This window comes from Natator depressus, chromosome 21 (genome assembly GCF_965152275.1).
Source record: "Natator depressus isolate rNatDep1 chromosome 21, rNatDep2.hap1, whole genome shotgun sequence".
NCBI classification, from domain to species: Eukaryota; Metazoa; Chordata; order Testudines; family Cheloniidae; genus Natator; species Natator depressus.
The window spans coordinates 10,538,586-10,610,674 of NC_134254.1; the positions used below are offsets into that span (position 1 = coordinate 10,538,586).

At 43.0% G+C, this 72,089-nt stretch overlaps 2 protein-coding genes across 4 annotated transcripts; both read right to left on the minus strand.

Annotated features, from left to right (window-relative positions):
* Nucleotides 1-11,667: 11,667 nt before the first annotated feature.
* Nucleotides 11,668-41,270, minus strand: NUDT3 (nudix hydrolase 3). 3 transcript variants are annotated; one of them, XM_074936288.1, is made up of 5 exons: nt 41,144-41,270; nt 21,261-21,371; nt 14,847-14,891; nt 14,137-14,221; nt 11,668-13,194 (listed from the first exon to the last, which is right to left on the minus strand). In XM_074936288.1, exons 1-5 carry the CDS (start codon nt 41,240-41,242, stop codon nt 13,016-13,018), a joined length of 519 nt encoding a protein of 172 aa, XP_074792389.1. In that variant the 5' UTR covers nt 41,243-41,270; the 3' UTR covers nt 11,668-13,015. The 3 variants fall into 3 exon arrangements, with proteins under 3 accessions (XP_074792389.1, XP_074792388.1, XP_074792390.1); XM_074936287.1 differs by lacking the exon at nt 41,144-41,270 and adding an exon at nt 40,738-40,941; XM_074936289.1 differs by lacking the exon at nt 41,144-41,270 and adding an exon at nt 33,059-33,182.
* A 7,031-nt stretch (nt 41,271-48,301) lies between these two features.
* On the minus strand, nt 48,302-58,406 carry RPS10 (ribosomal protein S10). Its single transcript, XM_074936298.1, has 6 exons — nt 58,268-58,406; nt 56,288-56,437; nt 55,573-55,744; nt 50,146-50,223; nt 49,634-49,689; nt 48,302-48,391 (listed from the first exon to the last, which is right to left on the minus strand). Exons 2-6 carry the CDS (start codon nt 56,435-56,437, stop codon nt 48,350-48,352), a joined length of 498 nt encoding a protein of 165 aa, XP_074792399.1. The 5' UTR covers nt 58,268-58,406; the 3' UTR covers nt 48,302-48,349.
* Nucleotides 58,407-72,089: the final 13,683 nt, after the last annotated feature.

Here is a 72,089-nt window from a genome sequence, read left to right on the forward strand (position 1 = left end):
AGACAGGGTTCCCTTTTCCCCGAAAGGTTGCTTTGAAATCATCCCTAAACCTTCAGCGTGAGCTTTGAGTTCTATTAACTCTCAGCTTTGGTGAAGTCTGTGGATAAGAAGCTTTAACATCACCGGTTAGAGAAGGCAGAGGATTAGCCACACCCCAAGGACTGGTAACACCGATACTCCTATTTGGGGTATCTGAGCCAGCTTTCTATTTTCGAGGAAGCTGGCACTTGGATCAGCAACTTCTTTTCTGGAAAAGGTGATTCGTTTCTCTACAGTGGGGCACGAGGCTAGGTAGGCTCAGGCTGCGCGATCTTATAAATTAAGCAGGCTCAGGCATAGTCAGTACACAGAGACTCTCTCGCGATAGTGTAGTGGAGTGCAAAGATTTGTACTAATAATTCAGCAGCTGGCACTCTTCCTTCGGGGTCAATAGGGACCCAATGGCATGGTGTGATTTTGTCAGGAGGCACTGGGTTGCTGGAGTTCCTATATATCAGATGAGGCCTAAATAAAATTGAGGTCTTAACCACTTCTGATTATAGATTATTCTAGACTGAAGTTGGTCCCAAAGATATTACCTCACCTACCTTGTCTCTATTATAGATTGTGGCACTTTTTAAAAATAATCTGGGATGGGGAGTTTGGCCCCATGGTCCTAAGTCAGTTCCAGTTTGAGTAATGCATTCTGTGCAGTCTGGACTGCTCAAGGTAGTCTTTGCTTTCTGCCACACTGTAGGGTTGCTTTTCACTATTAAACTGCCACCTGCACAATGCGAGAAGATTGCAGCTCTGCAGTAGATGAAGTCAAACCACGCTATTGCTTCTTTCACATGACTGCTCCTTTACCTCAGCCCGATTCGCTGACGCTTAGTGTTCGGTTCCAGGTAGTGGAAAAGGTTTAAGCGTAAAGAGTCTTATGGGCGTTACAATGTACCAGTGACGTTTTGCTTTTTAAAATTAAGCTTGCAAGCGTGGGATTTGTCACGCTACAAGGGATTGCCATCCACTTGAACTATCACACTTCTCCTCTGGCGAGTTCGTTGACAAAAATCACTGCAGCAGAAAAAATAGAAACATTTTTCAAGTGTTTACTTTGTGCAGTTATTAGCAAGCTACTTCACTGCTTTGCTGATGTTTGGTGGCACCTCATGTGCCACTCTAGAAGGAGCTCATTTCCATGCCCTTCCCACCCAAACATTTGCAAAAGGATGTTCTGCACCATGAGTAGCAGTGAGGTCCTGGTCCATGACGGGGCTGGGGGGCTAGGTGCTATTGCAGTACAAACACAAACCACCACCGAATCTGACATCAAAGACGCAAGACCACAAGCATCTGCATAGAGAGAAAAGGGAGGAGGGTGGAGCTGGGCACGTGGTGGTGTTGCTCTTAAGTGCACCCAAATGATTCTAAACACAAGCAAAGGAGCAGAGGGACACTTCAATTTTAGGATATACCATTCAGAAAAGGCCTTTAAGTTCGGGCTTGTCTACATGGGGAAGTTGACTGGAACAGCTTTTGCAGAATAGCTTCCCATGTAGACACTCTTCTTCCATTACAAAAGTGCCTTTTTCCAGTTTAGCATAATCCACTACCAAAGTTTGATGAAGCTACATCATAAAAAAGCACTCCTACTGGAAAAAATGTGTCTACATGGGGAGCCATTCTGCAATAGCTATTGTGCTTTAAATTCACACCCTACCTTACTTTGGAATAGCTTCTCCATGTAGACAAGTCCTTAGTCAAGGTGAAGGCCTTCAAGATAGCAGTGTCCCTTAAATTTAGCATCTTTCTCCTGACTGTCGACTTACCTGGCAGATTTACAGAGGCAACTTCAAGCATGTTTTTCTTTTTCATCCTTCCCTAATGTGTTTAAAGTTCACAGTGTCTGGGAACAACGTTAGGAAGAAGAACCACCACACAGTAAGCACAGTTGTGTGTGAAATACTGGTGCGTTTATTGGCTGGCACTAAATTACAACCTACACTCTTGTCAAAACTTGAGTTCACCAGTTTTTAAAAAGACAGTGGTGACCCCCACCACTCAAATTGAGAGAGATCTTTTAAAAAGAGAAAGGAGCGGCACTCTCAGATATAAGGGGCCAGATCATCAACTGATGTAAGCCAAGCTACCTGCCTGGACTGCTTTACATCAGTTCAGGATCTGGCTCAACCCGTACATGGATTTCTTTAAAAAGTGAATTTAGTAATGGTACCACAGCTGAACCTAGAGCAAACCCCTCTGCGCTGTGTCTCTGGAAACAGTGAAGGATGAAAGTTCAAAATTATCCAGCTATCTACTGAACCTGCCCAGCCTCGAGCAAGAACAAAGAGGTGTGTGTCTGAATTACCGACTGGCTTAAACAAAGATCTGGCCCTCAAAGAAAAAACGTTCTCCATTCAACAAATTATACCTCGAACAAAACAAGAGAAGTCACAAATGAGAGAAACCAAGCCAAGGGATGAATAAAACAGGGACCTCTGCTGAAATACGAGATTTCTGAAGTGTCCTCCCACTCCTCATTTTTAAGAGCATTTTGATTTCAGAGATTACAAAAAGCAGTATCAAGCTTTTTTCCCCCTACACGATGTGCTCCTAACCTATTGCTTTGTGTGTTTCTTTGATCTTTGGGTAAACTTAAGTGAGTTCGATGCCCAAATCCCATTGAAATTCACTGAACTGGGTACTTAACTCCCTTCAGCTCCTTTGAAAATACCAGCCTTAGTTTCAATTCTGACAAACTGGCTTGCTCAGAGGAGGGAAAACTGATTAAACTAATCTGACAATTCTATTTGAAAACTGAATTACTCGTCAGCAGTAACACAACAGCCAACATTGATTTTTCCAGTCAAGGACGTCCATTTCTAGCATTAGCAGGAAAACCTGGGGGCTTACAACATATCGGGCATTACCAATCACACAAACCATTACAGTTCTTGTATGCTGGCCTCCCAGTACATTCCAAGTGACTTAATGTATCTACTATGTGCAGCTCCCAGAAAGACAGCTTCTCTTGGCAGTTTCAGTTTGTTTTGTCAACTGCAGAAGTACCCAGCAGAAGAGGTAAAGTGTCAGTCAGTACCTGGACTGACCTCACAAAGTCCTGTCCTTGGTCAAAAGGATAAGTTCAAATGTCCCATCTCAGGTGGGGCCACACAGAAACACGAGTGAATAAATGTAACTAATGTTTGTAGAGTTATAGTGACCCAAACAGTTTGGTCTTGGAGGTATCAGGATTAGGTAAGGAATGATAGCAAATTGTGCTCATCAGACTTACTGAAGTCAAATTTTTCTGTTTTACTTTAAAGAATCCCTCGTTGCTGGTTTTTTATACCTATTCAGAGAGAATTTTGATCAGATCTGGGATTCTGTACTCTGTGCTGGGGTACACATTTTAGATTTTGCTGACATTGTGTTTTTGTGACAAGACCAGCCCGAGAATGCAAGGTGGAGCGCCTGTTGAGTTTTGGCTTTTTACAAAAGCTAATATCCACTATGACACACAGGAAGCTTAGTAAATGCATGTGGAGTCTGGGTAGCAGAGGAAATACCATCATGTCCAAAGTACAAGTCCAAAGCTCTCTTTCCCAGGAGACTATCAGCTAAAGTCACAAAAAGGTGGTCTTTTCACACAATGAAAAAACATGGTAACAGATGCACTTAATCCAGTTAAAGTGTTCCCTCTCAGACCATCTACTCCTCTTCCTTGATTAGGTTAAGGTATAATGACACTATAGCCAACATATCAGCATACATTTATATACTGCCTTCCATCAGAGGATCTGAAAGCTCTCTACAAAGGTGGATGAGTTTTTAAACCCATTTTACAGGGGGGCAAGTGTGGGCACAGGGAGGTGAAATGAGTTGTGTTAAGTCAAAGTGAGTCCTTGGCAAACAGAGTAGATGCAAGGTCTCCTGAATCCCAAATCCTCTGTTGTAACCACTAGATGATGCTGTGTAGTTAGCAAGAGGGGCCAGCTGAGTTGTGAGGGGGAAATAACTCTCATATTAGCTGCAAGAGGATTGCAGAAAGTTGTTAATGTAAATAGATTTATGCAGAAATGTTGTTTAAACACAGAGCCTGCCCCAAAGTTTATTTCCGTGTGAAAGTCCTAACGATGTATCGGCACCCCAACAACAGACCTGTGGCACCAAGTCTCAGAGCCTGGGTCAATTGACTCAGGCTGCAGGGCTAAAACCTGCAATGTCAACATTCCAGCTCAGGCTGGAGCTCGGGCTCTGACATGCAGTGAGCAGGTAGGATCTCAGAGCGCGGGCTTGACCTCTACCTAGATCAACATTGCTATTTTTAGCCCCACAGCCCAAGCCCGGCAAGCCCAAGCCAACTGACATGCTCAGACTCTGTGCTGTGGGGTTTTCTTTGTAGAGCAGACATCAGATGACAGAAGGCAGTACAGAAACTAAAGGACTAGATTGTCCTTTCTCTGTCATGCTATTGCCATTCATCTGTTCTAACTTCCTCTCTTTAATTGACACATGGTGTGTGCAAGGGGCTGTAACTTGCTCAGCACTTTAGTTCTAATTTAGCTCTCCAGCTCCTGAAATGCAACATTGACTTCCTCTTCTAATCCAAACAAAGGAGCCCTGCAGAAAAGAGCATTTCCATCTCTTTCAAAGTATGTGCTAGATATGAATGGGATTTTAAAGTTACTAATGACAGCAATCACTGAGGCTCACATCCCCTGTATGGAGAGTAAACCTACACAGATCCATCTCATGAAAATAACTACTTCCTTAAGCCCTATTTGAATTAGGAAATTGATTTGGGGATCTCATTAAATCCGTGCTGAAAACATTTACCTGCTTTTGCCCTTTTCAGCAGAGTCACAGAAAGTTTGACTGAGATGACGGGAAAAAGAGGCCAATCATGCTTTCTGTAATGGCAATGGAAACAGTTTAACCTTGTATACATTAGCCTACATATGCTGTTTTCAGCACCACCAGCTGCTATCAGTTTTCAGCAACAGGTCAATTTCATGGTGTAGATGGGGCCAGAGACACCAACAGACCCCAAGCAATCATCTCTCCTCAGTCACCTGCCACAGCACTGGTTTTAATTACCAGCCATGACTTCCACTCAAGGAAAAGTGAAACACACAAACATACCACTTGCAAAACTATAGATCATCCACTTCCTTCTGAGCAAGAGATGGTCGTTGCAAACATAACAATGCATTTAGAATTGCGGCTTTAAAAGAAGGAACTAATGAAACATGTATGTTAATGCAAGAGATGGGATAAGGTCATGTTCTTTAATAATGAAGGACACTAAAAGCTCTTCTGTTTAAGCTCTGTCCACCATGTATCAAAACATATCTGGCTTCGCAATTTTAGAGCAATCTTAAAGCACTTCACAAATGGTGAACAAACATCCTTACATTTTTTGCAAAAGGGGAAACTTAGGAAGAGAGCGGTTGAGTGACTTGCCCAAAGTCAACTTAGAGAGTCAGTGGCGCAGTTGGGAATAGAACCCAAACCGCTTGGCACTCCAGACCCAAGCTTTAATGACTAAACACTACCCCCTGCATTGCATGATTTAAAAGATGATGTCAGGATAAACAGGGGAATCCCAAGACCTTTGGCGCACTCGCTCTCTCAGGTGAAGTTTGGTTTTCAGTTTGTGCAAGTGTTTGCCTGATCAGGAGAAACACTAGTAAGGTAATGTAACATCCCTCCATACAGCAACTGAAGCTGACCAGCTCTCACTATATTTTAGCTGAGTTCCCTCTTTTCCCCTAGTCCAACGATCCCAACGCCTACCTCCAACGGCAACAGTCCTCCCTGAGGACTGGCCACAATCCTCCCAAGGCAGGTCATCTTGGAGCAGATTCCCACGCTAGCCTCTGCTGATCTAGAAGCGAAAGAGCTTGAACTTCAATCCCCACCATAGCCGCACATTGTGCTATTGGCCCCGGCATGGCAAGTTCGTCTCGCAGCACAGCTGCCGCAAAGGGGACACCCAAACTCAGTATCTGCCTCTCCAGCACCCATGTTACAATTACAGTCATAACCCACTTCAGACAGAGGAACCAATTCCTCCTCGTAAAAAGGAAAGCAAATCCCAAAGTGCCCATTTTGACAGAAGCAAAAGAGAGCAGTGGATGCAAACACAAGCGTCCATCTGGCTATAAAATACACCACCTTCAAGCTGCAAAGAGAACTACGTGGACCTCATTCAGGACTTTCCTCAAATAAAAACCACAGATCCATATATCCAATAGTTTCACATAATGCAAGAGCATACACAGACCAACCTCTCTAGGCAAGAAGTGGCATATTAGCAGTGTTTTCAATCAAGAACTTACGCATGGTCTGCCAATGTTTTATTTCTCAGATCCGCATCTAATATAGTCAGAGATTAAAAAAAAAAAAATCAACTCCCATGATTGAGGTTTTACTTTTTCATCCGCTCCAAACACTAGCGTTAAAAGAGCTTATTGAGTCATCAATATGCCTTCGCTAGATTCAACATTTCTATCCCCACTCATTAGGTTTAAATTAATCGGTCAACACAATTCATCACTAATATTAACCCATTACTTCAGCGCTGTCTAGCGGGATAGATCTTCAACAGCTCCAGATACCTTCCTTTTACAGGAGACGACCACAGACTTACGCCAACCTAATTTCAAGAGAAAAATCTTCTACAGCTTCACCTAGGAATTTTACAGTTGTGAAGTTGTGCTGAGGTTGAGTATTTTAGCTAAAATAAGACTCCAATCTTAATCATGAGAGCGTAGTCCCATCATTGCAACTCATCAATAAAGACTTTACGGGGGGGGGGGGAATCAGGCCCTCAGCATTCACATCTTTCAGGATCCCAATCCCTACACACACACAAATTGTCACACTATCAGCCCCACTCAGTCTTATTAATTTAATCCAATTAAGGTGTTTTGAATTCTTTAAAGTTTTACACTCCAGTTTTTACTTTACAGAGTAGATTTTAATCAAGTCATGGTTTTGTCACACAAGGCACTTAGAGATGCACACGCCACTCATATTTCCTAAGTTCCTCCAACACTGAAGAAAGGAGTGAGGGTACTGTGGGCTCAGAGGCAGTATTTTGGGCTTCAGTTGCTAGATGGTATGTAATGTGACAAGAACAGGAATAAAACAGTTTTTCCAGTGATTATAGGAAGTAGTTCCTCTGTACAAAGCTGCCATAAAGCAAGATGAAAAAAGCATGAACTCCTACCTCATCCCCATGCTGTGTAAAATACTGGATTTTGCACATCTCCAGTAAGCCACTGGTCTAAAACCAAAAAATAAATATATCCATCTTTGTGGGGAGATCAGAAGATACTTAGCTTTACTCTTGGCAACACCACCTGCCAGTTTGCAGGATCATCAGCCCCCCAAAAATCCCTTAATTCTCCTCTTCGAGTCTCCAAGTAAAACGTACTACTTGCTGGGGCTTGAGAATGCGAAGATCTTCAGTTTCATCATAACAGGTCTTCCAAAGGTCCTTATAAGTATGTACAATAATTTATGTAGGGTGCGTCTAATCCAAACGCAGAACATTTGAACAAATTTAAAATCCCCCACAAAAAAACAGGAACAAAAGAGGAGAGAAAAATCTACACCAGAGGCTCCAACGAGTGCACTTTTTAATCTGGCAGGTAGATTCCCCTTCCCCTCCACGCTTTACTCTTTAGAAGAACTAATGTGCTGGGTAACTGATTTTCCAGCAGCTCAACCATTTTTATTCTATTATCCTGATGCAGAAATACCTGCTGGTTTCAAGTAGACAATCACAGCAGCCAAATCAGACTAAAGCTTGCACCTGGGAAAATACTGCCTGAAGGAAAGCATCGGTATTCTGGCATTGCTAGGGGTAAACTGTTCTAATGTCCGAGTTCCAAGTCTAATTATTCAGAAGAATATCTATACCCTTCTCTCAAAGACACTTTGCCCGCCCCACACTGTCACACAGGAGACCCAAATGTGGACATGCTTGCTCCTCAAGCCAGCAACAGCCCAGTCTGTTGTATAGCTCAGGGACAGAGCCCCAAACAATGAAGCTTGTACAGTCCATCTGAAACCTCTCATGGGCATGGGGACTTCAGCATCCCCATCCAGCAGAGGGTCATGCTGAAAAGGCAATACTCAGAACTAAAGTCTCAGCTGAAAACCCTTTATGTTCAGATTCCAGGAGGCAAGACATCCTAATAAAGTCTGCCCTGGTGAGATGAGGGAAACCATTCACACAGAAGATACAGAAAGGTCTGAGCACAGAGTACTACCCGTCCAGTGGAAAGCTAGTCTATAGCTCACCACTAGTTTTTCCCCATGACTGAAGAACAGCGTGGCTTGGGGACATTTGTGTGTGACAAATGGCCAAAACCAAGCGAGCAGGGAGAGCGTGGCTGCATTTTTCTTTTTAAAATCAGTTACCCCCCAGTAAAACATTTAGGATTTTTACCATCAGCAGTAACTCTGTAGTCATTGTCACCCATATTTCCTTGAATTTTGACTAGTGTGGGAGTGCTAACTTCCCATGTGCTTCAGTGGTTGATTTTCAGAAGGCTTTTAAAACAGGCTAGGTGGCAGATGTGGGAAACCATTTACGCTTTTACCCTAGTTTAAAAAAAACAAAACAAACCAAAACCCAGAACACAGAGGTAACTGTTTTCTCCAGGGATCACATTCTAAATCTGCCCTGTGTCAGGCTTGAAATAACCAGAACGCTACTGAGATGACATATTGCAGTGGCACTCACCACTGTGGTTGGCAAATTTATTTCAGAAGGTAAAAAGGCCAAGGACAATACATTTGTGGGAATGGAGATGGGAGGGGGGGAGACAAGATGAGAGATTGCTAGCCATAGTGGCATATAGATTAATAGGGGAAAAAATAAAATTACGGCTAAGAGTGTAAGAAACTTAGATATACAGAGAGTATGTGGGGAGCATAATGAGAGACTGCCCTGTATGTAAAACAAAAAAAGTGCAGGGGTGGGGGAGAAATCAAGCTAATCACTTTATACAAGGATGATGCAGTTTTGTTTACTGCTAAGATGGACTTTTCTCCTTTTAAAAAGCCCAAATAGGAGTTAATTAACTCAAGGTTAAAGCCAAAAAAGATTTACAATAACTAGTTCCAAAGACTCCAAGGTACTGTATTTATTTTACTCACACAGACTTTCTAAATGGTGATACTAAAGCACAAAAATGCCACAGAAATCACTGTTCCACTGTACCAAAACAGGGGGAGAAATAATTCCAAGAGCCTGAAACATACTTCCTCCTTCTAAGAGAAGGGCTATTCTCTATTCAAGCCTCTTCTACACTGTTGCTAACACTACTTCAGCTCTGCCAGGGTTAGTTACATTTGGCACCATAAATGCAGAGGACCTTCTGGCTGCCAGGTCAGTTAAAACTGCTCTGAGCAAGATTAAGTGACATGGAGCCAGCTTTTCAAAAGATTTTTAGGTGCCTAAAGATGGAGATAGGCTCCCAGGGGGAAATCTGGCCCACATGCTTAAAATGCAGGTGGGCAGCTTGCAGCCATCTAGACTATGGCTCCCAACTTGGCTAACTTTGGTGGAGCTGCATCAGCATGTGTGACAGTGGGAAATGTTTGCCAAGTTTCCCTAATGTAGACAAGCCCTATGTCTCCATGCCCATGCATCACCATCGCCCTCCAACCCTGAGCCCTGCTGTAGGATGCAAAAGGAAAACCATTATTTCAAGATCTCAATATCCAGCAACTTCTCCTCCCTCCTCCCCTGTAAGGAGTCTTGCCTCCCAGCACCTCAGTGAGTATCTCCTCCTTATATATGCATGGAATAATGGTGCAGCTGGCAAAACATTGGGAAAAATGATCAGGTGAGTGAATTTACTCTACCACCAAGGTCTGCACTGAATTCCAGGCCTCTGATTTAGAATCCTGGGTTCAGGGGTGCTGAAGGAAACCTAATACTTACACACAATAATGAACCCCTTGTGTCTATGAGAGGTGGAAAATTCTGACCCAAAGCAAACACATCGAAACCTTCATAGTTGAGGCTGGAGCTTTGTAGGTACAGACTTCCCAGACTGCTACAACCTCAAAAGATTTCTAAAACCAAATCTAGAAATTTCTCCCCTATTCTGGTTTGAGGGCACCCAAGATCATATTGGCTAATATCCAATGCCAATCAAGAAGGAACTACACTGGAGGACATGTCTGCACCAGGCGGTTAAGCCAGCATCTGCCCTGGTTAAGTGAAGGCCTGAGACACATCCTCGCTCTAGATTTAGGGTGAGTCAATACAGAACACTGTTCTGTGGGGTAACAATTTCCACCATTGCTAGCATGTTCAGAAACACCGGTCTTAGCAATGCCGGAAGTCCTAATCTAGTTTGGAAGCCATTTTGTGCACTGGGTCAGTCAGACTTGCTCTGGAGTGGTTTAACTGACATCATGCTGACAACAGCTGCCAGAGCCCCCATCTTAAAATCCTAATGTGTTTGCATATGAAAGGTAGCTCAATTGTGAGTCCCAAATCAATTTAGTGTCATTTTGGATAAGATTACTTACATGGATATACCACATGGCTATACGATTGTTTCAGAAGAACCTCAGATATTGGGGAGATGTGAACTCTATGTGGTGTTAAGGGGGAAAGATTTATATAAGTCAGGAACAAGGCTTGTTTTAAGTACACAGCTTTTGAATAAAGACTACTTCCACCCCAGGAGCTCATTCTTCTATTTCCAGTTAATAAGGCATAACACCAGCCACTCAACATAATTGCATTAACAGCATCAATTCATGCCACATTAAAATACTTTCTTGGCACAATTTATTTTTCTGACCCAAACAAAGAAGCCACTAGCAAGTCATTAACAATATTCTACCCTAAAGTGTCAGTTTAACAGCCCTATAAAAACATTTTTAGATTTAAGGAAACAAAAATGTGCATGCTATTGATATTAAAACTGCAGTTACTCTTTCAGGAGTACCAGCTGCTTTCTTGCAAAGCATTTGTAATGTATTAATCTATACAGTGAAGGACAAAAACTCAACTGAAGGCAGTAAATGGCTGTGTTGTTAGGCCTGCTAACGGCTCGGAAAGAGCGGATTCTTCTACTTTCTTGTCCATTTCTGGATATATTTTTCAAGCCCTTTTTAGAGTTATGTTCAGGCTGATCAACAAAGACTAAGAAGGGACTGTACATTTGTTTCTAAGTTGAAGTGAACAGAACTGGTGTAATTTAGGCTGAATTCCAGATGCTCAGTTTCAAACTACTTCTTGTGTGCCTTTTCATGTTGGTGATCACTGGCACTGCTTTTGGCCTTGCTGTCCCATACTGATTAAAGTAGGGAGAACAAGTAAGGAACAGAATGGGATCTCAAACTGAACAGCCTCTTGCCAAAGTAGTGAAAATACCAATTCCCATTACCCCAGCTCCATGGATACTTCTATCAGAATTTTATATTATAAGTGCTTAATGGGAAGAAAGAATGCTCTTGAAAAGTATGAGTATTTATTAGAATAATTTCTGTTAAATATAAGGAAGAGTACTGCAGATTTAATTTCACATCTTGGCTATGCTCTGACAAAGGAGAAGTTACCAAATGCAGCAACTAGCTCCTGTCCCAAGCCAGGGATTAACTAATGCCCCTCCCAAACCTTTCCCTACCCTCCCACCCTCCAGCCCCAACCCTTTCCATTTTATTTCCCAACTAGACAACACTGTTGGCAAATCAAGACAGCATAAAACTTACATCAGTAAAACACAAACAAACAAAAAGAACCATGAAGTGTGCCAATGCATCAGGGCAACTATCCTATTAAATGATGTACTTCTCCACACTAGCATTTCTGCTTGGGAGCCAGCTGTACCTTTGTCACAGAGGATGAGAAGTTTTAACATTCTGAGTATGCTCTGTGGTGCAATTATAAGTGCTGCAACGCCACATACAAGAGAGATTCAACACCTGAATTTTTTCCCCCAAGACTTCTTTTCAGGGACACCCCGCACGGGTTTGTGCAATGACACTCAATAAGTACAATCGGATGCTTTAGCACAAATTACAATAGCCAGTTGAGCACAGTGTAAGGCATGTGGACAAGAAGAGACATCAGCAAGATGGGAAAAAATTCCAAAACAGCAGGGCAGCATTGGTGCTTGAAGCTCCAGTTGGTTAGATTTTAACCCCACTTTGAATCTCTGATTCCTACCATTGAGGCCAAAATTCAGTTTCTATCAAAGTTTCTGAGGCTGTTCGCTTTTGGCTGGGCGGTAAAGACCAATTCCTTGTATTTCATTCTAATATAAAACCAAAAATGTTGGCTGAATCTGTAGGAGAAGGAACTGAGCATCAGGGATGTCTGAAGGTGATCAAAACTTCACTCTGACCTTAAAATGTCACTGCCCTAAATTTCGGGGGTTTATGGAGGAGAAAACTGGCCCAGCCACTAGCATGGTCACAAAAAGTTTCGTATTAAAAAAAACAAGGCAAACTGATTAATTATGAAACCCTCTTTTCACAAGTAGCCCAGGTTTTAAAAAATTCCCGCAAAATTAAAAAGTTAGATTCCTCCATCTAAAAAAATAGTTTATACATATGCGCTGAAAGTGACCATCACAGGTCTGAACAGCACCTTACAGTACACACTAAGACTTAAAGAATTGATCTCACATTTGCAGTCCAATTAAAAAAAAGAAAAATGTCTGGCTATGGCTGGGAGGACACATATGGGAACACTTCAGAACACAAGGCAGAGGCGAAACGAGCAGCGTCGCTCTCCAGGCCAGGGTAGCGGTGTAAAGGGAAAGGGGCACTTCATGCACAAAATGTATTTTACAAAATACATATTCAAAAAAGCAAAACACCCCACCTTGCACTAAACTGCAACACTCTTAACACTTGCTTTGCCACAGGCTGCTGCCCATGCCTTGTTCAACAGAGGAGGCATGTGAAAGGGGGTGGGAGAGGGAGGAGGAGAGAAATCCACATTTCAGTCTATTTTCCAAAAATCTCTCTTTTATAGGGACGTCTTCAGTCATCTGATGTCAGAGACAGAGCTCTCATTAGAGTCAGTGTATGAAGTGGTCATGACAGGAGTGCCGTTGTTTGCCAAACAGCCTTGTCTCAAGGTGTCAAAGTATGAGGCCTGCACTGGTTTGTGGGACTGCAGAACTTCTTTAGCATCTTCTATCTTAAACCATTCCCTTTTCCTTCCTGTGGGTAGAGGAATAAATTAGTAAATGCAATAAGAGAACGAAAGATAGACATTTATCCCTTCTGCGAAGTTTTTACTGTTGACTAGCATTCTGTCCATGTCAACTGTGATTAAAGTGGAACAATGAAGTGGGCTTGCAGCCCACTGCCAATTCAAAAATCCCAAGAGACTTCTCTGAGTAGTCTTTTGATCTCAAAGCGACTGAAGGGTCCCCCTAGCCAAGTGTAACACAGATGCCTCCAACATTCCACAAAAGATGTATCATTAGGGTAGTAAATCCACCATCCAATTGATGGTGGTTTTGGATTCTGAGATTGTTTTTTTTCAAATGTTATTTCCATGATTTCTGAGTGGGACTGAAAAATATAGAAACACCACCGATATTAAGGGAATTCATAACAAATTTTGAAATCATCTAACAATTTTCTCTTTTTAAATGATATGCTCCTGACAAGGAGGAAATGATGGCACTCTCCGGAACCTGGCTTAGCTTGAGGAAGTGCTTTTTCCCCCAAGGCATCTCAATCTTCTTGTACAGCATTTGTCTCTTTGTACTGAGACCTCTCCTGTGGAGAGCCTGCAAGATGAGCCCAATTATACATGGGCTTTTAAGAGTGTTGACAAACATCCTGCAGGAATTATACTGACAAACTCATTTTCATTTGGGGATCTGATAAGGATTTAAATGCACAGCTTTTAGGAGTGAGTGGTCAAACAAAAGTGCAAGACTTAGATAAAACAAGAGTCTCTATATAAACCCACTGAGACGACTCTTAAAGGACCAGGGAAGGAAGAAGGAATCAACAACATGATCACATTTTTGCTTTCAAAAGAATTCAACTATCCTAACAATCACTTACAGTAAAGGGTGGGGAGTTGGCATGCTTCTGTATGAGAGGGAGGACATACACCAGTAATGCTAACAAGCATGAAGGTCTTACCAATATTGACAGAGTCCTCCCAGTCTTCCAACACTTCTGTGACGATAAGTACATAAACATACGTTCTGTGTTTCCTGTCCCGATTCTGAAAGGCAAAATGGACAGGATTATGGCAGAGCAGTCAAGATGACAACACCTAAATAAAATCCTAAACTTTTTTTTTTTGGGGGGGGGGGACGGGACGGGACACGACACACGACCTTAAAGCAGCCTCGAGAAGGTGAAGGTGGGATAGTGCAAGCCTTCCTTTAAGTAGTGACCTTATTTAATCTACAGAACTACCATCAGTGGTCTCCCATTTCAAGATCAAGGAAGTTGTTCAGAAAGGGTTAGTGTATAAAATCAAGGGAATACAATAAGTGGCATTAGAATGAAGTAGCATACGATAGTCCACACTCAATAAATAGGCCCAACACTATTCCATGAAGTCTTGCTCTTCACTGCTGGTGAATGGCGTTATTTAATAAGTGATCTGATTTTGATTGCTGCTGATCACCAGCCATTCCAACTGAAGTGGAAACTAAGCACTCAGCATCTCCAGAAAAAACAAAAAACAAAAACCAGGCCACACAAAAAGATGCTTTTTCTCCAAATCTGGTTGTCTAGTTTGGCCAACACCCATACTGCTGCAAGCTTAGAAAGAAGCTGCACTAAAATGACATTTCTGCAGCAAGACTTTACAACCTGAACAGATATTTCAATAAACTTACCTCAAAAATTCCTACTAATCTTCCTAACGTCCCTTTCACTCCAGCCTAGAGAAAGTACAAACAGAAGAAGGCGGTTTAATGTTTTTAACTACAGCTCAGCTCATTTCCTTATTTCCAGTGTGACAGCAAGGTTTGTAAAAACAGGAAGCAAGTGTTGCAAGCAGTCAATTCACATGAAAACAGCATAATCACCAGAGGGATGATGTAACTGTAGCACGAGCCCCAAAAGCCTGGGATCCATCTTCAAGAGAAAAATCAGTTTGACACCCGCATATCGAGATACCCTCAATGTTCCAACAGCTCTTATATGGGGAATTGAACAGAATGACATGCTCAGCACAGTTTGAGCCCAGATAAAACTTGCTTAAAGTAAAGGGGAAAAGGCTGAAGATCTCTAAGATCAGCTGGCTTGGGTTTCAAAGCTGAAAATAAGTGTGTGTGTTAGATGCAAAAAACAGTCTACAGCAACATCACTTATTCTACAGAAAGCTTTTATTTCCTTGCATCTGAGCTGAAGAAAATGTGGGTTGGGATTGCAGTTGTTTTACTTTGATCTACTTGGGTTCAAAGGCTGAGTCCACACTAGAAAACTTTAGGGTGAGAAACCTCAGGTAAAATCAATTGAATCCTATCTACAATACAGCTTCCATCAAATATACTGGTGGTGAATTACAAGATATGAAGTTTGCTATTTTAGACAAGGGCCAAATACATCCTTAAGGGCTTGTTAGGCAAAATGTCTCTTTTACCCTTTCCTTTACCCACATTGTTGGGAATGTAAGTCTGTGGACTTAATTCTCTGCTATCTTATAACTACCATAGAAGTGTGGATAATCAAATTTATAGATTAAAAAAATCGGACATGTATTTAAATTGGATTTTTTATTTAAATTAAGTAAAATTTTAAATACATGTATTTAAATTAAATTTAAAATATCAACCTATTATATAGCCTAACCTTACAATATCTATTACAATAATTTTAATTAAATTAGCACAAACACTTTAAAAAAATCACAATTAATCACAAGATTAAAATAATAGTTGCAATTAATCAGTTTTATTTGTACGGTTAAACAATAGAATACCCATTTAAATTATAAATATTTTGGATGTTTTTCTACATTTTCAAATATATAAAAGTACTCTAGTGCAATCCCTAGCATGAAAGTGAAATTTACAAAATGTCGAATTATTATTTTTGTTTTGTTTCTGAGTGCAGTTATGTACAAAAATGTAAAACTTTAGAGCCCACAAGTCAAAGCATGAAGGGGCACATGAATGTTTATATGCCAGATGTGCTAAATACCTTGTAACCCCAGCTTTCAAGTACACAGGATTAGTTAGGGTGGTTTAAAATTTAGGGCTCTCCATTACTGTTTCTAACCATCCTACCCTACCCTTCATTAGCAATTAATTTTGCTAACAATGAAGGTTACAGCAGATGAAAAGTACATTTTAAGTTACTACTGATGTTTGCCACCTGCAGGTTCAAATCAGTTCTTATAAACACATGGGGTCCTTACAGCTTCAGTTCAACAGCCTGGAAATCTTTGTAATGACACCCAATATTTAAAGTCTGAGTGCTTGTAGTTCTGTATATTGGCGAATAAGGCATTTACATACCACAATGTTGACTGTGATAAGTTAATTATAATTCAAGATTAATTGTACTACAATGGAACTGGAAACACGTGAAATTCAAATGCATCTGTGCAGACAGCAGATTTTCTAATTCTTCATATGCTCTATCCTTACATGTAAAACTGGTGTTGGAATTCACATCAAATATTTAATTAGCTGATGCAAATTAAAGATAAAACAGCCTCTCACAAACTGATGAATTCAAATTGTGAGGGAAAAAAGTGAAAATGGCCGCACAACATTATTATATTTAAATGTAGAACTGTGTAGAAACCAGAGTTTCTTTTCAGAAATGTGAAATTTCCTACAGGAAAGGTTTTCATTCTGGATCTGAACAAAATGTCAGAAATGCATTTTCCTATGGAACGGAAACAATTGAAAAAGTTCATTTCAGGAGACCTGAAATGGAATTTTCCCAACATTTCCAGCCAGTTCCCTTGCACCCTAGGGCACCCGCCCATCAGGTTGGCAGCCCAGAGAGCTGGGTAGCCACCCACCAGGGAAGACTCACAACCAGGTGGGCAGCCCAGGGAACTAGGTGGGGAGATAGCCAGCCGAGGTCCTGGAATCCTGGGGAACCTGTCAGGCGGGCTGCCAAAGTTCCTGCAGGCCCAGGGAGCCATGAATCCGTAGCAGCCCATGAGGTGGGCTGCAAAGGAGCCAGCTGGGTCTACCTGCTCAGCCAATCCCTATATGTAGGAGGTGGATGCAGCTGTCCAAGAATGTCTGGGGATCAATTCTCATCAGAAAGGAGCTCCTACTAGTGCCCCCATAACACAACAATCCAATTATTACCCCTCAAAAACTTCTGAAATCAAGCGATGGGGTGAATTCATTTAAGGCTTACACAATAGTCCTGAGTTCCAGGCAACTGATACTCTGATAAGCCATCACCATGGACCACAGCCTCTGCCAAATTAGCATTCCAAACTGGGCACTTCAGCTTCCCAAGTCCAGTAACAGATTATGCCCATCATATGACAGGCCCCCAGGCTAGCATTTTAGCACACACAAAGTAGTTCTGTGATCATAAAACTGAGATTTAATATTTTCTGTAATTCTGTGTAAGTATTATACATTGCACAATTATAACTGACATATTGGAATCTGATTTGCAGACTATCTAAACAAATACAGCTAAGTAGCATTTAATGATTATAACTTCTTAATCTAGTGAATGTAATCAGCTGCTGCAGTGATCATATAGTCCTATACCAGTTTAACTACACGCAATAGATCACTCTTCTGAAGTTCATTTAGAAAGGAGTGTTCATCATGTCAGCATTTGATAGATTGAGGGCAGAGGTGGAATCTAAAATCACTAGAAATACAATTGCGTGCTGCAGCGGTCAGCTGTTCCTGTAACCCTGCTCCTTTGAATGCATCTGATGAAGTGAGCTGTAGCTCACGAAAGCTTACGCTCAAATACATTGGTTAGTCTCTAAGGTCCCACACGTACTCCTTTTCTTCCTGCTCCTTTTGGCACTTTTGATGTTTGTTGAGCAGCACTCAAGCAGGCAGGTACTTCACTCAAAGCAACTCAACCCTGCTAGGCTGCCACAGTTTGAATTACAGTCTCATTCAGCAGCAAAACATGTGAGCAAGCGAACACCAGCTGAGCAAGAGGGGATTATCTCAGCCAGCCCAAACCAGTTTCTTCACTGAAAATGGAGCCCATGCCAAGGCTTCCTTTCAACCACTGAGCTGTCATGGAAAGAGAGCAGCTTCTCCGAGGCTCTCAGCTGCCAGAGAAAGGGACGGCCAATGCAGATTTATTTTAGGATTTGAAAGGTGAAGCCACGGATCTGCACAATGAACCTTTGACTTCAATATCAAATAGCTTAATTATTAATAGTGATTTCTTCATAAAGCAGGGCTGTGTCCCCAAGTAGAACATTTTTCACTAGCCTTGTTAAACTCCACCATTTGTCTTTTGCCAGCATCGTATTTTGCTATATTCTTGATTATTAGTAGCTCAAGTTCAGTGTGCCATGTTACAGCTTGGGAACAAGAAAACTGAGTAGTTTCTCCTCAATTTCAAAGATATGAGCAGATGAAAAATGCTACCATCATAGAAAAAAAAAACAAACAAAAAAAACACCCCAACAAAAATAGACCTCAGATGAACTAGTGGGCTTTGGGAAGAGAGGTTCTTTTTAAAACATAACCATTTTATTCTTTCCATGGTATGCAAGCAAATAATTGCTCTGAAAGACACCTGGGTGCTGCCAAGGATTTTCACAAGCACAATTAACCCCACCTGCATTTGAAACTGAATGCCATGGGCCTAGTTATACAATGGAGGTGAACAAAGTACAAAGTTCAATACCCTGCCCCACAATCCTCCTCACTACACAACTGGGGGAGGAAGATAATCTCAGCTCTAACCTTATCTGACTTTCAGCACAAAGCATAATATGAGGGGAAGCAGGTGTGGACATTTTTGAAAAAAACCCTCAATCGTTCTTCAAATACTTGCAATATTTTAGTTGATTTTTAAGTATTTCAGAGGTACATGAACCTGCTTCTTTTACGGGAATAAAATAGTGTGCCAATTGTGTGGTTAGTGAATTTTTTAAAAATGGCAGTTACTTCCTAATACAGATTTTTATGGAAGAGTTAAATAGGAAAGACATTTTGATATTAGGAGGCTTAGAGTTTATACAGCGGGTGGTATACATAAGGATTTTAAATTCTGATATGTAGATTTTGAGGACATCTGAATAGATACACAGAACACAAGAACTGCTGTATTAGACCAGACCAGGGGACCACTTAGTCCAGCATCTTGTCTGACAGCAGCCATTTCCAGATGCTTCAGAGGACAATGCAAGAAATTCCATAGCTGACAGATATGAAATAAACTGCCTATGGGGGAAGTTTCCTCCAAACTCTCATCAGTTAGCTGTTGACTTATGCTCTGTAGCATGATGGTTTATAATCCTTACAAAAAGAAAAGGAGTACTTGTGGCACCTTAGAGACTAACCAATTTATTTGAGCATAAGCTACAGCTCACTTCATCGAAAGCTTATGCTCAAATAAATTGGTTAGTCTCTAAGGTGCCACAAGTACTCCTTTTCTTTTTGCGAATACAGACTAACACGGCTGCTACTCTGAAACCAATCCTTACAAAAACATTTTAAGTGTTATTTTATGCAACTGTGGACCCCCTTGCTATCTATCTGAACATCTAATCCTTCCCAAATCCCTGAACAGCTCTTGGCTTCAGTTAATCTGTGGAACTCACTGTTAGAAATCATGCGTGTTATGTAAAATAATATTCTTTTATCAGTTTTCAATGTGTTGCCTTTTAATTTAATTGAATGTACCTCATTCTTCTCACTGAAGAAGAGTCTACAGGAGTGCTCAATTTACTTTCTCTATATAATTCTGTATACCTGTCACCTCTCCTTCTAGAACAGTCCCATATGAGGAGAGAGCTAAATGATAAGAAGTCTTTCCATGCCTCTAATTATTTTCATGGCCAGTCTCTGGATATCCACGCAGGATTTAAAAAACAAAACCAAATCCTGTTTATTGGACCGAAACACTATTTTAATTTATTCCCCAATAAATGGGCCTCAATGATTTGAAAGGTACCATTAAAATCTTCTATACTAACTCATGGACCATTCTGTAACGACAGGTCTTTTCTGAAGCTGTTTTTTTAAGAAACTGCATTTTATTAACTATGCAACGTAAAATTCAACCTAAAACAATACAGCTTCATTTTAACTTCTTTCAACTGAAGGTCTCAGACAAAAGGCAGTGCTTCTCTTGAACAAGAAAGCTTTTTTAAACAGCTGTACTACCTTTCTTCTCATTTCCTATTTTCTTCCACTGTCTGTAACTTTGGCATCATGCATGACCCTGTCCCTTTCTTCTCCTCCTCCCACAACTATCTTGTCTTCAAACCTATTGTTTCTGCAAACATCATCTTCACACCACACCTTCGTTTCCTCCCACCTAACACAACCTTGTTTCCTTATTTTAAAAAAACAGGATACCTGCATTATATTTGGGGGGTGTGTACAGGAGAAGCACCAGCAACCATTTGAAAAGACATTTTAAATTCTAGTAACAGTAGTCAGGAACTATATCAATCTATTAGATACAAAACAAACAGGACACAAAAGACTACTGAAAGTTAAGGCTGGACCGGGAATGGAAAAGATTGCCTCTTCACAGCAAGAAATGAGATGGGACAGTCAAACTTAAATCATTGTATAGCTTTTGCGGGACCTATGAGACATACCATGCCCATATTACGAAAGAGAATTTATGTATTTTTCACAGTTAGATGAAGGAAAAAGATTAGACATATATTTGTAAGTTTCTTAAATAGATACCAAGACCCCCAATCAGTCTTAATTCTATTTGTGATGAGAATATTCTGTCTTGCGCCCAACATATCCTGTAGCGTTCAATTTAGAAGTAATACACTTTAGAACTGTAGTCAGTCCTCTATCACACATGAGCTTTGCACCTGGCTTTAAATGATTTTTACCCTTAAGGATATGAAGATAGAAAAGTACAGTAACAGACACTGTCACTAACAATGCAAGCACTATTAGTACCTGTAAATAAATTGCAGGGATACTGAAAAATGAACCAACAGGCTGAAAATATTTATCAACATGCAGATTATTTTGGCAGCAGGGGAAGGGAAGGAAATGAAAGGAAAAACAAGAATGGAAAAGAAGAAGAAAACAGAATCAACTACCGACCATAGAGTGATTCCAGGTGTTCTGTTCTTGTTGGGTACATACCTCTTCACAGACTTCCCGCACAGCAGCCACGCTGGGCTCCTCCTCAGGCTCCATGCCACCTCCTGGGACAATCCATCTATCTGGATGGCGACTACTGCTCACCAAGAGCACCTGCCAATGAAAAGGGTTATATTTCAATGCAAAACAGAGTGCAACTGATATGCATACTCTCATGGTAGTATGCTTTTGTGGGACTTGGCTTAAAAAATGCAAGTTCTCATATATGACCCCCTAAGACTGGTCATATTGGGGTTCTGAAAAATATTCTGCTTCTTCCTTCTGAGGCCCAGCCTTCCCTAACCCCATCCTATTTAGACAGTTGCACATACTCTATTTTGTAAGCTACTCCAACCACTACTACCCTGGAACAGGGATACTCAATCTTGAAAAGACAAAATAAATGGAGGCCGAGCACCACAAAATTAAGGTTAGCAATCTGACATGGCATCACAAAGCTGCATCATTGCAAGTCAATGTCATCACATACTGTTTAAACTTCAAGACACGTCACAATACAGTATCAGATAGTCAAGACACTTTACCACTACTTTGCTCCTGTCCATACCTACATTTAAAAAAAAAAAGTCCCATTTCATGTAAAGTTGGTTGGCCACAGAATTAAGGTAACTTGCCCTTATAAACTGTTAATTTTGATAGTTTAATGGAAAGATTTTCAAGCTGGGCGCCCAAATTCCCTTTTGCCTTTGAAAAGTTTCCCCCTGAATGTACATTCTCTGCAGCGCTGCACTAAGAGAATAAACACGTTAGGCAAATAATTGCACACCTTTTATTTAAAATTACATTTGTATCCCAACTCTTATACCCCTTTCTGGCTGCTGAAAAGAAGAGATGTTTCTCATCCATCACTCTTCTTCTGACCCTTGGGACTGATGGGAAGGGATCTTAGCTAATCCTGTCCATTCTCTCCCTGCTGCCTTGTGTATCAGGCACCAAAGGAAGGGGTCCTGTGATCAGCACTCAGTTTCCTCTGCCTCAGATAAGGTAGAATATAAAAAAAAAACCACCAATTAGATCTGTGAAAAGCAATATCTGAAATATCTGAGTTTCATCAGCATAGAAAGAGTAAAAACAAACAAACAAAAACCATGTTCCTATTTCAACAGAGTTGAGTTTGTGAACTAGCAAAATAGGTTTGAACATATCTGAGTAGGAGCAATTCAAGTTTTCCCCTAAATATGTATTTTTGGGGTGGTTCTTTGGAGCACCTTTTACTCTAATGTTCTGCTATGAAATATAATGTGGTTTTATTTGTTTGCTTATCCTCTCCCATAAACAAATGCTAACTGTTAATCCCAGCTGGCTGAAAGCTCCCCCAAGGAATACCTGGACATTGTGTTTACTCAATCTGGCTGTGATTCATCCACAAGGAGAAAGACAAGCAAAAACAAAACCTGTGATGTTTTCCCAAGTTTCTAAGTGATATTTATTCACTCATTCTACTCAGAGCCATCATGTTACATCTCTATTTCACTGGCACAATTACCAAAGTAGCTCTGAACTAATGCAATCGTTCCACAATCTTTCCGACATACCAGTCCAATTAGGTTACAGGCCAACTGTAACAGTTTCACTCAAACATTTCAGAGCTAAGCTGCAGAAAAGACTAAGCCTATGCCTTACTGTGTAAATGCTGATTTATAAATATTTAGTAAGAATTGAAAGATTAGAGCAAATTAGTATGAGAAATTCTACATGCATATGACTGTACATATGGCATTCAAAAATCACATTTATGTGGAAAGCAAACTTAAGACTTACAGCATTCCCTCCACTTTTTACTTTTGACAGTTTATATAGTCTTGTCTAAGAACTGATTTACAAAATAATGTTCTTTTTCTGTTAGCTAGAAAGCTTACTCACAAGTTACATTATTACACAAAAAACTATGTTGAAAGAACATTAAGGTTGCAAAATCAAGCACTCAAAAATTCAGAAATGCCAGAATTAAAGTTGCCTGTGAGATCTTAATTCAGCCCTCTTGTGTGTTTGCACTGTTAAACAATCTTTAAATATGTGATCATATACCATTTTTTCCACAGGACCCCTTGCCTCGTTTCAGTGCACACTTATCGAGCAGTCAGTCAATATTTTCAGAAGCTCCCTGATCTCAGTTCCAGTAACCTGACCCAGACCCAGCACCACCCACAGCAACCCAGAGCTGCAATTACAGGTAAAGTCCTGCTCAGCCCCAAACTGGAATGTGCCCAGCGCAGACAGAATCTTTCTGGAATTTAGCTGCTAAAATCTAAAGCCTATACTGAGCATAAGCAAACTGCAGTTTTTAAAAAGCTTGTAACTTAGCTAAATTCAAGCAGATTTTCACAGGGGTGGCAAAAGGAACACCCCTGACATGGAAACCACCAGCCCCCTGTGAAATTTCTAGTCCCTACTGCAAAGCATGGGGCAACAGAGTGTCTAAGAAATGGTCACCACAATTTAACAAGGGCAAAACATTTTCCCCTAGCCTTGTTCTCAGAAACAGCTAAACTATTCTGGCTGAATTTTCTAAAATACTTCAGCATGAGGCAGACACCCAGAATGGAAAATTTCAGCCCAAACAGTTAAGACAAAAGTTATAAGCAACTGAAAACAGGGTCACGATGAGAAGCATCGGGCAACCTTAATAATAGTTGGTGAAAGCAGACCCACTTATAATAGATATGGTAAGCCCCTTTTTTGAATTTGTTCAAATAGTGAATATAAAGATATTGTGTATTTTCTTGGTATTGACACCTCATCAATTATTGGGAGTGGAGCACATCCGCCCTGACTGAATTGGCCTTATTACCACTGGTTCACCACTTGTAAGGTAACTCCCTTCTCTTCATGTGTTAGTATATTTATGCCTGCTTCTGTAATTTTCACTCCATGTATCTGAAGAAGTGGCTTTTTTTTTTTACCCACAAAAGCTTATGCCCAAATAAATCTGCTAGTCTTTAAGGCGCTACCGGACTCGTCGTTTTTGTGGATACACACTAACAAGGCTACCCCTGATACTTGAAAGATACTGTGATCTTACTAGATCTCACACTGTTATTCTACAGGGTGCTGGCAGCAACAGCTATAGTTAAGGCTGCCTAACACTCTTCATTGTTATAAATTAGGGAGAAAGATGTCATTTTGTCCACTTTAAGAATTCTTACGTCCATATTGTTGGAAATCTCAGACAAGGGAGGGGTTCGCCAGAGTGTCAAAGATGTGCCTTTTGCCATCCCCATGAATATCTGTCCAAATTTGGCCAAGTTATAAGCTTCTGACAATCTCAATACACACATGCTCAGTAGAGGATAATTAAGAGTCTGGCATGTAAATTCTCTGAGAATTCCATACGTACACTGCTCCATTCCCACACAGCTCCTACTTTCCAGCCAGACCACACAGGCACCGTCCCCACACTGCAACTGAACATGCTGTATTATGCGGCTGCAGGTTCTGAACCCATGAGTCTACCTGCAATTGCTCCTCTGGGAACTCGGGATGCCATGGCATCAAGCAATCAATGGAGAGGATTCCAATGCCCCCACCTGCAGGTGCCCAGGCAGCATGAACAAGGAGATAGAGCAAGGATACAATAGGTAACGAGGGGCAGAAGGGTCTGGAACCCCTCCAAAACCTAGAACTGAGCTCAGGATTCCTAAGTGCTGACCTCTGAAGAACCACCATCTGTGAACCTCACTGGCAAAATGTGTGCTCACTGGGTTCTTTTTCCTGCAGAACACACCTTTCAACTAGTGCAATAAATGAGGCAGGAGTTCTATAGACAACCCTACACAACCCTGATTCAGTCCCATCCCTCCTATGCACTGAATGAGACAAGTCCTGTAAGAAAAACAATGTGATTATGTAATTAAGGACTACCATAATGCATACAGGGGCTCAGTTAAGGTTGAATGAGCAGCCTAAATTTCAGCATTTTGAGTGCTTAATTTTGCAACCTTAATGTTTTTAGCCTTTAAAAAAAAAAAAACAACATTCAATATATTTAGATAGTGGAAACAATCAGCGTGTTAGGCACTCTCCAAAAGGCAACACAGCCCTTCCCCCAAAAAGCACTCGATCCATTTAAATCACCAGCAACAAACCACAATTGTTACATACAGAATGCTAGCTTCAGATGTGCACAGCGTTTTCAATATTCATGACCCTATGACTCTATTCATAATAGAGAAGACTGGGATTCCACTACAATTGTCAGCAACTCCATACACAACCACCTCCGATTATAAACTGATATTGGGCCATTATGTAAAAATGCCACCTGTACTAAAGAGCCCATGTCATCTTGTCATCACAGTGTCTTGTTCTATTACATTGCTGGTCTGGTTCACTATACTGGTTTATCACGAGTATTGCATATAAAGGAGCCTGGATTAAAGATTCCTAACTTCAGGTCAGCCAGTAGTACTGGGGGCAAAAGTGAGACAAATACAATGCTGTCCCCTCCTCCATTTCAAAGAGAAAGTTGTCATGATTTACCCAAAATTTAAGAAGCAATGGCAAGAAAGAAGGGAATATCTATTTTCTAGTCAAGGTAAAATATACCTGTCCGCAGTAGCTACTGATTTCAATTTGTAGAGCCATCTCCAAAACAAAACCTGAGGCAGACCCCTGGAATATCAACAGAGCATACTCACTTGTGATCAATTTGCAGTTGTGAGGAAATTCAAATAAAAAGACTTTATCTGCTAATAAATCACAGTGCTAAAGCTTTTTAAAAAAGAGTGACAGTGCAGAACAAGGTAGTGTCCTAATTAACACCCAACTCCTAATGTTGACCTTTTAGATGTGAACAACAATTTTACAGCACGTAAGTTAGCTTCACTCTTTAATGTAACTCAGAAGACCCTTAGGAATGGAACAGTTGGACAACCCTGAGTGAAAAGCAAAGTCCTGTCATTCTCACACTCTAGCACAGTTTGAACGCATACTTGAAAGAAAGAGGAAATACCCGCACAGGAGGAGGAAACATGCTCTACAGGGGGATCATTTTTGACTACTTTAAACAGGATATTGCCACTAATCAGCTCTTACCAGACAAAAACCTAGATCAAAGTGAAGTTGTGACATTGTTGTGTTCTTCGAAAGCAAACAGGATGTACACAGGGAAATTCATACATCTAAAAAGCTGTACTCCCCAATAAAAGCATGGAGCTCAAAGGTCTCAAGTAAACTGGATACTATGATCCAAGACTGCATGTAAACAGAGAAATAAAGACAACTTTAATGTTTTACAGTCTACTGGTAACCAGTAAAAAAAAAAAACAAAACACACCTACTGTAAAGTAACATTTTTCTGTAAATCATTAAGAAATACTTGGGAGGAAGGATAGGAATGCCACTTAGAACAAGATCGAAACTTGAAAAATCCACCTCTGAGTGGAAAGCTTTGCCAGACAAAGTATAGAAGACTAAGCCATCAATTTCTACAGAATTCAGTTTTTAAACAATTACGTTTCTAGTCATTCTAGTATGAGGATAAGCTTCAAACCATGTACTGCATTTATTTAATTATTTGCTAGTGTAAATAGGACCCAAATGTGCAGGTGAAAAATGTTTTTCATGTGAAAGATGCAGGTGCCACAATGGAGATTCTGTCCTTTCCCTTGCCCCACCTTCACATGTTTTTAAAATGTATGAACTTGTGCAAAGCTCTAAAGGGAATATTTATACTTTAAAACTGGTGTCCCTGAACAAAGGATTCACAAATGCATTCGTACAAGTCTCTTCCCCATCCCAAACAGCAGCGCTGAAAAGCTTCTGACATCTTCCCAGAACCCACTATTTTTGTGTTAACTCTCCTGGCCTGTAGAGAAAGCAATGGTAAAAAATTTCTCAACATTATTTCTGTGCTAGAGCAGTTCCTGGCCCACTCAGCTGAAGCGCAATCTCTCATCTACTAGCCTATACTCATTTTTGGCTTGCTGTGGCCTTCATTCTGTACTTCTGAGACCAAGGTTAAGAAAATTTAACTCCTGGCCCTTCTGCCACTGGTCAAAATGTCAACTGAAGTCCAATACATATTTCAAGTAACATGAGGTAGTTTTTACAGCATTTCTTCTTTCCGCAAAAATAAAAAATTAAATGGTAGTGCAACGCACTGCCAAGAGGCCAACAGTTATTATCCACCTTATCTTTCAGAACACACTGCTTTTATGTTTGAGATAGTAAAATCTATAGCCTCAGTTTCATAGTGAAGTTAACAAGGGGGTAGGGAAGCTTGTAGATTAGACCCACAGAGCAGCCAACTAGCACTTCTCCTTTTCTATTGCCCAGACAACCCTGCAGGGAAGGGGGCTTCATGTGGCTTTAGGAGAAAGCCTGGCTGTCTTTCCATTCACTGTCAAAAAGCAGCTGTAATTAAAACAAAATCCCTCCTCTGTTCCCCCATCCCTATTCTCTAACACAGTCCTTTAAAAAGCATAAGCATTTCAAGTAGAGTTACTAAAATATGGAGAAAAAAGAACGGGGAGTACTTGTGGCACCTTAGAGACTAACAAATTTATTTGAGCATAAGCTTTCGTGGGCTAAAACCCACTTCATCGGATGTATGCAGTGGAAAATACAGTAGGAAGATATATATATATATATATACACACACACACACGCAAACACACAGAGAACATGAAAAATGGGTGTTGCCATACCCACTACAACAAGAGTGATCAGTTACGGTGAGCTATTATCAGCAAGAGAAAAAAAACCTTATGGAGATTTGCTAGCAAATACCTGTATTACAAGAAATAAATACAGAATTCTATAAAGAACTAAGGCTTCTCCCAGCTTGATTTATCAAAACCAATAGGGATTACAAAGAAAATGCCTGGCACTGATATTCCTATAACTCTTCCTCCCAACACCCGCACCCTCGCTTCCTGGCAGTATTCCTTTTCTGCAGTGAGATCATGGGGGTGGGGAACAGTACTTCTTGCAAGCAATCTGGCTAAACAGTAGGGTTGCTGTAGAAAGGTCTCTCGACTATGCAGCAGACCCAAACGTAGCACATGATTGACACACCAAAATGAAGATCTTTGTCCTTTATAGAACCATAGAAAATAAAACCACAGCAGAAGAATTAACCAGATAGCAATGGCAGCCTGGTATTTAAGATGTAGCTTTACTGGTAAGAAAGGCGTGAAAGAAGAAGTCATCAAGCTTAACCAATCTCATGACAAATCAAAGGGCTCCATTAGCAGCTATGTATGTACTTGCACCACTTAAACACTGCTTAACATTCGGACGTTTGTATTTCTTAAGAAAATACCACAAGTGTTATTTTTAAATTTTTCCCCTTCTCCAAGAAATTTGAAAGGAAGAGCTCTATCCCTACTCATTTTTGTTATTTTCTATTTTTACCACAGATTTTATTGCAATTAAAATTAACAATTTTGAAACAAACTCTGACATTAGCACAGTTCTGGGAATAAGATTGGTTAATGATCTGCTGTTGCAGAGGCAGGAAAGAAAGAGGCAGGAAAGAAAGCAGGAACACAAACATATTACTGGTTTCAGAGTAGCAGCCGTGTTAGTCTGTATTCGCAAAAAGAAAAAGAGTACTTGAGGCACCTTAGAGACTAACCAATTTATCTGAGCATAAGCTTTCGTGAGCTACAGCTCACTTCATCGGATGCATTCAGTGGAAAATACAGTATCACCTCACTCTCCCTCTCAAAAAACCCTACTACCCCAATGGCTACAATTTTTTCTCTAATTTGTTATTAATCAAACAGGCAGATATGGGGATTATTACAAGAATCAAAAGATGAGTAAGGAAGAGTTAAAACGGGAGGCTACAACTGGTCATACTGAAAGGTCAACTGTCAGGCTGAAAGGAAGTTCCCCCTGGAGTTCCTCAAGGATCAGTCTAGGGACCAATCTTATTCAACATTTTCATTAATTGCCTTGGCACAAAAAGTGGGAGTGTGCAAAGAAAATCTGCAGATGACACAAAGTTGAGAGGTATTGCCAATATGGAGGAGGACTGGAATATCATACAAGAAGATTTGGACGACCTTGAAAACTAGAGTAATAGAAATGGGATGAAACTTAATAGTTCCAAATGCAAGATCATGCACTTAGGGACTGACAGCAAGAATTCTTGCTATAAGCTGGGGACGTATCAGTTAGAAGCAACCGAGGAGGAGAAAGTTCAGGGCATATCAGTCGATCACAGGATGACTAAGAGCCGCTAATGTGATATGGCTGTGAAAAAAGCCTATGCAATCCTAGGATGCATCAAGCAAGATATTTCCAGCAGAGATAGGGAGATGTTATTACCATTAGACAAGGCACTGATGAGATCTTATCTGGAATACTGTGTGCAATTCTGGTCTCCCATGTTAAAAAAAAATGAACTCAAACTGGAACAGGTTCAGATAAGAGCTACTAGGATGATCAGACGAATGGAGAACCTACCTTAGGAGAGGAGCCTGGCTTGTATAGCCTAACGAAATGAAGGCTGAGGGGAGATATGATTGCTCTTTATAAATATATCAGAGGGATAAACACCAGGGAGCGAGAAGAGTTATTTAAGTTAATGGTCAAGGTTGGCATAAGAACAAATGGATACAAATTGGCCATCTACAAGTATCTAACCATCAGAGGAGTTTCAGAGTAGCAGCCGTGTTAGTCTGTATTCGCAAAAAGAAAAGGAGTACTTGTGGCACCTTAGAGACTAACCAATTTATTTGAGCATAAGCTCAGAGGAGTGAAGTTCTGGATCAGCCTTCCAAGGAAAGTCGTGGGGGTAAAACTCCTAATTGGCTGCAAGACTGAGCTTGATAAATTTATGGAGTGGATGGTATGATGAGATTACCTACAACAGCCTATGGCCCATCTGCGATTGCTATAAGCAAATATCTCAGAGGGCCGGAGATGGGACACTAGAGGGGGAGGGATCTGAGTTACTACAGACAGTGCTTTCCCAGGTGGCTAGCAGGTGGGTTTTGCCACATGCTCAAGGTCTAAATGATTGCCATATTTGGGGTTGAGAAGGAATTTTCCCCCAGGTCAGACTGGCAGAGCCCTAGGCAGTTTTCACCTTCCTCAGCAGCAGGGGGCACAAGTCACTTTCTGGTTTGAACTAGAGTAAATGGTGAACTCTCTGTAACATGAAGTCTTTAAATCAAGATTTGAGGACATCAGTATATTAACCAGAGGTTATGGGCCTATTACAGGTGTGGGTAGGTGAGGTTCCATGGGCTGCAATGTGCAGGAGATTAAACTACATGATCATGATGGCCCCGTCTGGCCTTAAAGTCTACGAGATATTTTCTAAACAAAACAACCCCTCTACCCCGTTGGCCAGGAAAGGCAGGCCAAATGTTTTATCTAAACTACCTGACAACATCCTAATAGACTTAATCATTACCTTCCTCAGAAATACATAAACAAATGGCAAAAACATCCTGGTACCATCACGCCATGGTGTCCTACATGATCAAAGTATAAGCAGTTTCCATTTATGCACTGAAATTCCCACATTAAAGAGGGAAAGACTAGCCTTCTACTATCTGTGATTAACTCTCTATTACAGTCAGTGCAATTTAAAGATGTAGTCTACGTTAATCTAATCTATACCAACTACGTAAACCCTACCCATCCATACAAGTATTTATATGGCCCAGTATATAAACTGTGTTACTAATTTTATGAATATTCTAAACCTAAATGAAAAAAACAGACAAAACTTTGTTGGGCTTAAGTTGACGTGTCTTTCATTGTCTTTACATGTCTTTGTAATATCAAAATGGATAACCAATAAACTGTCACATTCAGAAGCAGTTTTATTACATAATACAGCAAACTGACTTCGATACTGCATACCTTTTAAAAAGTGCACCGTTGGCACCATTTTAGAAGATGGGCCAGTTTTAGAACAGATAACATATTACATATGCACACAGAGAAACAGTACTTGATCAGTCTGTTTTCTGTACCATCTAGCACAGTGGTTCCCAAACGGTGAAGTGGACCCCCTTAGGGGGGCATGGAGGAACATTCGGGGGGGGGGAGGGGAGCGCAGCAGAGCCTGGGCCAGTCCAGATGTGGGACAGGAGGTGCCACCCAGCCCCGCTCTGCCCTCAGCTGTTCCAGCCCCGCTCCTGGCTGCAGCTCCGCTCCCAACCCCACCCCCAGCTGCAGCCCTGGCTCCTGGCCGCACCCCCGCTGCTGACTGCCGGCCTCCAGCCCCACCTCACAGCCGCAGCCCCCCAGCTCACGGCCCCCTGCTCCCAACAGTGGCGGGGGGCAGGGGTGCATGAGGTAAAAAGTTTGAGGACCACTGATCGAGCAAGTGGATTTTGTAGCATTATTTTCCAACTATCATTTTCAACTATCAACTCTTAATCTGGCCTTAATGTTGAATTTGTTTAAAAATACATCATTCTAAATCCTTTGTGTTATAAATATTTTCAGTCCACCTTAAAAAAAAAAAATCAGACCTTCACAAGAACTGTTCTATTCTGCTCATGAGAATTATCTTATGTCTATACCTATTATGCATCCAGAATGTTCCTGAAGTGCTTTGCAAATTTTACTAAGTGAACATAAGGATCATATAATACACACACACATGAACGGTCATTTTGCCCATCATACAAGCATGGCCACCTTTGGTCAAATGGTTAACCCAGTGCACAATAATTTAGTGCAAGAAGTCAACACAACATCCATTTTTCAACTATAGTATAATACACTGAAATAGGAAGAATATAATTATCAAAGTTTGCATTTGGTCAGCCTGGGGGCAGCTAATGCTTTCACTTGCCAAGTTTATAATCCAGTAATACACTATCACTAAAAGTCTTACTCCACTGTCTCTCGTTACACTGGTGGTTTCTGTTATTCAGATTTTTTTCAAAATAATCCTGTGAGAAAGTATTATACTTACTTTACAAAAAAACAACCAGGCAGAGAAGTGAAGTGAGCTCCATACTACACAGCAAGCCAGTGGCAAAGGTGGAAACAGAACCCAGGAGTCCTGACTCCCCAGATTCCTACTCTAACCACAGCATGTTCTAGAAGCAATAGTCATGAAGTACTAGCATCAGACAAAAGTACCTTTTGGAAACGTCCTAAAATTCACCAAGCATTTCAGTATACCTCCAACAGTGTGATGAAAATTTATTCCCATTGTTGCATTATATTTAAAAATACTCAAACATATCTGAAATCTACAAAATGAAGAGAAAGTTTATTTAAAAAAAGTATATAATAGCTATGCAGCCATTACACATGCTAGTTTTACTAGCAAAGTTCATTAGTGTTTCTGCAAAAGAGATGAGGTGAGATTTTCACCAAGTTCAGCTAAAAATAGAATAGAATGTTTAAAAAAATACACGGAGTCTCTGAAATCTGCCTGAAAGCAGTGACAAAGACAGGGCACTGTTTCTCAGAAATACAGCAAAAATTGAAGAGAAGATGAATTGTTCAGTTCTTTCAATTGCAGTATTGTCTCTGTGTGTTTGTATAGGGACTCGTACAATGTACCTTATATCTTGCTTGGAGCCTCTGGGGCTATAGCAAGAACAAGCTAAAATAATTTCTTTCCTCCATGTACCCCAGGGTTTCTTCCTGTTCCTTTACCTCCCTTATGTACCGCAATGAACCTTGGGTCCATCACTGGTGAAACATATTTCAATGGTTCCTTAGAGGGTACCTTTAAAAGAGAGCAACCACCTTCTCAGCCAAGCATTTTGTATTAGGCTTAAGCATTGTGGATGTTAATCTTTCCTCACTATTCTTGCTAGTAAGACATTCGTAAGGAGATGGTCACTTACTAGAACCTCTTGCCAGGGGCACATCCTGGAGACAGTCCTTATGGTTCCTTTTGGAGAAGACCTTGCAGGCATCACAGCTCATGGCAAAGTGCCCTTCTCTGAAGCATAAAAAGGTACTTGTGCGAATCCAAAGAAGGGAAAGTAGCAAGACAAACATCTTAGGCAAGGTCCAAGCCAACTCAAAACCAGAAAAAATTCAACCAAACAAGTGAAAATTATTAAACTAAAATTAAAGCATGTACAATACTCAAATTACAGTTATTTAACGTACTACTTACAACTTCCCTATGCAAAACTAACATGACTGAAAAGGAGAGGCTGGTTTCCATGACTACTTTGGCAGGCAAAAACAGGGGAATTGAGAGATGTTAGAGAGGAGAAGGATCAATCCTCAGTTTACACATTGTAGCTATTGAGGAAGTTCCAGGCTCCTCTCAACTATAGCTCAAAACAAAAAACCCACTGTTCACTGCTTAGTCACGGCTAAGCATGTGACTTCTACAGCGTGGCTTCAAGGAGGCAACTTTATGAAAGATAACTGGGAGTTATGAGCATGGAGATTTAGTTAAAGCTATGTGAGTAGATAGTAACCAAAAGATATTTTAGCGATGCACTTTCCAGACATTCAGGAAAAGCCAGTCCTTGCCCTGTGGTGCTCACAGTCTAAGGACGGATAGGCAAGTAGACATACTTGATAAGACATGACAGAGGGAAGGCACACAAGATATCAAGCAGCAGGATTTATTACCAAACTCATGAACTGCACTCAAAAGCTAATCCAGTTCCACTCCACAGCTAATTCAGTTCCACTCCACATTGGCTACCTCCGCTATTTCTATTGGAACTTGCCACGAAATGTGAAGTCTTGAGATCAGTTCGGTGTTTCTCAATGACCGGCCCATGGACCAGCACAAGTCCCTGAGATCACCCTGACACAGTTTAGGAAGGCAGTAAGCCAGTCCCTGGGATCAAAAAGGTTGAGAAACAATGAGTTATATAAATAGTTGTTGCCATCTGAACCCCCAACCATTTCAAATCATTTCACATTTTACCACTATTTATCAGTACATAGATTTCAAGGAACAGCTATGCTTCCTATAGTCTCAGGGTGGATCTATTTAAATCAAAGTGATTTAAACTGCCAAGTTTAATCTAGTTTTGCATTTGTACTTTTTAGTTTCCTAAAGAAAGTTAGTTCTTATTGGTTGGTAACCATTAAAACATGTTAATCTGTAACTAAATATTGCCTTTACACTAAGAGCTAGTCTACATTACCCGCTGGATCGACCGGCAGCGATCAATCCAGCAGGTGTCGATTTATCATGTCTAGTCTAGCTGCGATAAATTGACCAAGCGCTCTCCCGTCGACTCCGGTACTCCACCAGGGCGAGAGGGGAAGGTGGAATTGACAGGAGAGCATCAGCCATCGACTTACCGCAGTGAAGACACCAGGTTAGGTAGATCTAAGTACGTCGACTTCAGCTACATTATTCACGTAGCTGAAGTTGTGTAACTTAGATCGACACTATCCCCACAGTGTAGACCAGGCCTAAATTTGCTGTTGATTTTTGGTAACACATTTAAGCATTAAATAATTTAATTTACATTCATTGTCTTAATTTTTACATATTGTATTGTGCTAGAAATGGTGAATGATGCATTTCTTGTTTACTAGATAATGATAAATTTTTTACTTGTGATTTGTATCAAGCTCTAGTTAGACAGAAATTCATATTCAATTAAAAATACACAAAAACTACATTTCAAGGTGTTTTAAAATTAGTTAAATAAATCTACCTTACATGTGCTGGATAAATAAGAAGGAAGTTTTAAATGGAGAACATGTTTTGATAAACTAACTGTTGTATGAAGAAAAGAAAGTATCATCTATAGTCAGTGAGTTGAACTCTTTCTGGTCATGATGTCCTTCAAGATTTTAGAATTAGTAGATCTCATCCTCTCAAACCTAGTTTTATGTATAGATTGGAAGAGGAAACAAGCTCTTCTGTTTTTCAATGCCCACTGGTTTCTTAACTCTTTACTAACTTTTTTTTTTTTTTCCCAAACAGAAATTGTGAAGTCTATACTGTACAGAGATATGCGCCTATATGTGCAAGAAGAAACATGAGCCAACTCATTAGGAATCAGAAAATAAACCATGCACTAGTAATTTGTTTTTTAACTGTGCCTACATAGGAGTCTCTTATCCCACTGAATTCTGCAACTTCACATAATATTCTCAAAACAGTTTCAGAGTGCATTAGTCTCTGTAACTCAAAGACAATTAAAAAGGGGCTAACTATATTATAAATATGTACAGAATTTTAAGAGTTTACCAGACACCTACTAGCCTGAGGATTAAACCTGCCAACCAGGGTGAGAAAGACCTGCAATTTAAAGAAATACAAGTTTTGTCCATTTACGATATACTGTATTTAGTTGTAACATTACAATTTTCTATTCAATAAAGTTTAGAAGAAGTTGTTTTTCTTGGGGTTTTCATACCCTTCTTTCCCTTCCTGGCTTTACTTCCACTTTCTTCCCTATATTCAATTATGGTTCATCCTTCCCTACATTGCTTTCAGTGTCTATTTCATCTTTACTTCCTCTCCATACATTCTGGACCCTATATTTTCTGTCTTCCACAAGTTCTCTGTCAATCTCTTACTTTACACATATCCCACCCATTTTACCCCTCCTCTTTTTCTCCCACACAACCATATTCGCACCCCACCAGCATTTCCGCAGATTCAAGAAGACAACGTTGCATCAGTTCACACACAGTTCAATTTAGGAAGGTAACCTTACAACCATACAGTCTAGAAACCACTTCTTTTTTTTAGATGAAAGCTTATATTTTCTTGGAAACTTACTACATGCCATGGGGAAGTGGATTTTAAGCCTAGATATAGATATAGCGCAGATGCAATACTGTATTAGCAAAACATGGTGGGTATTTTTATTTTGCTTTCACAGAAACCTTTTATGTAGTTGAAGGAAATATAAACAATAGTCAAGTTAAGCAATGATTTAGAGCAATGATTCTCAGACTATGGTCTGTGGAAAGCTGGCTGATCACATGATGCTGGCTTTCCTTATTTCCAGCTACTGAATAACATTAAAGATAGCTGAACATATATTTAATACTTTCTAATATTATCCTTCCATGTAAGCAATTGCTGTAAGGATACCACAGGGATGTTATGTGATCATCAGTAAGCAGGGAGATGTTCATATGTATCTCTTAAAACACAACTCACCTTGTTAAGTTTGAGAACCTCTGTGTTAGAGTGCTTACCTGGCATTCTCTTTAGGAATGCTCTCTAAAGACTGGGTATACTTTCATAGCTTTCCTCCTCATTCAACAGTAAACTGGAAAGCAGTAATACCCTGCTTTTTGCAAAACAAGCATTTCCTCCAAAATTCCCTCAATAATGAGCAACTTGTCTTCTGTTAGATGTCAAGCTGTAGCCACTCTAAGCCAAGGCCATAAAAAACCCATTAGAACTGAACATTTCTAACTGGTATTTTTATTAAAATATAGCACAAAGTTCCAGTAAGTGGTTTTCCATTCTACCGAAGTGAATTTGTGAAATTTTCTGGACCTCTGCCTCAAATTCTTATTGAAAAAACAGTCTAAGAAAATGTTTTGTTTTGTTTTTTTTAAATACAACCAGCAGCAAAATTTTTAAAACCTATAAGATATCACAGGTGCCAAAATACAGTATTTCAAAGTTCTAGATTGGGTTATAAACTAAATTCAGGATTATATTGCTTCCTTTAACAGTTATTTAAATTGCTAAACTAGTCTCTTCTCTTACACACAGGCAGCAATCATCACAAGAATTTACTCCCCCTAGTTTTTTCATCCTTTTCAGAGTACTTTTATGCTAACTATTGCTAGAAGGCTCTCTGAAAGCTGTTCAAAATCTCTTTGAAATAGCCATGTTGATTTTTTTGGGGGGGGGGGGTGCGCCAGACTTTCCTTTAAGGGGGATCTATTGTTTCACAAAGAATAGGAATACAATAAAAGGTTTTCTGTGCTCTGAGCCAATTTAAGAAGTTTATTCTTTTTTATTTGTACTTCTGGTTTTCTTTTTAAATTAATTATTCCTTCACTAATTGTAGAGTAATTTTTGTAGCAGAAATGTGTTTTTATCTAAAATTTGGGTATGGAAAACAGAATATGTGGAGGAAGAATGTATTCAATTTCTAACACAACCTCATTTAAGTAGCCTGTCCTAACACTAACTTTTCAATAATAGATCTTTTAAAAAAAGAAGATACCTAGCCTGTAGACAATTTATTGAAAAATGGTTTGTTTCAAGATAGGCCACTTAAAGTAGTATACTAGGGATGTGAGATTCTGTTTCATCTATCCATTAGACTAGGAGTTCTCACCCTTTACGAAAACACCTTAGAGGGGTGTTTTTCCACCCTCATGCCCTCCCCGCAACATACACACTTGGAGCCCCTCATCACCCCTTACAATAGTGAGAAGGATACTGCCTGGTATGTGGGATTACAAAGCCACTCAAATTTGGCCCATCTGTCCCTCCATCATGACAGGCAGGCACAGGTGTGCACAGAGATATCCTCAAAGCAGAGGTATGGTGAGGTTGCAAGGTAGGACAGAACAGGTGTGGGGGGAGCAGGACCTAAACTCTTGCTTTGTAACTGACTAAATGTCAAGTTGGCAGCAAACCGGTGGCAGCCCATTCAACAGGGGCTGGATACCCAACCCCACTTCTCCAATCCCCAGGCTGGGGTGGGAAGGGCCAGTCCCCCGGGCCCTAGAACTGGTCCCAGCTCAGAGACCCCAGTAGGCCCTATGGAGGGTTGGCATTGCCAAGGCTCCTCTGGCCCGTTCGCCACCCCCCATCATACAGCAAGGCAGCCAAGGAAAGCAAAGTCCTCAAGGTTGTGCAGGAGCTACTGCTGCTTGGCAGGCCTGGCCTGCACCACCTGCCAGAGGTGTAACTGCACCTGGGTAAAGTGTGAGGCCACCAGGACCAAGTGCAAGCAGCAGCAATTGGCATGGAGCCAGTGCAGTGAGACCACCAAGGAGTCCTGCTGTGATCCACATGGGTTCTCAGCTGTGTTGTCCTCCTCATCCATTTCCATAACTCCCTCCCACCCCCCTAGGCTAGGCTAGGCTTCGCAGGGGGCCAACCAGGTCAAATTTGAGTGGTGTTACAACCCCACGTGCCAGGTTGCAATACCATTTGCTCAAATTTGCCCTGGCTGCCCCACTGTTGGTGATGGGGTGGGAGGGCTGGGCCAATGTCAGTGAATGGTATTATTGAAACCTTGTTGTGCCCCCCCACCCCAAGTTGAGAACTTCCGTGCTAACTGATTTTACTGTTTTGATCTCACACACTTCCTGTATATTAATAGTGGTTGGAATTAAATCCATAAAAGGACGGACATTGAGAATACAAATTCTCATTTCTCCAGAGCCCCACACACTGCCTTCTGTAACACAACTATGACAAGAAACAATCAGGCATGGTTCAGTGGCCAGTCCTGAACTCTTAATTTTTTTTGTTTTTGAAAGCCGGAGTCAGAACTTTGCTAGACCTTATCTATACAGTGAAGTTGCACCAGTTTAACTTAAATGGGGTTTTCAACCTCTTATTTTGGTGTAAGAGTAGCTTCTTTCAGTTTAACCTAAGTTGATTCCTCATCAACTTAAACTACACTGAAAGAAGCCTGGTTTTAAACCAAAACAGTAAGAACATCCACACAACCATTAGCATCAATTTACTAAACCAGTTTTTAAATAAATAATCAAATCTTAAATCAAGTCAGTTCATCTTTCTCAGGTTGTCAAACCCTTAAAGTACAGTCGTTTTGTGTAATCAAGGTCAAAACAGCTGTGAACAGATCAGTAATAGGAAAGAAGTTCCATCTCTGGTAGTATTCCAAATTCAACTGTAGTAATGTTCAAACTGACAACCTGTCAAAGGCTGATATTTGTCGATGGCAGGCATATGATCTATGTTTGCATGTTTAGTCATACTACAATACAGACATTACAATGAAAATGTACCTAAACACACCTGTCTACAAATGCTTATGAAAAAGTTACCACATACTGTATGCCTAATCAATTGTGTAAAACTGCTCCAGGAAGTGTTATTTTCATAATTAGACCCAGCATCATTGCACCACAAAGCAACCTCTGAAACCACAAGGCTATATTTTTCCTTATACTTATTTTAAAATTGCAAAATAGTTTCACAGAAATTGGTAAGACAGACCATTTTTTTTTTGTCTAGACAAGTTTTTACATGCAAGTTTTAAATCACTGATTCTCAAACTTTCGTACTAGTGACCCCTTTCACACAGCAAGTCTCTGAGTGCGACCCCCGTTATAAATTAAAAACACTTTTTATAAATTTAACACCATTATAAATGGTGGAAGCAAAGCGGGGTTTGGAGTGGAGGCTGACAGCTTGTGACCCCCCCATGTAATAACCTCGTGACCCCCTGAGGGGTCCCGACCCCCAGTTTGAGAACCCGTTTTAAATCCTTCAGACCATTTATAACAGAAAAACTGATACTCTTCACAATGACAGTACAACTATAATAAAGGCTCCTTCGCCACATTAAATAATAACCAAATAGCATGCTAATTAACTTTCCAGTGAACTGTCTGCATTCCCTTCAGATTTCCTCTAGGTACAACTATGATAATCAGGAGAACAAAGACTTTGGTACAGCCACCATGGAACCAGGAAAACAGATCAAGTCAATATGATTCCAGTACGCTCACACAGGGGTATCTCTTGGTTTGTTTTAAATATTGTACCCCAGATAAGAAGTTTTGGGGCTTTTTAAGTGTTGAAAATCACATTTCTGGGCAAATTTGCTCCCTTTAGCCTTACAGACACAAGTGTCCTCTACAATATAATTGTTCTCAGGCAAACCAAATTCTCACTTCCTCCCAAGCCTCTCTAGACAGTGGTTTCTGGCAATGCACCAGTCCCATTTATCCCAGTTTCTTTTTATAAATCCAGGGTCATGTTTCCTTTCCCATCTCATGTGATGTGCTGGACTGAAGCTCTGCCACTATGGTTAGTGCAGCCCACTGCCAAATCCTATCCCATACCATGCCACGCCAAGCCAAACCATAAGAGAGCATTTCACCCTTCTGTGTTTTAAACCTTTCATTCTGCATCTTTCTTTGATTTACAGAGAAATCATGTTCACACCATCACTCAAAATTTTATCTTGCATTTTCTTAAATAGGCTTTGCAAAATTTTTCTGTTACATTCAATTCATCAATTGCAACAAACACTTTCAGAAGTCTAGATTTTGCACAAGGAGAAGAAGAAAAGTATGATCTGTGTTGGCTTGGCTTTATCTTTTCAGTTGTCCTTACTCTCAGAATCCTCCATCTTTCTGTTCTCAACCAAAATCTATTGTACCTTCCCACACTTCCAGTTTGCAAGACTGCAGAATAGAGAGCTAGCTATTTGACCAGCAAAATTAAAACTCTGTACTCTTCTCAACCTATAGGGATAAAAGTGCTTACTCTTTCCAGCCAGCCATGTCAAGGACCTTAAATATCTTGGCTCCTCACTCTCCGGGAACCCCCAATTCTTACCTTCCAAAAGAAGCACTACTCTCCCCCCCCCCCCCAAAGTCTCACTCACAATTCCTTGTATCCTACCCTCTGGAGCTTCTGACACTTCTTAAGGTCTCTCAGCCTCTGCTCCTGTGGAGCCCACCATGTTTCCACAGACTTAACATTCAGCCTTCCCCGATCCCGCTGGTAACAGCGCCCCACTGCCCTTTCTTCCCACAACGAGCCACCCAGACAGCACCTCCCCTTTGGCTCCCTCATTCTCTGACCAGGCCTCCTCCTCCCCACGCTGCTCCCAAGCACACACCTCGCCCCGATGCCCTACAGTACTGCCTCCTTCTCCCCGTCCCCCCCCCCACCCCTCACTCTTAACCCAAGCCAGCCCCGCCCCCATTCTACTTCCTCCCCATCCCCCCGCCTACTTCCGACCGCCCCCCCTTGAGCCCCTCTCTCACACACACACCCCCATTTAGTGCCCCCCAACACCGCTCACCTCCTCCTCGCTCTCGTTGCGGAAGCACAAGCAGGCCGCCCGCTTCTTGTACCCGTCCCCGTCATAGGTGCGAGTCTGGTTAGACTTGAGCTTCATCATCCTCCGTCCTGGGGAAGGGGGGGACCAGCGCGGGGGGCTGAAGGGGGGGCTGGGCTCCGGGGCGCTGAGAGGAGCGAGGGGCTGGGCTCTAAGGGGGGTAGGCCCAGGCGGGGGAGGAGGACACCGAGGATGGGGCGCGGCGGGGGGAGCAAGGCCTGGGCTCCAAGAGGCCCAGTGGGGAATAAGGGGGGGGGGCGTGGCGGCCCTGACCGGTGGGTGGGTGGGTGGGGGGGGAGGGACGCGCCGGTCTCCAGCAGCGGAGACTGAGGGGACCCGCCTCCCAGGAGAGTCTCTCACACGCCGGGAGCCTCCGCTACGCGCTGCTGACGCTGCCGCCTTTCGCCCGCCTCAGCCCCCGCGCCAGCCCCGCCGCCGCCGCCGCCAGCTCTCCGGCCGCCGCCAACGACGACCGCGACGCCATCTTGGGGCACGCTACGCAACCGGCGTACAGGCAGCGGGCGGGGGCGGCTGATGCGGCGGCAACGGCCGCTGCGCACCCGGCGTGAAGACTCGCCCCCCGCTTCCAGACCCAGCACGAGCTCTACGCTAGGCACGCGGGCTAGATCCACGCCGGGAATAGGGGTGGCCTTACGCAGTTTGCGGCCACGGTGGGGGTTGGCAGTCCGCCACTTACGCCAGTTGTGCAGGTAGGAAGGGCAAGCAAACGCTGGCCGCTTGGCGTAACTTTTTGCCCATGGCTGGCGGCGGTTTTACGCAAAACACCTGGCTTACCCAGAAAGAATACCGGTCTTGTAGAGAGAGCGCTACGCTTGTAGCGTAGCGCTGCGATAGTTCCATTGTAGCAGCCCTGAGCACTTGGAATGGGAGGGACAAAGGTGGCTTCAGCCAGCTGGGCTGGGGGAGGGGAACAGGACCTGGGGGGGGACCCTCCTCCTGCCTGCTAGGTACAGGCAGTGCTAGTCCATTGGGGGCCTGAACCAGAAATATTCCCCCCCCCCCCCGCAAACAGCATATGCTAAAACAGCAAATAGGGGGCCCCTGCCCACTTGCTTAGTCTGCTTATGCCCAGCACTGGCTCTGCTACTAGGTGGCTGCTGTTTGCTTGGGAAATTAAGAGGGAGGCAGCTGCTGGCAAGGCCCCTGTGCCTGGTTTGTTGGGGTGTAGGAATAAAAGGGGGGGAACAACCTGCTTTCAAGGGGGGAGGAAGAAGAACTGGCCCTAGCTCATAGGCCAAGAAAGGTGTCCACACCCAGTAACTCAAGAGGCAGCTGGGTTCCTGGTACGTACATTGCTGCTTTCCACCTACGAGCTCAAAGTACTGCACCCAGACCTTAATGAATTACAGGTGGAGCATAGGCGAGCCACAATGGGGTTGGTTGCATATGTAGTTAGATATTTATAGCACACCAATCACCACTGAAACACGTGCCTCCTACCTGAAGCTCCCAGAAAGACTTCCCTGGCAACATCTGCATTAGGTGCCCTGTGCAACTGCAACTTACAGGGGGTGGTTTTGACCTATTACAAGTTAAGTCCTAAGTACTAGGCCTAACTTATGGTAGAAAAATGCCCCCCCCCCTTAAAGACCAAATCCCAATTTTGGGACTGCCACACCAGCTGCCCTTCTCTAGGGCAAAACAGATCACAAAGCCCAGCATGAAGCACATGACAGCTGGGCAGGGACAAAAGTATTCTTAGTGAAGGAGAGCCAGTAACAGAACAAAGTTCCTGATCTTAAGAGAATCCAGAGTCCAACCACCTTGGAAAGCTGAAAAACCTCCCTCTGAAAAAACAAACAAACCCAAACCTTTCCAGCATGAGAACGATACTTAGAAGACTAGGTGGGTGAGATAATATCTTGGGACCCACAGCCTACAACTACACTGCATAACTCAGAGCACTGACACACCCATTTAGCAAATTAACCCCTACTTACAAAACAAATATGGGAGGGGCAGGGAAAAGGAGGAATTAAAGAAATCTGAAAAGTTCCCAAGACTCCATGAAGTCCACTAAGGATTTTGATATTGATTTTACATGGAAAACAGCTGGCTACTGTGCAGATGGGTGGCAGCATAAATCCCTAAAATAGATCATGGACAGTAGGTGCAGCTAAATGTATGCTGAACATGGTTTGAGTATAAGGACAAAACATTTCAGTAACATTGGTTAAAACAGAGGCAATTTTTCTGCTGTAGAGAACATCTCTCTCACTACTTCAGTAATAATTGAACTACACTTAACTGGAAGTAAAGGAGTTTATGCTAGCAGGGCCCCTGCTTTAAACAAGTGGGTCCTGCTAGCAAGACACTTTCAGCAGAAAGTCTTTCTCTCTGGTCTGGCTGATGCTTTTGCTCAACTCCCATTGCAAAGCAGGAGTTTGATGACTTTCAGGGCAGATTACAAGGCTCATCTGTTTATTGAGAGTGGTGGAGGAGGGGTGAGGAAAAACAGCACTAGTATAACTCGTTTTTAAGAATTATTAGTGTTACTAAAATATTTTGGTATGTATTTTTGTAATTTGTTTTTCCATGGGCAAAGCCTAGGCTAGGTTTAACAGAATAAAGAGTACTTTATTTCTGAACAGTTTGTTTTCTATCATCTAATTCATTTGTATGTCCTTTGACTATAAAGCTAAATTGGAAATAGGAAATATATTCACAGAATATCAGGGTTGGAAGGGACCTCAGGAGATCATCTAGTCCAACCCCCTGCTCAAAGCAGGACCAATCCCCACTTTTTGTTCCAGATCAACTTAACAGCCCCCTCAAGGATTGAACTCACAACCCTGGGTTTAGCAGGCCAATGCTCAAACCACTGAGCTACCCCGGTGCAGTTCACTGTTTGCATGCTGTTGTGTTTCTCACAATTCTGTCAATTGCTTTACAAACATGAAACACTCAGTTAAAAGTACAAAGGTGTTAATTTTCATAACCAGTTAACACCTTATTGTATTTTTACTGGAATAGGGCCTAGGGCTGCTGCAACAGTTCATAAACGATTTATATAAATCAGGACCCCAGTGTGGTAGGTGCTAACTATAAAGAGTTCTTGTCCCACAATATTTATAATCTTAGAAAAAGATAAACATTTACACTTTTGAGGGTGGCATCCCCTCATTTGAAAGCTTCCCTGGCTAACTTTATCAGCATGAGTTGATAGTGTATAGGAAGCTAGCACAGACAGCAGTAAGACAGGGTTGATGTGTTCTCATGAGCTGTTTTACTGAGACAACAGAATGCTAGAGCACAAGTTAGAATTTCCTTTTGTCTTTATGTCCTCATGTATTGCATTTCTGTAGTCTAGACAGAAAGTGACAAAGGTGTGTATGAGTAGGGGCAGGTCATGGTCTGCTAGGATAGGATGGAGGCTCCCAGCCAACAGGAGAGGATAGAACAGGGGTAGGCAAGCTATGGCATGTGAGCTGATTTTCAGTGGCACTCAACATATAACTGCAACAATAGTTTAGTTATATATTATAGACTTATAGAAAGACCTTCTAAAAATGTTAAAAAGTATTACTGGCACGCGAAACCTTACATTAGAGTGAATAAATGAAGACTCAGCACACCACTTCTGAAAGGTTGCTGACCCCTGTGATAGAAAGCGTTACTTGTGCCACTTGAGAGTTTAGGGTCCCTGAGAAACCTAGAAGTCTTCTACTAGCCTCCAATTGACCGATTGTAGGTATTTGCCTGTAACTGCAACAGCAGGTTTGTCATAGTACAGAAAAATTACACAGTACAGGAAAGCTCCAGATGGATGGGTGGCTCAGGGCAGGAGAGAGGTCCCCCAAGGTTAGTTTTGGTTGTTTTTTTTTGGGGGGGGGGGAGGGAGGAGAGGGTTGAACAAACCACCTGCACAGCAACAGCTCCTGTACCCCTCCTCCATCATGACAACTTGTACTAAGTTTTGTGACAGCGCTGAGTTGTTTTAAAATGTCATGACAAATCAATGCCCGCAATAGAGCCGGAGAAGGCTGAAGTATTACAGCCCCCTTGCAAAGAGCTTTCCTATGCCCACCCCACCCTACTCTTAGTCAGATGCAGCTTGAGCCAGCTTGTAGCTCTCCATCAATAAACCTCTCATCCAAACACTAGATGGAAATCTCAATGACAAGTCTGTTGAGTTCCTCCAAGGTCCCAAGGTGGAATTTTTATGACTATCGCTATCAGGAGGAAGACTGATAAGAAGGTTATTAGCACAGCACCAGGAAGTTCATTTTAATTGTCAGGGTGTTGAATCACTTCTTTCTAGTGCCTGTACTTCAAGGTCAGCCATCACTAGAGCATTCTGTTTATCAGTATTGTTTTAGTATTTTTAGTGTTCATATTTAGTGTTTTTGTTTTAGTGAGATATTCACAAGCATTGGGATTTTGTACACGGGGAAATCTCACAAAGTGACACTGCTCAGGGCTTAGATTAAAACAGTGGTTCTCAAACTGTGGGTCATGACCATGTTATATGAGGGTAGCTAGGACCAGCGTTAAGACTTGCTGGGGTATAGGGCTACGCCCTCAGGCTCCAGGTTCAGCCTCACTTAAGGTCATGTAGCAATTTTTGTTGTCAGCGGAGGGGTCACAGTGCAATGAAGTTGGAAGCCCTTGAAATGGGTTCAAGTGCAATTAAGTCTGTCACATGCAGCTAATGAAACAAGACCAAAGCTAGCTCTGAAAAGACAAATGGTGCATCTCTGATTAACTGCGGCCCAGACTAATGCTCAAGTTACCATTTGTGAAGTTACATTCCAGACATCAGACATCAGCATCTCACAAGCAGTGGTACATTTAGATGAAGCAGAGAACACATTAAGGTGAACAGGCCAGAAAAAAATTGATCAGAGTCAGTTAAATAAGCATATGCACCTATCTAGCTAGTCTACAGTTAGAGAGAATGAGGTATCACAAAATAAAATGGGCATAGCATAGAGAGTAGATAAGATTCAGCAGCTGTTGACAGACTTTACCCCTTTGGATGGTACATGGCATGATTTTAATACACACTAAAAGAGGCAGACAATAACTATGCCTGTTACTGACTTAGAAGAGAAAACAAGCAGGACAATCATGTTAAACTACAGTAGTTACATAGCATCAGTAATCAATCCAGAAATATTAACCCATTGTTATTTATTATGCAACACCACGATTGGCTAGAAACAAGGAAAGATCAAATGCAACTGTAATGACTAGAAGTGTTTGTTTGCTAGGCAGTATCTAGGCGATAAAGTGTATCATTGGATCCAGGGGTTAGGGAATCCGTACTTTAGCCATAATTTAATAGAAGTAACTTGGCTATATTGTGGTCTACAGACTTCAGTTAATGCAGCTGAAACTCTTGATTTAAAAAAAGATCAATAAAAAATTGATATGGCTGCATTTGAATTAACTTTCCACAGGTGAAAATGACCACCTGCTATGACACTGATATACTCTGTAGTTTTAGAAAATTCACCCCCATCTCTAAAAATACCTTCTTCACTGGGGTGTTTGTGGTGATTAATTTCTTAGCATCTAACTTCTGCAGTGTTAAGTTATAATACACTGTCAAAGCCATTCAGGTTAGCATTCTATTACAGTATGTGACTATATCATATAAATTTGCATTAGGATGACATCTACTGATGTGACCGAGTATTGCATACAGGCCTTGCTCCAACTATCCAACAATCGATTTATCCAAATCATCAGACTCAGTCTTTTCAAGGAAACTCTTGAAGTGTTCTTGAGCGAAGACAGGTAAACTCTGCTAAAATACAGGAACGTGGGTTTCCGCCCCACTCCCCACCGTTCAACTGTGTGTATGAGCATAACATAGCCACACTTTACAATTGTTTGATTTACCTGCAAGTAGCAGTTCATGAATTTGTTGATGGCTCCAGTCGGTTAATCAGGTCCTTGATTTGCTCAGCACCTGAAAAACTTGCCCTTCATAACTGTGGTGTTTGCAACACAAAATTATGCAGCACATTGGAAGTTAATTTACTTCCCCAATATTCTAAACACAAGAAATACTGTAGTGATTGTGGGGTCATTCATATCTGCTTTTATTAAAGCCTCTACCCTAGAAAGATTTTTCAGTCTGCAGCACAAGACTGTCACAGAATCCAGACCTCTTGCTACAGAATCTAGTTTATACTTGCCAGAGTACACAAAGATAGCCAGACAGCCAATTCAGATCATAAACTAAAAACAGACATGAAATAATTAACGGAACAGATCCTGTGTGCATAAGCAAAATTGCCTTGGAGAAATGGTTGCTTGTCCCCTATATCTGGCACAAAACTAGGACAACTCAATTTTTTGCTAAGCAACATCAGAGGCCAGAGACCATCCTGTTTTACTGTAAATGATTACCTACACACTAGGATCTGAAACAGTGAAGAGTGCATTGACTTTGAAAACTTTGTACTTTAAGGAGCAGCTATGGATATCCCATACTGTATTGTCCTGATGGAGAATTTTCCACAAGTATTGCAAACCGTGCCAAACTGGCGCAGAGTGCTTGCCGCTGGGGCAAAAGAGTATCAACAATCATGAAGGGCTGGGTCCTCTAACCTTTTTAATGTAGTTACTTCAGTCTCACACCACATGAATCTTCCTAGACTCAGTGCATTTTAGCTGCTTCAACTTCACATTACCCATAATGCAAGATCAAGTTCTATAGGTGAGCCAAACCTCCAAGCTGCCCTTATTAAAAGGGAGGCCCCATATTACCAGAAACCTACTATGGGTGCCCCCTTACTGAAAGCATAAAGGGTACTAGTGGTACTTCCAAGCGGCCGTGGAACCCAAAAGCCCATGTTCTCCTCCAGAAAGAACCATCAACCTCACTACCAAATCCTGCAGCAGCAATCACCTCTCCTATCACTGCTGCGAAGTCAGACTGATTTCCTAGGACCTAGTCTACTCCCCATAACCACTTTATAAATCAGGTTTCAGAGTGGTAGCCGTGTTAGTCTGTATCAGATTTCTAATCAGGATTATCTTCAACTCTGTTGTAGCAGGAGCCAGAAGGCTTAGTGGTATAAATTGTTGCTTTGCTTTTCTCTGATATTAGCTTCCACACATTCAAATGATACAAGGAAGCAAGCACAATGAGATTTTCACCTATTTTATTATACACAAAAACATGACCAGAGAATTCTACTGAGGAGGCTGACCACGTCCACGACCGAATCCACCTCTCTGCAAAAACAAAAACAAAAAACCAAAACACACAGCATTAGAAGTTTGAGCACATCAGCAACTGAAAGTAGCACATAGCTACCAAACCAAATATTAAGTACATCCTAAACGCACTGAATCATTGTTTCCCCCGATGTGGAATTCTGTACTGAATCATAAGGAGAACCATTCATTTTGCCTGCCTTCACTGATCAAGTTCAGCGAATGAAGACTTAAGGACTAATATCTGAAGTTAGTTACCATGTGTACTGAGAGCAAGGTGGAACTCTTGCTTGTCAAAACACAGTTCCTGGCTTTATAATCTATGGTGTGGGCCAAGCCCTGCTGACCCAAAATATGACAGCCTAGGAATTCAACCCACTTCTGTCAGTTTTGTACAGTGCTTTTCAACATGCAGCCCATGCAACATCCTCAGGGCTGTACAGGTAGCGTATATATTGTGTGGATGCGGCCCACAATGGTAAATAGGTTCAGAAACACTGATGTATTACGTCCAAGCTAGTCTGCTCAAACTAATGCTCTGTTAAAGTGTGAAGCAACGCCTTTCATCAGGAGCTCTCACAGTGCTTCACAAATATTAAGCCTCCATCTCACTTCTGAGATGAAGTAAGGGATATAGAGGTTGATGTGCCAATAAAATTTAGCGGCACCTCAAATGAGAGGCGTTATGTGCATTACCGTACACCTTCAAATTTAAAACAGATGGGGGAGGATAACATATCAAGTTGAAAACAGAAAGAAAATTTGGAATTTGTCATGTTAATTGTAACTTGAGTAATGTGGGCAGATCACCAAGGCTACTGCTTGTCTAAAAAGGGTGCCATAGAAGAATTAATCTCAGATGATCATGGCCTCTGTAGTTTTCTTTCACCTGAAAGATTAGACAGATAGACTGGGGCTCTCTACCCAGTACTGATCATTATCATCAAAATCACCTCAGAAGACTTTCAAGGAACACATGTGCTGCCTAGCCAAGTAATTATCTCAAACAATGCTGTTTAGCATGTGAAGCCTGATATGACAGTTGTCTAGGTGGTGTAACTGCAGGCTCAAAAGGAGCTCCATCTATAGGTAGTACCTTATACCGTTCCAGCAGCAACTGCCAGCTGTTTAAGGGGGTGAATAAATGATGAATGCATTGTGAAAATACACCATATCTTCCAGGGACAGCTCTAGTTAAAGCTTTCTTAAAGCATTAACATAGGGAACAAAAAACCTCATCTCTCAAATGCAGATACTTACAAACTGGAATTCAGTAGCTGCTCCAGCACCAGCCTCAGCCTTTTTGTCAGCACCAACTGGGAAGAGAGAAAGAGCTATTCTAGAAAACTACAAAGCAGAGAGAATCCATTGCCTGGGCTTTGACGACAAACTCTTATTTAGGATATACTGTCTTTAGCAGTATCAAATATTTAAACCCTTGGGATGTGCACACCACAAGCTACAGATAACTTCCACAATGCCATTTTTTTTTACTGCAATTGCAAATTATGGCAATTAGGCAATAGGAAACATTATGCTACATGGGAGAAAATCCAGCCTGACATGCAAGCGTAACTGCAGTGCAGTGGGAGCGTATTGATAAACGGACCCTAGAATCAGCAGGGAAGTGGAGGCTTGAGACCTCAGACATTCATCACAGAAGTTAGCATGTTGTACATCTAAACATTGAAGACACTTCTACAGAAATGTGAACTGCACAAATGACAAGCTCAGTTTGGTTAACTCATACTTGCACTACACAGGACACTTACGTGGAGCGGTACTGCGTCTGTAGGTATCTCTGTCAGCCTCTCCCCGAGTAAGACGAGCAGGGCGTTCACCTTCCAGACCTGCAAGTCAGAGCAGCCTTGTCAATCCAAGGAATCCAATCTAAAGAGGCCTCGATTATGCTACAAGTGTGATGGTGTGGGGAGGCTTTGATACAGGATCAAAAGGGACATATTATATGCTCAGGCCTTATCGGGCCACAAATGCGTGCAACTAAATTTTAAATGCAGTTCTCTGTTGTGGCCACGCTACTAGACAGTCTTATAGATCAGTGCCTCTCAACCTTTCTAGACTTACTGTATCCCTTTCAGGAGTCTGATGTGTCTTGCATACCCCGAGTTTCACCTCCCTTAAAAATGACGTGCTTACAAAATCAACAAAAATGATTTTATAATTGTAAAAATGAGGAAGTAAACAACTGAAATATAAATATTGTACTTACATTTTAATATATAGAGCAGTATAAATGAGTCATTATCTGTGTGAAATGTTAGTTTGTACTGACTTTGCTGGTGCTTTTTATGTAGCCTGTTGTAAAACAAGGCACATTGTCTAGATGAGTTGATGTAACCCCTGGAAGACCTTTGCGTATCCCTAGGGGTACGCATACCCCTGGTTGAGAACCACTGTTAAAGACCACATCAATAGTGTTTGAACAATACAAATCTAAACATGTCGCTGCTTGCGGGGAGCCACCCCAGGTGAGCCCCACCCAGATCCAAAATCCCACACCTCCCCACACACACCCCAATCCTCTCCCACACCCAAATTCCCTCCTAGAGCCCACACCCTGCACTCCAAACCCCTAGTGGCTGTTCCTCTGCCTAAGAGCAGCAAGGACATGTTGCTGCTTCCGGGGAGCCACTCGGAGCCAGGTAGGGAGCCTGCCAGCCCCACACCAACCGGACTATAGACTGGACTGTCAATGAAGATTAGAAATGCTGGTTTAATAGAGCTTTCCGATTGGTAAAGTGCCAGATAACACAGCTTTTACTGTATTTGCTTGCCAAGTTTCTGACCAACGCAAATACAGCTAAATTATTACCAATCCTGAATTTACAACACACTTTCAACTACGTTGTGCTGCTAGCCAGGCCAACCTGCAAAACTAGCTTCAAATAAGTGTTAAAATTGAAGGTTATGATACAAAGAAACATCAAGGTTGTGTGTTTATTATGCCTGACAAATGCACACTTTTACCCCAAATCCCAACTGTACAGAATTCTATCCTCAGCCCCAAATATTTGATTAAGCGTGGGCAATAAAAGTATCTTATGTTTTAAAGATGGGATAAATTAGTACGCCTAAGAAAAGGTGATCTAAAGTAAAAAAGAAATTAAGCTAAATAAAAGGTGGGCAGATGCTTCCAGGGAAGGAAGCAAGAGGCAGAGTTCAAATAGAAGCCTGATGGACTTGCCAGCCTTTTAAACTTCGGGAAAACCCTACTGTAAATCCTTAAAGACGAAGGTCTCCAATACCAGTGGCTCTCAGTCTTTCCAGATTACTGGAGTCTGATTTGTCTTGCGTACCCCCATGTTTCACCTCACTTAAAGACTACTTACTTACAAAATCAGACAAAAATACAAAAGTGCCACAGCACACTATCACTGAAAAATTGCTTACTTGCTCATTTTAACCCTATAATTATGAAATAGATCAACTGGAATATAAATATTGCATCTAAACTGAAATGTATGGTATACAGAGCAGTATAAACAAGTCACGGTCTGTATGAAATTTTAGTTTGTACTGACTTTGCTAGTGCTTTTTATGTAGCCTGTTGTAAAACTAGGCAAATATCTAAATGAGTTAATGTACTTCCTAGAAGACCACTGTGTACCCCTGGTTGAGAACCACTGTCCTACACCACCAAGCACCAAAGCTTTACTGTTCTGCCAGTAAAACCCTGAGTAAGGGCTGGTGGTTGGATGGCTCACCACAAACTGACGTGCAGTTTCAAGCATGTTGAGAAATGCACAGCTCCCTGATTGATCCTTTCTGGAGGAATAAAATTGCCTACCTATTAGAATTCATGGAAAACTAGTGCTCCTGTTTAGGTGAAGGGAAAAGTCACAGTTTTCAAAATGCTTCTACCACAGGGAGGTATCATAGTGATACCACACGGCACAGCCTCTGAACCGGCCTTCTGCTACATCCACTTCTCTGAGCAAAGAGGGCTATGCTTTGGGTAATTATGTTCTATAGGAAGCCATGGGCACTATGGCACTGAATCCTGGGCCTCTCTCTACCCTGAAGCTTGCAATCAAACACTATGACACACCTAACATGGTTACAAACACTTGAGACTGGTATCAAATTCACAACAGTACTCTAGAGCACAATTAGCACACTTTAAAACACCATTTGCCTTGAACAGAGAAAGGATGTTATATCCTAGGGGTTCTCAAACTGGGGGTCAGGACCCCTTATTACATGGGGGGTTGCGAGCTGTCAGTCTCCACCCCAAACCCTGCTTTGCATCCAGCATTGATAATGGTGTTATAAATTTAAAAAAACGTTTTTTTAATTTATAAGGGGGGGGGGTCGCACTCAGGCTCTGTGTGTGAAAGGGGTCACCAGTACAAAAGTTTGAGAACCACTGTTATAACCATACCAGCTATTACAACTGGACAATAAGTATAGCTCTATCAGTGTTGTAGTTAACACCATTTAAGTTGTGGAGTGGATAGGGCTTAACACTTCTGCACTATACACACTGGGGTAAATATGGCAATAGCCAGTTTACCTTCACTAGAGGAACTCAAAAGCAAATTTTAACCTGCAAGTTTCACACATACTTCTGTAAATCACAGCATCTCACAGGAAGAACAAACAAAACTTGGGACCTTAGGCTATGTCTCCACTACACAGCTTTTAGTGCCACAGCCGTGCCTCTAAAAGTCACACAGTATAGCTGCTGGTTGTCAGCTCTCCTGGCGACAACTCGCTGTTCACACTGGCACTTGTCGTGGCAAAACTTTTGTCTTTTGGGAGCGGGGGGGGGGGGGGGGTGTTAAACACCTCTGAAAGACAAAAGTTTTTGTCGTTCAATTGCCAGTGTAGACATAGCCATAGAGACACGGCAATAAGTGGAATTAAACACACACACATTTAAACCCTGTCAATATTGGTCAAGGCATCTTCCAAGCATGAATTTAAACTGTTTGCTCAAAAGACACTACAGTTTCTCTGGCTAACATAGAAAGGTCTTAAAGTGTTACAGGTACAAGCCCACACACATTTTGGGCTGAGCATGTGGCTCAGCAGTAGTTAAGAGAGCTACAATGCAACTTAAAATCAGTGAGGCACTTTACACACTGTACTGGAAAGATCATTCTCCCAGTTCAAGAATAAATCTGTACCTCTAAGTGGTAGGGACGAGAGTATTCCTGCTTGAGGGCAGATTACACTTACTGTGCATGAGTGACAGACCCTCTGTACTAAAGTCCAACTTTCTCCCACCTCAAGGGAGAGCCAAAATTTTGAGTCACTACAGCAGACCTTGCAATATCAAGTTTTGCAGTAGTTTTTCCTCCTCCATCCAGTATCTATTCTCGAGTTTATGGCCACACCCAGATACCGAGCTGGGCCTTCAGAAGTTCAGCTGAGTTTGCAGCAACAAGTCAAGGTACATCAAACTGAAACACAGTCAACCTAAAATAAAAGTGTATTTCAGGAAATACACCTGCCCCCTGTTCCCTGGGTAACTTGTCATTGTAAAAGCACGCTTTTCTATATTTTAATGTTTCTTCCCGTTGCCATGTGACATAAGTGAATAGAGGAAACTGACCAGACAGAGAAAATAGCAAGGAAGTCAGAGTGCTTCCAAATGCACAAAGGAAACAAGTCAAAGAAAGATAAATTATTCACTTTCAGTTTTTGTAATTTTCAGTGATACAAACACCTAAAGCATATTCAGGAGTATAAACTGAGGGGGGTGTCAGAGTTTAAGGCCAGTAAAGGCTACTAGATCATCCAGTCAAACCTCCTGTTGGTGGCCTGTCATATACACCACCCAGCACCCACACACTAACCCAACAACCAAAATCAGACTCAAGTGTCCTTTAATCTTGTGCACAGTGGCAGAGATGTGGCAGTGCTGATTTGGTCACAGCTGTCTAAGACTAACTTATGCTTTATCTTTACTATAGCACCTTTTTGCCACAGAGAATCCCAAACATTTTTGCAAGCCATTCATACAGCTCCAATGAAACACTGCTACCTAATAAGGTGAGGTGGCAGGCCATCAGCCAGTGTGCAGCACATTGCATAACAGGTGAAATTTTAAATCAACCCCAGTTTTGTTCATGTGCTATATTAGCCATCCTAAAATAAGCCTCTTGGAAGTACATGTATTGACTAGATTTCAGTGGTCCATAGGAACCATTAATATATTTTGTATTTATGTACTGTCTTTGAAAATACACATTTACTCTATACTCACTGATTGCTCCTGTCTATCTAAAATATTCATTTTGCAAGTACATCCCTATCTAGGAGGATACTTTTAGCTGTGAAACAAGAATCAAAGTGATACTAAACAGCTTACCCAAATATGCAACGTGAATTTGTTGGGAAAGTCATAAAAGCTACAAGACAAGTTTTGCACATTGCCTGAAACTCAGTGCAGCTGAGTTTCAGGGTTTGCAATGAAATAGACGAGGCCAGAAGGGACTTTGGTGATCATCTAGTCTAACTCTCTGTTTAACACAGGCCACAAGACTTCCTTGAGTTAATTCCTGGTTGAACTAGAGCAGCATTGTTGTTTTTTTAAGAAAAACATGCTGTCTGGATTTGAAAGTTACTACTGATGAAGAATCCAAAAAGACAACTCTTGGTAAGTTGTTCCAATGTAAGTTACTCTCACTGTTAAAAAGTTGCATCTTACTTTAGTGTGACATGGTCTAGTTTCAACCTCCAACCATTAGATTTTGGGTCACCTTGACCTCTGTCTGCCAAACTCAGTCAAATTTCTGTTCCCCATCTAAGTACTTCTAAACTAGTCAAGTCACTCGGTAATAACCTTTGTTAAGATAAACAGACTGAGTTCCTTGAATCTTTCACCATAAGACAAGTTTTCTAATCTTATTCTTGTGGCTCCTCTCTGAACCCTCTCAAATGTTTCAACTTCCTTTTTAATCTGTGGACCCAGAACTGGAAATATCAAGTACCAGTCACACCAGTGTCAAATGCAGAGGTAACGGAACCTCCCTACTCGACTTTTTCCCTTTATATAGCCAAAGATTGCATTTGCCCTTTTGGCCACGGCACTGGAAGCTCACATTTAGCTGATTATCCACCATGCCCACACAGCCCAGCAACCTCAACTTTAATTTATACCGTTCTTCCCCACACTCCGTATCACCCATCCAAGAATCCCACAGCAGTTGCTTTTATTAACTAGTGCTCACCTTTGGGCCGCGGTCTGCCAGTCTCAGGGCGGCTACGGCGCAGGGTGGCAGGCACAATCTCAGGGGGCAGATGAAGATAATCACGCAAATACTGGATACCCTCATTGGTCAGATACCAGTAAAAGTGCCTCCAGGCAAACTGCTCCTTCACATAGCCACGCGATTTCAGTGACTAAGGAGAGAAATTCTGGTTCAGCTTTTTGCAGTTGCAGGTGAATTATTACATGAGCATTTGATTGTGACCATCTAACATCTTTAAATATACCAGCCAGAACACTGGTAGTTTATTGGGGATGGGTGGAGGACTGACGACTAGACATTCAGAAGTACATGTGAAGGTACAGAAAGATGCAGTATCTTCAACATACTAACTATTCACATTCCACAAGACTAATAATTCAAGGGTCATTATGCAAAACTGAACTAAAAATGATGCTAAAATCATAGGTTCAGAGACAGGATTATGAATCTTATGCTACACAATACAAAAGCTTTCTACACAGTTTGTGTATGATTGATGAAGTTAATATGAAAAAACTAGTAATCTGGAAAAAAGGCAAATTCCATTGGAGCTGTTGTTTCTCTCTCCTTAAACAAAGTTAAATAATGCCAGGATTAGTCAGGTGGTGCTCAATCCACCAGCTTCATAAGGTCCCAAAACATAAAAAAGCTGTTTTTAACAGCCCAGGTAGACCCATAAATTAATCTGTCACACCTGCATGGCTTTCATGACATGGAGGTTGGGCACATTCTTGTCTGCCAGCTCTGGGTGTTTAGGCATGTGAACATCTTTCTTGGCCACCATCACTCCCTCTTTAAAAAGGAGTTCGTAGATGGCAATCCGGTTCTTCTTGGGCATCAACATCTGGACAGACAAATCAATAGTTAGTAGACTAGCAGTAATACATTAGTGCGTTGCCAGATCTAATAACTGGATTTATGTTTTATTTTAAGCCACCTGATTCCACGCTGGACCTGCAGTGACTCACTGAACAAAGCACCACCACCTTTAACCATGTTAGAAATTATGGGAATCCTTACTACACCTTAACTGGGAAGATATATACAAGTTTGCTACAGGCTAGAAGATCACATAGTTCAGCTGCTCAGAAGCCCATGTTATGATCCACCAGGAAGAGCAAGCAGAGTAACCTTTTTGATAACTGTTGTTTTTGTAGTGTAGGTGGACTGTAAAACAGCATCACTGCAAGTACGCATTTAGCGGTCTCCACAGACTATTTCTACTGCATTTAATTCAATTTTCCCAATAAAAGCTACAGACAATTCCTTCTCACACTGAAGCCAGCCAAGGGAAGCAGGGAGGAGAGTAGTCTTCATTTTAATTCTTAACAGTAGCAATTTTAAACTGTACTTTGCAACCATACTTAGGCAAACATCTGCTACAGTCCTCATCAGGTAGTGCAGAAGGCAACAGCAAGACCAAGGACAGTAACATGTGTGCAGTGGAATGACGCTTAGTAATGTTTGTACAATAGGCATCCTACATGCTGGACACCTAACAGAACTCCCAATCGCAATGTCTATAATCCACACTATCTAGTTATGTGGAATAACTTTCAAAGATTAGGAACCCCTTGATGCTTCACTTCCAAACACATAGATGGGGAAGAAAATCCAATAAAGTGTGTGTTATCTGGATAGCACCCAATACTTAATGAGTACTTTAACTGTGAAATGCCTGATACTTAAGTGCTTTAAATGTACAGAACTAGAGCATCACAATGAACAGCACCAACATACTGTGCCAAAGGCCTGCTGAAATAAAAAGGTACTTAAAAACCAATCTGAAAAGGTATTTTCCTATGGTAGTCGCACACTTAAGGCGGCCCAGAAAACAGTAACTGCCAACCACTGCACACAGTGACCCAAAAAAACCAAACCAACCATTTTGGCTTGGGTTACTTCTTTCTGATTTAAGATTTGCACAGCTGCAAAACCAAAGCTTGTAAGTGTTAACTCTTTTTAGGAAAGGAAGCACCCAACAGCAAGCATCATACGTTCACAGATCATCATCCATATAAAGAGGAAACGGGTCCCACACACATGGGGGCCATGAAGAACCCATCACTAAACAGCAGCAGGAAAACAGCTCTTCAGCACTTTGGTACGGGAGCAGCACATGGTGGTGCTCAACCTACTACCCAGTCTCAATCGAAGACTAGAGTCAAACTAGACCTTTCCATCCCCTCTCTGCAGCACAAAGAAAGCAAGACCCTCTTCCATACCAGCAGGATTAGAAGTGCCGCCACTGCCTCAGTTTACAAGGGGGCAGAAAATGGACATCGGATTTCCCAGTTTAGCCCTGACTAACCCACCCCATCCCCTCTATCCCCCACATATGGGCCATACCAAGGGCACAGCAGAGCAGCTTCTCCCACCCTCCCAAACAGCAGCCCAGGCCCCCCCCATACACAATCAGCCTTCCAGGCCCCAGTCTCTTCCCCTCCCCTCCCCTCCCCTCCGCCTTCTGAGGCCCAACGTCCACCCCTAGGCCGCAAGTTCCCCCGCCCAATTTGCGGCCTAGGTCCCCCCACCGCCCGGGGCCCCTCCTGGGAAATATCCCCGTGGGCGTGTGGCGCAGGGTGCCCGCCCGCCGCCGAGAGCCAAGCCGGGGCCCCCGGCCGCAGGATGGCGGCGATGTGAGGGAGATGAAGCGGCTGGAGCCCGGACTTACCGTGGCGCTAGCAGTAAGCCCGAGAGCTGGAAAGGAAAGAGCATGCGCAGGGCGGCGTCTTCCGGCCTGACGCGCAGGACCCCACGCAGCTGCGGCACAAGCGACTAATCGAGTGCCGGGAAGAAATCGCGTTAGGACCCCTCTCCCAGAGCAAAGCACGTGGTGACCGTGCAAGCGCCTGAGTGGAAGTGCCACTTATGTACTTGTGGCCAGTTTTTTGGGGCGGGGGGTTTAAGTGGCTTTTGATGTTGGGTGCTTCTTTTTTTTTTTTTTAAATGTGCCTAGTTTAAGAGAACAAGGTCCTGATTTCTAGAGCTGCTGCTCCATTGAATTCAAGGAGAATTCAGCCCCTCTGACAGTCTAGCCAAGTCTGTACTTCATGCTGGGCACCCAAATCCAGAGACCCATTAGGCCATATTGAATTAAGAACGACATCGGTCCCCCCCAGCAAAATGACTCACCTTGCTACTCTCAGATCCCGTCCATGGTAGCAAAACACTGTCATCTGGGGCATTGGAGCCCCCAATCCTCCAAGTCATCTCCTGCCTCCAATCCTGCAGCTGGACACCTGCACCCACGAAGCCCCATTTGAAATCAGTGGAGCTCCATGCAGACACAGAGTAGCCCATCCTTGCTTATCCAGTTGCAGGATCATGGTCAGTGTTAACACAGTTGCCAGCTCTCTTCTTTGTAACCGGCCTAAGTCATAGAATCATAGAATATCAGGGTTGGAAGGGACCTCAGGAGGTCATCTAGTCCAACCCCCTGCTCAAAGCAGGACCAATCCCCAATTTTTGCCCCAGATCCCTAAATGGCCCCCTCAAGGATTGAACTCACAACCCTGGGTTTAGCAGGCCAATGCTCAAACCACTGAGCTATCCCTCGCCCCCCTGCCCCAGACCCCTCTCTGATCCTCTGGTGGAGTCAACAGAAATTCCTGAGATTTCGGGTATGGCGCTATGGGGACTATAGCAGCATAGTTATGTTGCTGTAGCTAGGCTGGCATAGCACCGTAGTGAGAACTCAGCCTATGCCAATGAAAAGGGTTTTTCTATCAGTGTGTGAATGCCATCTCCCCAAGCCGTGGTAGCTAGGTCAATGGAAGCAGTCTTTTATCAACCTAGCTGCATTTACACTGCGGGTTAGGTTGACAAAGCTATGTTGGACAGAGGTGTGGATTGACCAATATAGCTATGTTGACCTAAATTTTAAAAGTGTAGACCAGGCCTTTGGAGGCAAGTCTGAGGCCCTGAGAAATACCAGTGAAGGGTACGTCCACTACAGGAGCACAGCTACGACACTGCAATTGTGCTGCTGTAGCACCATAGCGTAGATGCGTCCTACATCAGCGGAGGGGGTTTTTCCACCTCTCCAGGAGATGGTAGCTAGATTGTTGGCAGAATTCTTCCATTGGGCTAGCTGCATCTACACGAGGGGCTAGTTCAACCTAACGACAGTGCTCAGGACACAAAACTTTTCACAGCCCAGAGCAATGTAGCTATGTTGATCTAATTTTTAAGTGTAGACCAGGCCTGAATTTCAAGCCAACAGCCTGAGGTGAGGCAGATATGCTATGTCATGAAGATAACCGGGGGGCATTGGATCAGTGTTCACATTGCATCCCCCATCAGTACCTGGCTAACCTCTGGGAAGCTAATGATCCAACCTAGCAGACCAAATTCAATTAAGTCACTGAATCCCACTCACTTGTTAGCCATCACCCCTGTCGCGGTGCCATCCCTGGCTTTCTAGTCATCAGTCTGGCTTTTAGTTCTCCCACTAAACGTTGAGGGTTTGTTGGCATCCAAGCACAGTGAAATTAAGATAACTAATTTCTCCATATAACCCTTGTAAAGGAGCCCAGAGCCAATGGTGACTGGTGCTCTATAAATGCTCATAATAATAAACAAGAATAAGTTTTGCAATTACACAGATTAAAATCCTGGTGACCACGTACTGTATTTTAAAGGAGACGCCTTCGCTGAGAAATGCTGCGTGTCTCCTCAGAGGTACTGAGCAGATGACAATCAGAACCTCAACAGATCTGGCTTTTAGCGCCCATCCTCTAACATACTTTGCCTGGTATTTCACTGAAGCATCGTACCCTGTGCACAAACATATGACTTTTTACCGTGAATAGAAGAGTCAAGGTACTGACCCTTAAAAAGAAATGCTGATGCTGTCCTGTCTTCATACAGATGTGCTTTCCTTCCTTGAAACATAGATAGATGCCCTAATTTAAATTCAAATTAGAGAAGACATTTGCAAAAATCTAAGAGAAATCAACAACCAGTCAAACATTAAACAAAATATATGGGTCTCACATCATGGCCTCAACTGGTTGCTAGACTCTGGATCTTACGAGCTGCTAATGGAAATGAATTCTCATCAACTTGCAAAAAACTACTGAAGCATTCCACAGTAAAAGCATTAAACAACATCACTAATGGAGTGATTGCTGTAAACCAAATCACTATTGTACATTGGAGCCTTTGGACCTTTGCCATACAATATTGCAGCTTGTATACATTTACATATGAGACAAGCAGGGGACCCTCCACTGAGAAAGCAGGAAAAATGATATACCTATGGGACAAGTAGAGGCAGGAAGTCTTTATTATATTCTTTTGGACATTGTTATTTCATAACACAGATAAATAAAATAAATCATTCTGCTCCCACCAGAGGGCAGAAGGTTCCTCATCCCAGTTTGCATTATCTCACAGAAATCTTAAAAATCTTGTATCAAAGAACATATTTATTTAGCTATCCACAGGCCTGCATGAAGGGGGGGTTGTCTTTTATTATGGTAATGAATATAAGAACCACATACAAACACTTTGGTGATTGAATCTGTGTCTTGGAGTCAGAAACCTGAGGATTAATCCAATAAGCCATTCCTTCCCATTTACAGCAGAGTCATTCCTATGCATTATTGTCACTCATGAAAGTCTCTTCACAGAGTACAGTCTCTGGCCTTGATCCTGCAGCATGCTCTTTGTGGGCTGCCTGCATGGAGCTCCTGGCAAGATCAGGGCCTGTGTGGTGAACGACTAATAAACCAAACTCCAAGCCAATAACTTGGGTGCAAAAATAAATAAATACACAGCCCACCACTATTAAATTAATTTTGAGGTTTCACAGGTCCACTGGTTTCAAGATGGAGCCTTGCACAGAGAGGCTTGTAGTCTCCATAGGCTGCGTCACTGCATGGAAGATGAGGACAGATGTAATCAGATTCTTTTTTGGCTACTTATGTCTGTCAGATTGTCTCTCATGTGCTCCTAGCCCGTTACTTCTCTGTGGTCCCTCACTTGGGAAAAATTGGGAGCCACCACTGAAATGGAATCATGAGAGGAACAGAAATAAATAAATAAAGCCATCAAGCTGACCCTGCATTGCCTCAGCACATCAAAGCAGCTGCTGCCTCCCAAGGAGGCTGCCCTTTCCAGCTGGCTGAACAAGCTGCAAGAGAGTTTGCTCTCTGCAACACAATAAAGGTCACATCGTCTTTAATACAGAAAGGCTGGGGTGAATGTGGCTCATGTTCCCATGTGGAAGAGAATACAACACATTATCTGAGACATGCAGCCCCAGGGAACTCATCCTTCTCTTTAGAGCCTCAAAATAATACCTGACACGCCAGTGCAAGAATCAGACTTATGGTGGGAGAAGGTGTACACGGCTGTCAGATAGGAGCAGTGTAAGAGCCAGTTGCAATCATAATATGGATTGATTGATTCTATCAGCAATCCCAAAGTGACTGTGTATATTATACCAGACCCATTTTCTCCCTAAAATCCTTCCCTAACATGTGGGTCAAGTATTTATTTAACTGCTAATATTGGGCCAAATTCACCTTTCAACGGTCATAGGATCTTCCCTGCAGACTTTGAAAAAGCAACAGAGTTGGCTTGGCCTGCCAGTGCCATTTAAATAACCAACCTTTGCGATAATAAAACAATACTTTTGTTTATAAACTATCCCCTGCTCCAAAACACTCAGGATTTTACACCAGAAATACAGCCATTACAATTATGCATAATTAGTCCATGCCCAAAGTGTTTTCCAGCCAGATAAATTCAAAACGGTCCCTGTCCTGAAGAGCTTGCAGTCTAAGGCACCGGTCTTGAATGCTGTTCAGCATGAGCAGTCTCTTAGCCCAGTGGGGAGCCCCTAGTAAAGTCAATGGGGCTCCATAGGGATGCAGGGATCTGCACACATGGACAGCTTCCAGGATAGCAGCTAATTCTAAACATAATGTAACAAGTGAGACAGGAAGGGAGAAAGGTTGCACACACACACACACACACACACACAATTTTTTGCACTCATCACAATGATACTGCTTTAAAGCCACTTTTACTTCTTTGGGTTCATTGCATTAAATCCCACCCTTTGTACCTCTAATTGGAGCCCCCCTCAGCCTCTCTTCCTGCATCCTCTCTTCAGCTCCCTTCCCTCTGCACACATGCAATAAGCTAATGGCTAACAATCTCTGCAGAAGTGCGGGGTCTCCCTTCTGAAAGTTTTCTGGAGCAACGGTTCTGTCCAGCCAATAGCACTAGAGGGCACTGCAGTTATCAGAATGAAGGGCTGCTGCACTCACTGCGGTGAATAGGGAGGGTTCTTCACAAGGTGTCCATTCCTCTTCCCACAATTTGCCCTGCTCCTGTTTCATCCAGCAAAAACAGTTGCTTTCAGTAGGCTCAGCCCAGCAGTCCCCCTCTCTAACCAGCTGAGTCCTCCTGGTTTTTGCATCTGGTTATTTAACAGTCCCTCCAGGATGAGCAAGAGGAAGCAGGCACATGTTGTTTACCAGTGACGATCAGGATCAGCCTCTCCCTTTACGCACGCATCTCCCCACTTCAGGCACAAGCACAATAAATGAAAACTTGCACGTTTCTGGGACCACCTTCACTCTAGCCTCAGTAATTCAAAGATGGGAGCCGTTTCGTGGGTCCGTGCAGATCCCAAGGCCATCCTTACATACTGAATCTCCCTTTCCGTTCCCTCTAGCATGTTGGCGCATCTTCATGAGGGCTGAGGCCTATCTCTCAGATAGATTGGCCAGGAGGACTAGCTCCCTTGGGTAGCTGGCTGCTCCTTGTGCTAGCAGAGATGCTACAGAGAGTGGATGCTCATTTGCTTGTAATGAGTTTTTCCCTGGGAACCAGGACCTCAGATTCCACTCTCAGCATTCACTGACATACACATTCAAGCCATGCTTAACTATGTTACAGCACAACTTGGATCAGCCTTAGCATTTATCAATTATTAACTGCTATTGTCGTCATCATCTCTTATGGACTGTCATCCAGCTCTGATGTGTCTGTTAATTTACCATGCGTCCTCGTGATTCATGCTCTGTACTTCCCCATGGGATGGCAGCTGGGTTCAATTCCGCATCCTAGTCACCTGCCCACCAGGGTGGAAGCAGTGCATGTTCCATCCTGTCACAGAGCAGGAGGGCCTCGCCTGGTTCAACAACATCCTCAGTAACGCAGACTAAGCAGAGATTAGAGTGGATCCAAAGTCCACTGAAGTGAGTGGGAATCTTTCTATTGATGTCTGGTGGGTTGGATCGGGCCATTCAGGGGCTTTTAATCTATCCGCAGTTGGAAGGATTGTATCTATGCCTCAGGGCCACGAGTCGACATGCATGGACAATGGCATTTTTTTAAATGATTTACATTTTTGCATGTCTCACCAAAAGACAACACTTTGTGCCCCCCACCCCCACCCCCATGCAGGTATTGCGAGAGTAATGCTAGCTGTGCTGGCATCAGGCAACATAATAGTGTACAAAAGAAGGCCATACATAGAAGGCAGCTATTCCAGACACTGAGGGTTTGGAGAATCGTGGTTCATTAATGAACTGTGCATATGACTGCCCTCTACAAGTTGGAATCAGAACTGTTCAACTGTGTGCCATAGGACCAATATTGTTTACTAGTGGAGATTCTCCTTTAGCATAAGTGGCAGAAGCCTGTGCTGTTTTGTTGTTTTTTGAGCAGGAGGATCAAATTTGTGTCTCTGTGACGTTCTAAGTGCCACCGTGCATATCCTAGTGATGAATAACATTCCCACTGTAGATGGCTGTGTAGCATACGCAATAGGGTTGATCATGTATACCTTATCCTTCATATTACTTTGCCATTGTGAATGATTCTATCCTGTTCATTGAAACTCATGGAGCCATTATAATTCTATAAATTATACATCGATCATGGGCCCTGTTTACAAGGGTGGGGGTACAACCAATTCCAACAGATTCAATGTGCTAATTCTGGGGATGGGGGGAGGATGGCATGTAGTTAAGCTGGCTTAGTACCAGAAGAGCTGGGTTCTGTTCCCAACTCTGTAATTCTGTCCAGCCTCGGGAAGCCACTACAACTCGCTGTACTCCAGTACAGGGGATAATAAACTGAGCACCTTCACAAGGGGTCTGCTTACCCAATGTGTGCAGGGTGCAGAGAGCTGAACTTCCTCCAAATGTGGAAGTGTCCAGCCCTGGGATTTTGGTTTGAGCCCATCGCTATTATAATGATTAAGACTATTATTCTACATTTCTTTATGAATTTGTCAAAACAAAAATGCAAATTCAAAATAAAGGAAACAACTTCTGCTGGATCTGTTGGTTTTGTCCATCTGTCTGCATTCTCTTTGCCGGTCTGCCCATCCTGCCCCCCCTGGTTAGTGGCCAGGTGTAACGATGCTGGTTCTGGTGGGACCCAACTGAAAGTGCCAATTCATGACAAATTGCTTAAAGCAGGGCAGTTACAGCCCAAGGCTGGGGTTTTTCCACCTCTAAGGCAAACCAAACCAGCCAAACAGAGAAGACTTTGGTTTTACCCCACTGGCTAACCACAAGTCACACAAGCAATTCCCTTAGACACTCCAGTTTTCCAGTATCACCACCAGTGCCACTCGTTATGGGACAAATGGTTATGAAAACCAAAACCCCATAAAAAAAAAAGGTTCTCTCGATCCCACAGGACCAAAGCCCCAGACCCAGGTCAATATACAAGTTAGATCTTACCCACAAATCACGCTGTTGCCAGTCCTTTAGAATCTAAAATCTAAAGGTTTATTCATAAAAGGAAAGAGATCTAGATGAGAGCTAGAATTGGTTAAATTGGAATCAGTTACATACAGTGATGGCAAAGTTCTTGGTTCAGGCTTGCAGCAGTGATAGAATAAACTGCTGGTTCAAATCAAGTCTCTGGAGAACATCCGCAGCTGGGATGGGTCATCAGTCCTTTGTGTAGAGCTTCCATTTGTAGCAAAGTCCCTCCAGAGGTCAGAAGCAGGATTGAAGACAAGATGGCGGAGCTGCAGCAGCTTTTTATAGTCTCTTGCCATGTGGTCTTTCTTTCTTTGTCCCAAAGACAAGCTGTCCATCATATGGCCTGGAAAAACCTCAGAGTTCTGTCCATAGGCAGGTCCCTGCATGCCTTGCTGAGTCCCAAGGTGTATCTGCCTTCTCTCAGTGGGTCAATTGTATCGCTGATGGTCCTTAATGGGCCACCACGCAGGCTAGGCAGAGCTGACACCAACTTGTCTGGGGTGTCACCCAGAAGCATAGCATAAATTTGAACTACAGACAGTATAGAGCCAATACTTATAATTTTAAATACAAAAATGACACATGCACACAGATAGCATAATCATAACCAGCAAACCATAACCTTGTCTTAGACACCTAATTTGACCCCTTTATACAAGATTTGTTGCCACTACAGGACCTTGGTTGCGACAATGATTTATACGGTCCCAGTTCATGTCAATAACATCACACCAGGGCAGAGTTTTCAAAAGCACTCAACATAGACCTAACTCTGCTGGCATGGGAGCAGACTCAGGCCAGGGCTGATTTTTCCAGATGGCCATCTTGGTTGTCAGGGCACAATCCTGACTCTTTTGAGCAAATAGTTGCAACCTTTCCCTCATTTTCTAGGAGTCTTTCTTTTCAAAGCAGGATGGGCTAGTAACTAGCGCCCTAAACTAGCATTCTAGAATCCAGGGCTCTACTCCCTGGTCTGAATCATAGAATACCATGGTTGGAAGGGACCTCAGGAGGTCATCTAGTCCAACCCCCTGCTCAAAGCAGGACGAATCCCCAATTTTTGCCCCAGATCCCAAATGGCCCCATCAAGGATTGAACTCACAACCCTGGGTTTAGCAGGCCAAAGCTCAAACCACTGAGCTATCCCTCCCTCCCTCTGCTACTAACCTGTTGGGCAAGTTACTTCCCTGCCCTATGACTCACTTTTTCCATCTGTTAAATGGGGTTAATGATAATGATGCCCTTTGTAAAGCACTTTGAGCTCTTCCAATTATCCTGCTGGGCCATGCAGACAAATGAAAGAGGAACAAGGATTTAGCCCTTATTATTGCTCCCAGCCCTGGTGCCCGAAATGAAACAAATCAGAAATAGACCAATTCAGGGACAAAAGCTGTGCTGGATGCAGAAAATGTGAAATGTTAAGGTCCCTCTCCACACAGTATCACAGGGTCTGCGCTCAAAGCAGAAAGAACAACCCTCACTGTTTGTCCTCCCCCGCAGCGAAATGAAATGGGACTTGGTTTGATGGAGCTTTTAAATCTTTTATAGAGTAAGAAAATACAAGCAGTCTCATGGGGCTTCATCCAGGTCCTAGTGCCAGCCAACTGGTTTTTTAACTGGAGAGTTAATGTGCTCATGGCTAGCTGACTGACATATATTTAGATAGATAGCATTTGCAATCCAGAGAGATTGAGGGACTTGATAAATCATGAGCCTAACCCTGCTGGCTTTTCTCGTGTAGGCAGTCTATCTACAACAACAGATAGTGTTATGGCACAGGGGCTGCATCCTGCAAAAGGATGAGCCCTCTGGTCCTGACCCAGCAAAGTGCTTAACATGAAGCACGTGAATAGCCCCACTCTCAAGGCCCTTGCAGGACTGAAACCTAAAACTCTCACAGATGGAGGCCCTCAGGTTAGAACCTTCCTCCCTTACTTCTGTCGGTTACCGTCAGGTGCTACGTTAGTTTAGGCCTTGATCCTGCAATCACGCGGTTCTCCGGGCACACATGGAGCGGCATTGACTTCATGTGGGTAGGCCCTTAAGAATCCTATTCGAGTCAGAGAGGCTCCACATAGGCACAGGGTGTCTATTTGTATGGATAAAATTACAGGATTGGGTGGCTTAAATTGTAAATCCTTCTGAGCAGGGGCTGGGTTTATTTTAATCTCTATAGACAGCCATGCATAGTTATGGCACTACGACCATGTGCTCCCACCATTCATAAACAACATTTTAAATACTATAAAAATCAATAGCTGTATTGACACACTGGGAATCTGAGCCTGTTGCTCCAAGGAGGGGCTGGCCCTCCAAACCCAGTACAAATCTAACTGCTGGAAGTGAGAAAAGAGTGGGGTTGTGTCATGTTCCTGAATGGAGTAGATTCAGTGAAGAGAACACACAGATTTCGGTGCTGTGATGAAAACGGAATCCAGGGTAGACTCTGCGGGGGATTTTTAGATTAAAATGGTTTGTAAAATCCTTCCAACAGATTCTTTTAATCAGATCAGTGCAAAATGATGTGCCTCAAAGAGTTTATTGTTTGGAGCCGCATTTTTATGCAGCTTTCTGGGTGGGAGATCCCCTTCTGTCCGCTCAGAGTCTGCAGCACTCCCCAAAGCTAGCCATTCAAACGGCTCAAGATGGGACAATGGGCATTGTAGCTGTGCGGGCTCCATCCCCGTTTATGCCTGCAGTCCTGCCTGCCTCGGCTGCAGTAGCACACACAACACTGTCACACAAACCCCCCTCCTTGTGTTGGGTGGGAAGGACACCCTGCCTTTCACGCTCTGTCTCGGCGGGTGTTTAACAACCCAGACGCTTTTTTCACTGTGGGGGCAGATTTCCTTGGCACCCTCATAGGGATCGCAGTCCTTGTGGCAGAGCAGTCCAGTCATCCATGCCCTCCTACCCACAGTCCCCCTGCAGACAGATGTAGGTGTCTGGTATTGTAGGAAATGTGGATCAAATTCTAAAGGCCAGTTAATACTGAGGAGGCGAGGGATGCTGCCCACAAAACCCTTTACAGGCCAGCCTGACTTACAAAACCAAGCAACACGGGGTGAGATTTTCCAAAGCTCTCGGTGTTGGCCTAATTCCTCCACTGCTTTTGCAATCAAGGATGAACTCTCCCATTGATGCCAGTCAGAGCTGAGCTAGGCCAGTGTGGGACACTTGAAACCCCGCCACCACCACCTGACCCTGGGTATCCAGAGGGGATGCATGTTAGCACACAGGCGAATAAGAGGTCAGACAGAGAGCCCAATAATATCAATGATTTACACCAGTTCAGCACTGTCTATGTGAGGGTCTCAAAGCACTTTGCTAGTGTTAATGAGCTCAGCCTCACAACCTCCATGAGAGATGGAAAAGTACTGTCCCTATTTCACAGATAAGACAAACTGAGGCAGAGAGAGGGGAAGTGACTTGACCCAGTGTCACCCAAGACGTCTGTGGCAGAGCTGGGCATAGAACTTCAGATTCGTAGACTGGACTGCAGATGCCACCGACAGCCTCAACTCAGAGCCCGACTCCGCGTTCTCTTAATTTATCTCCTCTCCCTCCTGCTCTTTCCCTGTATTTGCATCCTCAGCAAAACATAATTAGGTATATGTAGATGTGCTCAGGTTTTTTTATTGGGCGTGATGGAATCTTCTTTTTCCTGCTGCATTTTAATATAGCTAAATGCAAAGTTAAGCGTCAGGGAACAAGGAATGCAGGCCACCCTTACAGAACAGACTACTGGATCTTGGAAAGCAGCGCCTCTGAAAAGGATCTAGGGGTCACAGTAGACAAGCAATTGAACACGCCCTCCCAGTGCAACGCCGGGGCAGAAAGAGCTAATATGATATTTGAGTGTATAAACAGGGAAGTAAATGAATAGGAGAAGAGCGATGATTTTACCTCTGTATACAGCATTGGTGAGACCGATACTGGATACTGTGTCCAGTCCTGGTGCCCATATTTCTTAAAGCAGGTTGAACAGTCGGAGAGGGTGCCAGAAGAAAAGCCACAAAAATGATGGAAAGGCTGGAGAAAATGCCTGACAGCGAGTGATTTAACCAGCTCAGTCTGTTTAGCTTGTCAAAAAGAAGATTGAGAGGTGACTTGATTAGAGAGTATAAGTACCTTCCTGCGGAGAAAACAGAAGGCACTAAAGGGCTCTCTAATCTAGCCGAGGAAGGCAGAACAAGAACCAACGGCTGGAAGCTGAAGCCAGACACATTCAGACTGGGAATAAGGCATGCATTTTTAACAGTGCGGGCGATGAACCACGGGAACAAACTACCAAGGGAAGGGGTGGATTCTCCATCTCTTGATGCCTTCGTAGCGAGACTGGAAGCCTTTCTGGAAGAGCTGCTATAGCCAAGCACAAGTTACTGGTCTCAATACAGGGGAAAATGGGTGGAATTTAATGGTCTGAACTGTGCAGGAGGTCAGACTAGATGATCTAACTGTTCCCTCTGGCCTTAAACTCTATGAATCCTCCTCTTCTGCTACACTTCCCCTCTCCCTTGCCAGTTCTGCTGGTGAATGAGTGTCCCTCTACCTCCCTGCCAGGCAAGAGGGGAGTGCTACGGGCTGGAAACAACCAACTGAAACACCATTCACTCCAAGACCCCTTCCTTGGGAAACTCTCTACTCCTGCCTTTCTGCTCCTCCTCCTTCATCAGAGGAAGGCCTGCCGGCCACCACAATGGGGAGAACCACTGCGGTGGGTGGGTCGATAACACGGCTGTGAATTCTCAGACGGCACCTGCACTGTAGTCCTGCTCAGAAGTGGAATGACCATGAAACAAACTGCGTGGTGGCACGGGGCCCCCAACAACAGGGGGCCCCCAAAACGCAGGACAAATATCTGACAACCTGCCCGAGTCCCAGCCGGCAGCGCAGCAGGGCTCAGGCAGGCAAGCTGCCTGCATACCGTGGCCAGTGGCCCCACGCCACTCCTAGAAGCTGGCATGTCTCTGCGTGCCCCTGGCGGGGAGGGGGGTGTCTCCGCGCACTGCCCCCTCCCTGAGCGCCAACTCCGCAGCTGCCATTGGCCGGGAACTGCAGCCAATGGGAGCTGTGGGTGTGGCGCCTTTAGACAATGACATGCAGAGACTCCTTAGCGCCCCCCCCCCCCCCCGCCCTCCTGCCTAGAAGCCACAGCCGGAGGGGTGTGTGTGCGCCGGGCGCTTTGGGAGTCACGCCGCCCGAGGTAAGCACCGCCCCCCTGCACCTCTCCCACACCTCTCCAACGCCCTGCCGCAGCCCAGAGCCTGCACCCAAACGTCCTCCCAGAGCCCGCACCCCTCACCCCCTCCCACATGGGAGATAAGAGAGAATGTTCTTTTTCTTGGCTGGGTCCCAAGTGTGGGGGCCCTGAAAGTGAAGCTGCACACAGGGCCCCACTAATTCTAAATCCTCCCCTGGTCCTGCTGCGTCCTGGGGACTTTCCCCTGCCGTTCAGTAGAGGAGGCAGCCAATCCTCCCAGACTCCTGGGGGAAACGGGGCAGCGGGTGAGAAGTGGAAGGAGCTGGGAGTGACTAACAGCGCAATTGTCTGGTAGAGTTCCCTGGCTATGGTTTAATATCCAATCCCCTTACGGTGCTGAGAGTTTCTGCCCCTAGCATTTGCTTATTTTGGCTCATGCTTGTACACGGATGTGCCACAAGACAGACAGAACCTCGTTGCTTTCAGCATAGACCGATATGGATCAAACTCCAAGGATCAGCATGAGGTAGGTGAGGGGAAAAAAAAGCATGCATTACTCACTGCGACTGCAGCAGGGTGGGCGTCTGCTGTCAGGCATGCAGGTTATAAATGCGTGCAATGGGAAGGCCTTCCCCTGCAGCGTAGCCATGCCTCCCCTGTCAGCAATTTGGGGTGCATTTCATGCAGGGCTGGGCCCGCTCGGAGGGGAGACCTAGAAGGAGAACACAGGTGCTGCAGAAAGCTGCACTGCCAATTAAGCTCTGACATTCAAGTCAGAACCTGCCCCTGCCCCAGCGTAGCATTAGGGGGGCCAGTGTTTCTAGCCTTGAAGATGAGATGCAAAACCAGGGCCCTGACTGCTTGCCAGACCCATGGGCCTTATCCCAGGGGCTAGCTCATACGTCCCAACGAGACGCAGTTGGTCACCGCCAATTCCTGTGGAGCCAACCTTGCTGCAGCCGCTGGTCCCCATGCCTCACCCACTGAGTCTGTGCCACACTCAGCTCCCGCCCTCCAGCCTGGCTCACCCAGGTGCAGCATCACTCCCCATCTTGCACCCACTGAGCATGCCTGGTGGTGGGACTGAACATGCCCAGGAGTGGGCGAAGCGGCTGCTCTCCCTGGCTCTGCCCCTGCCAATGGTCTGCACCGGGCGCAATGTGTGTCCGGCTGCAAGCAGCACTGAATGCAGGAAATGTTCTACTTCAACCAGGACAGGAGGCCAAAGCAGAACAGGCCCGTGAAACCAGGAACTGCAGAGTTGCCAACACGGAATTTCAAAAATAAGGGACTGTTTTCTTAGCACCCCCGCACCACCCCTCCTCCTGATATTCATTATTATTATCAATCATCATCATCATCATTTTGGAATCTCCTGGAGGAACAGAGTCACCAACACTGAGGTGCTCAAACAGGCCAGCACACCCAACGTGCAAACACTCCTCAAACAGCGACACCATCGCTGGCTTGGGCCTGTGTGCCGAATGAATGATGAGCACATCCCAAAGGATATCCTCTACGGCGATTTGCCATCTGCAAAAAGACCCAAA

Bases quoted from the DNA above. Each gene is read 5' to 3' on its own strand.
- NUDT3 (XM_074936287.1), bottom strand. From the start codon at position 40,911: ATGAGGGAGCCAAAGGGGAGGTGCTGTCTGGGTGGCTCGTTGTGGGAA. The intron at 14,892-21,260 runs GTATGTACCCAA...TACTTTCTCTAG, and splicing joins TGCGGGAAGTCTGTGAAGAG to GCTGGAGTGAAAGGGACGTT. The intron at 14,222-14,846 runs GTAAGTTTATTG...TTTGCCTTTCAG, and splicing joins GATTAGTAGGAATTTTTGAG to AATCGGGACAGGAAACACAG.
- RPS10 (XM_074936298.1), bottom strand. From the start codon at position 56,437: ATGTTGATGCCCAAGAAGAACCGGATTGCCATCTACGAACTCCTTTTT. The intron at 49,690-50,145 runs GTAAGTGTCCTG...CTCTCTTCCCAG, and splicing joins CAGACGCAGTACCGCTCCAC to TTGGTGCTGACAAAAAGGCT. The intron at 48,392-49,633 runs GTAAGTATCTGC...TTGTTTTTGCAG, and splicing joins CAGCTACTGAATTCCAGTTT to AGAGGTGGATTCGGTCGTGG.